This window comes from Embiotoca jacksoni, unplaced genomic scaffold, assembly GCF_022577435.1.
Source record: "Embiotoca jacksoni isolate LCO1_2020_lvr unplaced genomic scaffold, fEmbJac1.0.p SCAF_9, whole genome shotgun sequence".
NCBI lineage: Eukaryota > Metazoa > Chordata > Actinopteri > Embiotocidae > Embiotoca > Embiotoca jacksoni.
In genome coordinates this window covers 4,946,681-5,018,231 of record NW_027185447.1, presented here as the reverse complement: position 1 = coordinate 5,018,231, position 71,551 = coordinate 4,946,681, and the positions used below count along the sequence as shown (strand labels likewise).

Genomic DNA, 71,551 nt, shown 5'->3' with positions numbered 1-71,551 from the left:
CATCGGAGGGTATGAATGTTTCACAGCCCATCGTACTGGAGTGTCAGTCTCCCTTTTATCTTGTGTTTCCGCTCGCTATCATCCTGAGCGCGCACATGTGGTTAACAAACACACGTGACAATACATACACACATTCATGTAAACAGGAGTGCGTACAGTAGTTACACTCACAGCTCTGCAGAAAACACACACTCACTTTAACAGACTCTTATTTCACCAGGTATTAACATGGCATGTATATCTGTATATCTTTTTTGAATAATAAAAATGAATGCAAGCACCTAACTCTGCCTCTTCCTGCTATCTGCAGCAAGCTCAGCTGATCTGGGACACACAGTTTACTGACAGGTTTGCAGCCTCTGAAATGTGATTATTGATACCAGGCTCACGATGAGAGGTCATTAGATTCAGTCATTCGGGTACAGAGTGTGTTAGTACCGAGTGTTGTATGAAGAGTTAAACAGACAAACGCTGCAGCGTAGTCTAAAACACACTCATCCCTCACGTAGAGTACTCTCACATGTTAGTACTCTTATCTGGGTAGTACTTGAATGTCGTCAGGGTAGTGTTGTCTCAGACCGCACTGACGTTCTGCACTTTCAGAAAAAAAACTGCAGCATTTGAATGCATCTCGCGCCAACATATCTGCCAGCTTTAATTATTTAACCAAGAAAAAACGTGTTGTCGGGCCCTCGGTTTCACACGCACAATAAACACACTTGAAGGCTTCTGTCCAACAGCAGTTTGGTGGTACTCGGTGAAAAATAAACACTTGTTTGGTGTACTGCAACAGATTCCTCGGCCGCCGCAGTCTCAAAATACTCGCGACAGTCGAGTGTGAAAAGTCTCCATCTTCTCGTACTTAATTTGTGGACCAGTGTGAGGACAACATCCGGGTACTTGTCGGGCACTGCATGTTTCCATGCCTGGCAGTGTTAACACACGAACGTACTCAAAATAGTGAGCGTTAGTACGTTGGTGCATCATTTGGAACTCAGGTTCAAAGAATGGATCTGACTGATTGATGCAAGGACACAGGAAATAATTTAAATAATACCGAGTTGTAGAGAGAGACAGAGTTGGTGAGAATTATTTGGAGTTCAGTTTTCCAGAAACTAAAGTCTGGTTCATATTCTGACTGTCATTTGCAGGACCTCCAAAGCTTCAGTGGACACAAAACTTTCCTGCTTAAATGATGAAGGCAAAAAATGAGAAACTGCTTTAAATTACCTGATTATTTGGTTATAAAATAAATAATAACAAAATCAATGTCCCAAGCCTGTAAACATAACCGTAATGAAATGAGTCCCCTCTGCTTTCAAGTTATTGGTGAATTGGGAAACTGCTGTGTCAGAAGTATAATTTCTCTGAAACAAAGTCGAAATAACGAAAAGTAAAAGCATATAATTCTATTTTATTTACAGAGTAAAACCACCACTGGTCCCAATATCGAAGTAAGGAAATATTAAAAAACAATTCATGAAATGTCAACATTAAAGAAAGTGTTAAAACAACGTCCAGTCGTAACAATCAATATGAGCCATATCTGAGACCTGCAGTATGATCGAATTATCCAAGTCACTTCTGTGTTTCTAGTTTGTTATGGGACTTTGCTTCAGGAAAAACCCTTCTGAGACCAAAGTCTCATCTGAAGATGCAACTCTGCCAGTCAGGACTCAGCATTTCATTATCATTTTTATGTCTCCCCTCCCCAGTCGCAAGTAACACTGCTCCTTTGCTCCTCACTGCTTCCCTAAATCTTTCTCTCTCTTTTTACTTCCTCACTAAACATTTTCATAATGCTTCTCTCGTTCCATTTTTCAAATCCCTTCCCCTCTGAGTGGTTATCTTCCCATTTACATCCCGCCTCGTGCTCTCTCACTCTTTATCTTCTTTTCTGCTTACTCTTCTTTACAGTCCGTCTTGCACCACAGTTTCTTTCCTCCCTGTTATTTACTGTAATCCCACACTCCTGTGGCCCTCAGTCCATTTCCACCTCATGCTTTTACTCCATCCTCCCTTCTGTGATCCCTCTTTTCTCTCCCTCCATCAAGCCTCCTCTCTTTAACTTCCTCTCCCTCCCTCCCTCTCTCTCTCTTTATTCTCAGGGGCGTCCCTGACCCCATTCATTCATCTCTCTTCAAGACAGTGGATCCGCTTTCAGCGATTACTCTACATGCTCCGCTCTCTCCAACATCACATCACTGTGTTTTCAAACCACTTTCACATCCACCCCCTCACCATCCCCTTTTCCTTTTCCCTCGCTCTCCTCCCTCTTTTGTCTCGCTCCAACCTATCGCCCGGGGGGAGTGATTGACAAGCAAGCGGGGGCCTTGTAAAGGGGAGTTTCTGATTGGTGGTGAGGGAGATGAAAAGGATAAAGCCTCCTGGATCTGCCCTGACTGCACTACAAAAAAGGATTCATCGCAATTTATCTTTGGCTCCGTCTGAAGGTGCGTTCACATCGAGCATGTTTGAAATGGATTTTTTTTTTGAACTCACAAGTTTTTGGGTTTTCTGTGTTTGTTGGGCTGAAAACCATCCAAAGCTTAGACAGCACCAAAGAATCAAACCGACCAAACCTGACAGCCGAGTTACTATTTATAATGTACACATAGATAATGTATGAGTTGGTGTTGCAAACAGGTCTACGGAAACTTAAGGAAAAAGGAGGGAACTCCTGCAAAAGTACAAAAATGATTGCTTGGTACTTTGTAAACTTTATTTGCAACCTGATTAGACTCTTGTGTCTTCTGTCTTCTTGAACACTTTAACTAGAGGTTAAGATTTACACAAATAGTCTTATCAGGATTTGTTTTCTTTTTTTTTTTCTTTGAATCGGAGAAATTTTAATTTCCAATTCAACCCAAGTTGGCTGAATGGTCATTTAAGCAGCAAGAGTTTTTAATTATTTGTTTAAAACACAAGTTAACCACAGCTACACATTTAAAATGTATGTCTTGCCGAATTAAAGCAGCCCTCAATAAACTACTATTTTTTGTTATAAATGGCAAATCAGATGTTTATCGAGCAGGTGGCTTCTCCACAGCTTGGAGGAATCTCCAACCTTAAAACAGAGACAGAACAATGTAGTTTATTAAAACTCAATGTAATCAAGGTCACGTAACCAAAGAGTTATGGCTATGAAATCACAGATAATGACATCTGACAGTCGGCAGTCTATCCTGCTTGGAGAGCCGAGCACAACAAAATGAGCTGAGGACAAAACATTGATGCGCATGTGCTACTTGTAAATCACACCAGAGGAAGAGTGCCAATAAGCCCGACACACCAGTTAGAGGAACTCAATTTTAAATTTCAAAACATAAAAACTTAAATCATAAAATCAAGAGTGTGAGTAAAAGACCACTGCACATCACCACTTAGCTTGGATTTTTTTGTAGTGTGTCTGTCTTGGTTCAGGGTTTGAGTGTCAGCTGGTTAAGATCTGTCCTAACATCGCCACCATGTGGTCAATCAGCCGCGTGCCAGTTAGATTACGTCGCTCTACATGCCTTTCAATCCGTTTGAGCTGCGTTAGGTGTCACGAGTTGGGAGGTTTGTCCAAGTTCACATAACAAATACAGAGTCCAAGACATGAAGTATATATAGACACAGAACACAAAGACATTTAGAACAAACAGTACGCATATGACGGCATCGACTGAGCTCACAAAGACAGTTTCTGAAGAAAGAAGCAACTGCAGTGCAGCCATGCTCAATAATCAAATATTGTATTATGTAACTCGTGTAAATATGCAGAAACAGTGAGTGAAACGGTTTGAATACAGCTGTTATGTTGCACACACAAATGAGATCCCACGAGGAGATGATTCTCCAAATCTATCAGTGACCTCTTTATCACCTGACTCATGCACACACAAACATACACAGCAATCCTGAACACACTCCCCGGGAGACTTAAATCCGTCTGTCCCACAACTGCATCAGCCAGAGAAGAGTGAGTGTGAGTGTGTGCGTGCGTGCATGTGTGCGAGTGTGTGTGTGCGTGCGTGCGTGTGTGTGTGTGTGTGTGCGGGAAGGAAGAAATGAGCAAAAGACATCAAATGCAGCAGATCAAGGATGAGTCAGCACATTTGTGTATGTCTAGAAATGCCTGTAGAAGTAGATGCTTTTAAATTTGGATGAACGTATACCGAATGTATTTGTAACGCAGGACAAACACACAGATGAGAAAATGAGATCTGCAAACAGCCCAGTGTTGTTGTTGTTGCTGTTGTTGGTTTTTTTTGACAGGGCTTCGGGGCAATTGGACTTAATCAGTCATGGAACAATGAAAAAGTGACAGGATGTGACAGCAGGAAAATCATGTCCACGGTTTTGAAAACTATCAGGGAAAGTCCTGATGGATTTGCAGTTTAAGCTGGAAGTCTCTCAGGCTTGACCACTTGTCACAAAAATTGAAGCGCCTGTTCTTTATTTCTTAAAGTCTGACTCATGTTCATGCCTCAAGTCTCCAGCTCTTTTAAATGACAATTAGGAAGGCGCAAGAATCTGACAGGTGACCTTTTCACTAATGAATGATGGTACTGTTGTTTTTGGAAATCAAAGGTTCAATGTGTCAGATTCAGGAGGATCTATTAGCAGGAATGGAATATCCATAGTTACGTTTTTAATCCTCGTTAATCATGTAAAACTGAGAAGTGTTGTGCTTTGGTTACCTTAGAATCTCCACGGGGAGCGAGTTCTCTTCCACAGAGATCGCCTTGCGTCACCGCCACATTTCTATAGTAGCCCAGAAGGGACAAAACCAACACTGGCTCTGTCGAGGGACTTTTACTGGAGCCAGTTTGCTGCAACAAAACAAAACATGTTTTACAATCTACCTCAAATTTAAACACAGTGTGGTTTGCAAATACAAAACACCATTAACAAGAAAATAAATCTTGTTTTGCGAAACAAAACAAACTACAAAACCAACCCATCAAACAAACATATATTTCTAACACATCATGCTACAGAGATAAATACATGCAAGTACAAAAAGTATATGCCCGTCAAAGATTAAAAAAAACAACAACAACAAAAAAACCTATATATGTGTGCACAACTTTAGAGAGTCAAAATACAACAACACAGAAAGGATCCAGAGGCAGATACAACTGACTGCAGCTCATTACTGGAGGTGACAGCCAGGTTGTGGGAAGCGGAAGCACATCATTAAACTGCTTTGTGGGCTCCACACAATTATTGGTTGTCGCTCATCATATAGGGCTTTAAATGCCAGGAGTCTATACCAGCAAATCTAAACATTGACTCCTTATTAATACAGAGATTTCTTTTTCTGAGATTTTACACTCTACAAACCTCCAAAGGGCTCAGCACATCAGATTGATGAGAATTGTGACTTTGGATGTTTGTGAACTGTTCAGTCAGTTGCTCTACAGTTCTGTCTTGGCAGGAAGATGTATCATGATGATGTCGGCTTGGACCATCTCTTATTCTCCTGACTGTCTTGGAAGAAATGCTGGAAGAAGGTGGCAGTCAGAACAGGTGGAAGATTTCTTGTCTCTGGAAGCACCATAAAATTTACACACACACACACACACACACACACACACACACACACACAGTCTCACACACAGTGCCACACACAGACATCATTTGGCAGATACTTTTATCCTCATACCCAATAATAATGATTTCAGGAAAAACTCCACTACAGCATAATCATCCTCACTATTATTTTAATTTGCTTTTCATGGATCATTAAAATCTTAATTCATTTATTCTTAACTTGGGCCTTTTGGGAATCATCTGTGCAGCAGGATTACTGTAGATATTAGACAATAATACTGAGTTACCATCACCAAATTAAATTTCCAGTAATTGACGGCATTGTCTCCCATCAAGGCTCCATGCTAATTGCTGTTAGTGACCTTAACCATGGTGAAATTCTTTGCTAATTGCATTATTATTAGGGCAGTTAACTGCTTTGTCAGTGCTTCCTCATTAAAACAAAACCAATTATTATACTTTTTACGCCATACAACTGTGATGTCTACTGATTTGTGCCCCCGACTTCTCGTTTCACTCCACAGCCATGTAAATAAAACAGACTGCGACAAATCCACAGATTGGTGGGATAATTTATTGACCTCGTGTGTATCGGCGCAGCTTTGAAAGCACAGATTTGACTCAGTGAGACGAGAGCTTGTGATAAAAGGGCTGCACGTGAGAGGCATACACATGTATATGTGTGTATTAGTATTAGATACATCATTTTATTTCTGCAGGTTTTGGAGTCATTCTTTGATTAAATGCTTTTAAAAGGCTTTTCAACTCAAATAGCAGCTCAATTCTGGAGAGAGGGAAACTTGCATGTTGAGGATATAGACCATGTTAGAATATGTCAAATTTGTATATCAGTTATATGTATATAATATATTCATTAGCACATATTCAACTTTATTAGTGAAGTTGTGGTGTGTGTGTGCGCATATCTGTAATCTGCCTATCATATGATGTCACAGAACATTAAACAGTGAATGATTTCCTACTTTAAGTCTACATTCACCCTCTGATTCATCGTCACTCAGTCAGTCAGTCGGCATTCTTCCATCCACCTTCCTCCAGTGAGTCATTCAGAAAAAAAGCTTTGTTTCTCTCTTATTGACTGAATAGAAATGGAGAACAATAAGGGAACAAGCAAGAGCAAAATACTGCGGAATCATGAGGACTGCAGGGAAATTAGAGAGAAACCAAACAAAGAGGAACTTAAAACAAAGAAAGGAAGAAACTTAAATTTAAAGAAGGACTTCCATGTGAAAGAAACTGAATCAGAAGGAAAAGAAGAAGTGTGTTTAGGAATAGCATCATAAATACAGTGTATAACATGTTTTATAAACTCAGTCACACATTTGCATCTGTATACTGTATATTTGAGATTTCTCTTTTGAATGCAGTCAAAGCAATGATTTTTATATTGATTTTGTCAGCAAAACAAGTACAAGTGAAGAGTTGCATTACAGCATTTAAAGTACACAGATAAACAGCTTTATATTAGTAATAGAAATACATGAGGACATGGAGAGAAAAAAGCAGCAAGGAGTGTCAAACTGCTCCCTTCAGCACACATGAGAAAATCTGCAGAGGCCCCTCGTTTATAGAATATCAAAGCAGTCTCTCATTTATCTCAGATGTGTATCTCGGTGTGTACGTTTTTCAGAAGAGCAAATTATATTATTATTCCACAGGCTTCTAAGCAGAAATGTTCCGAAGACCAAAGAAATTAGAATCATTAGTAATGAACTGTAGCTAATTAAAGACTTCCTTTTTTTTTTTTTTTTATAAAGGTCAGGAGAGGAGCATGATGATCAGCAGAACAGAGGGAAGACAACAACAAGTCAGGAATCCAGCAAGAGAAAGGGATGTAAACAGAAAAAGGGCAACAGCAAACCGCATATCAGATTACCGGGGTTATATCTTCAGTGATGAGCCACTGTTAGAAGCATATAACGTATATCCATTTAGTGTGTGGGTTATTGTTGGATCTATGTGGCCTCGGGGCAGTGTGCAGCAGTGAGGCGTGACGGGATTAATCTATAAAATAACAGTATCAGTGTGTCCATCTGTCTGACGCTGAGGCCAAACACAAACGCTCAGTGAGAGAGTCTGTAATGGTTATTTTAGCTCTGGAAAAGGTGTAGGCGAACAGATGTCTGGAGGCGAGAGTTTGGCAGCACTATTTACATTCAGACGGAGTAATATACTTCAGGGTCGCAGATATACAGAGAGATTTTCATTAGGAATGAATGTCAGGAAAAATGCAAAGCATGGTCGCTAGACTGAATTGTATTTGGTTTGGTTTGCAAAATTATTGCAATTTCACTAATGAAAACAGAAGAAATATAAATGAATGCCAACTCTCACAACACCGCACCGGATGAACGATTAAGTTCAAGATTTGTGTGCACATAAATGTCCGTTAAGTCGCTATCTATCCCTGAATGAGGTCACATAATGGTGACTGATCTATATGCCCCACGGAGAAGCCTTTTTGCTTTAGCAGTATTACAAACTGAACAAGCCAAGTTTCTGTGGCAACAAACCCGGAAAAAAAAAAAAATCACAAACACTGCACAATTAGCAATACAAAATCTGACACCAAGCAGAGGTCGTCCACCAAAGAGGCGGCGCTAACGCAACCCTTCATATCGGGATTTTCAGTAATCTCCATGAGGACCCTCAATTACTTACACTCTGTATGTGAGTATACAGTGCAGAATAAAAGGATATTCAGGCACTCTTAGCAGAGAGATTAGTTTAAGGATGGAAAAGGCATGAGGGAAGAAACACAACGCTGATGTAAGGGAACATGTTGCATCTCTTATACGCGGCATAATGCAGTGTATTAGTGTACGATGTCAAAGGAAAACATGAAAATAGCAATTTTTGCATATCTCCTGTTTTAATATTGTGGTAAGTGCAGCGGCAGTTAACAAGACAGTTACTGTAAATAAATCCCTTTTTCATCGTAAACAAAATGTAAAAGGAAAAAAAGTCACTTAAAAAAATCTGTAAGTGATCACCGGGGTCACAACATTTCATGCAGTGAAAAGTGAGCTACGACACCGTAGTTTTGTTCCATTATGAGATATTTACTTAAAAAAGAAAAAAGAAAACATCTACTTACAAAATAATGTATCGCAGAGAGATAAAAACAGGCTATGGCACATCGTAAGACTGGAGGTCACATTTTAGACACTGAAGGACCATTATTAGTTCATCGTTATTCGCCTACCAAAATGTATAAATCACATTTTTGGCATAAAATTCATATATATTATTTTCATGCCATGTCATGCATTTCCTAACATTATGGCACGATGCTCTAAATACTGCTACGTTTTTTTTGTCAATAACTTATAAACGTGTGATTTGTCAAGCAGGATAACGGGGACTAATTAAAGGGTTCTGAATAATCATGTGAACACAGCAATTAAGACTCAGATGCAGAATATATATTCTGTACAGATATCACAATAAATATTTGTATGGCATTGATAAATACAAGGTGGTGAACATACATGAAATGGGATGTTCACCTGTTGAACAAGGCTCATGGAAAGTGTGATTTTTATTTTTCTTTAGGCAGTGATGAAGAGACCTAACGTGTTTTAAAGAGGAGAGACTATCAGTGACATTAACTAGAAGGTTCCTGGGATAATTATAAGGCAATTACTACAGTTTAGTTGGTACATCTACAGTAGACTAATGTGATTTTGGCACCAAACTCAAAAGTAAAAGTCTCAGTTCTGTGGGTTGTTGGATTTAAGGGACATACATTTATTGAATGACCATAACTGTAGTTGTCACTGTAGTTGTGGCCCCCATTCGACAGTTAAAATTCTGATGACCCTTATGCTTAATGGGAATTGCGGCTAGTATTTAGTGACTAATACAAACTTAAAGAAATACTGCGACATTTTGGGAAATGGACTTACTCACTTTCTCACTGAGACTTAGAGGATAAGACTGATACCACTAGCAGCTTCCTGCAGTCTCCAGGCAACTGGACCCAGCCAAGAACAGGGAAAACTTCCATATTTTGTGACGACAACCTAACTGGTTCGGTGCAATCTGGTATCAAAAAATGCTTCGTAATTCACTGCCAAATTTCAATACCGAGGCTACGTCCACATTAACATGTTTTCATTTTCAAATACAGAATTCTTGCTACGTTTACGCGGGAGTAAATATCATCATCGTTCTGTTACATTAAAACAATTGTTTTCACTCGTTACACATTAGGTTTTGGCCACACACCTGAGTTGTGTATTCTGCAGTAACTGAAGGCTTTCTTTCCATCTAGTTAGTGTCTTCTGATAGCATCTGAGGTATTTAGGGGGCATCTGTTAATTGTAGCTACAGAATATAACCTGTTACACTCCCTCACCTCTAAACTGCATGAAACCAGAATGTGTAATGTTATTTTTCCTTTTCTTGAAATGGAATTATAAAATTGGTATCAAGAAAAGTGTCTTTCTGGGACTGGTCTCAAAGTCAAGGCACAGATACCGGTATTGCTATTGCAAATTTCTAAAATGACACCCAGATCTACCTAAGGACCAGTCCAACCCCCTAAAAATATTGAATTTAAATTTTTACCCTGCAGTTTCTGATTAAACAAACACCAAACAACAGTTCGGAGGCTTTAGTGCATACAGGGGGGGGTGCTGTGTTATCTGGATGCAGAGCCAGCCTTGCCGTTCACCCATTTTCAATCTTTATGCGAAGCTAAGCTAACTAGCTGCTTGTGGTAACTTCATATTCACCGTATCTGAGAGGACTCTACGTTCTCCTCTAACCATCAGCAAGAAAACAAATAAGCCTCTTTCCCAAAATGTTAAAACTATTCCTTTAAATACACGAGCAATTTTCTATAAAAAAAAAATCTCTCTGCCCAGATGGAACCGTTGTTGACACGACATCATTGATGGGTAAAGACATCACTAAAATATTCACACAGGTATAATATGTTCAGCTATATCGACAGTGAAATGTAGAAGCGACACAGTTGGCAGGTGAAACAAGATCCCATTATTTGTAACAGTGAAAGAGGTGAGAGTGTGTGAGCTGGATACACAACATGTAGGTTGGTGTGTGTGTGTGTGTGTGTGTGTGTGTGGGGGGGGGGGGGGGGGGGGTCCAGGAGGGGAGAGAGGGGGGAGTAGCAAACAGTGTCGGATGAGTGAAGTATGTTGAGGCTATAGTTGCCTGATTGGAGGAAGGTTGAGGATGTCCAGAGCGCTGTGGTAGAGCTCTCTCAATGCTCTCAGCAGATACAGGCGACAGAACATCTGGTTGAAGAGATGAGGCAACGGCTCCTGGAAAGAAACAGAGACAACAGAAAGAGGTGAAATAATGTCAGGGCATGTGTGAGAGTTGAAAGAAAGAGGAACAAAGAGAACGGGAGTAAATCACACAGAGTGAGAGATGGTGACACATGCAGGTATCACTGACCTCATCGTGAACTTTGTTTTGGTTTTTTTAGTCAGTAACAAAAAGTCGCTAGTTGAGGAAACGGACTATTAACACACTCATCTCAACATATTGGTATATTAATAAATAATATATATTAACAGAAAATTACTAACTACACACAAACAAATCTATTTTGCAGGCATTTTTTCTGTCATCATTAACATCTCCTGTGGTTGGAATTCAGTTTCAGTGAAAAGATCAATGCATGTGCGACCGATCAGCCACAACCTTAAAACCACCTGCCTAACGTGTCGGTCCCCTTCAAAACCGCCCTGACCTGCGGAAGCACGGACCCGACATGACCGCCGAAGGTGTCCTGTGACGTTAGCAGCAACTAATCAAATACAAGAACCCGACTGCTCACCTGCTGCCTAATAAATCCCATCTATCGACAGGTGTCACTGTACGAAGACAACCAGTGGTTTGAATGTTGTGGCTGACTGGTGTATACGTACAGCACACTTGGTATAATCCATTTGAATCCATACGACCTCTGTATGTAAACATAAATATACACATAAATATATAACAAAACAAATACATCCTCACCCCCAGCACGTGGACCCTGTTGTAGTATGAGCTGAAGTCTTTACTGAGAGACACAAGAAATTTACAGATCTGAGGAACACAAACAACATGTGTGAGTTTCATAAACCTCTGGACTCTGCACACTATCGATGGCTATTTTGTTAACTCACAAACTCTTACCTGTTCAGTTTTAATGTTAACTCTGGCCCCTCCCCCTTCACAGTCTAGCGCTTGTCCTGATTGGTCCAGCAACTCGGAGAATGGAATGAGGTAATTGAATAGGAGGAGCCACTCACCCTGTCAATCAAAACACAGAGATAATGTGCTAGGATTATAAAGTTGTCTGCCTATGAGTGAGGGTGTGACTGACTGAAACATACAGAGAATAACGATTCTAAATATACAGGAGAGACAGAGGAGACCAGAATATCATAGAAGATAATAACGTGGCACCTCTTCTTTCAGAGCAGAGAAGTCTAGCTGGGAGCCTTCAGGGATTTCTGGGTAAAGACCTGCAGACAAACAGTCGGAAAAACTACATGAACAAAATGAAAATGCTGATCCACACACTTCAGCTCATTCAGTATTATAGACATATTGAGGTTAGACCCCCTTGCAGCTGCTGAACGGCCAAATCCAGCCCTCCAGCAAAAACATTTGACCCCTGAATGAAAGCTTTCCTTCAAATGTCAATTCAAGGCAAACTGTGTAAATTCTGTTAAACAAACATTAACTTCTCATCCCATAAGGATCCAAAATTACTGAGGAGAAAAATGACATATGCCCTCAAACTAAATCCTAAAGCTGTGAGTTTTATTCTGAAAGGACATAAAACACTTCATAAACTCTGTTGGCTTCCCAGTGAATGATGTTGTATAATACTGGCCTGCAGCTGAGCAGGATATTGACTTTTTTTTTTTTTTTTTTTTTTTAAGTGTTTCATAAGCAATTTTTATATGTGAACAGTTAAGTCACGCTGAAGCTTATCAGAACATCACAATGCTGTTGGACTGAATATATCTAAAACTGTCGATTGTTCAGGCTTTGAATGGGTTTCTCTTCCACCTCACTGAGGTTAAGAGAATAATATTGCGAGTTATTGCTTGTTTGTACAGTTGTTGATCTGAGAAATGAAACAATAATTTACTGCAGAGCACGACTCTCACCCTTCTCCACTCCTCTCTCGTAGCTGTCGAACAGAGTGTGCAGTCTGGCGCAGTTGTACATCACAAACACTCCTCCTCTCGGCCCTTTGGTCGACACGCCTCCTTCCCTCTGGACGTCCAGCGTCACCTAAACAGACGGCAGTCAGTCATCCTGACTCGACTAATTACATCACAGCAGCTTGAAAGACATGTTTCTGTGCGGACATGCGGGGTTGAGTTCAGAACTGACGAGCCTGTCAAATACAGACTTTTCTGGATTAAATGCCTGATTAATCACCAGGCATTTAGGGAAATACACAACACTTGAACACGCGTGCAGCGCAGTCAGATGTCAACTCAGAGCTGTAACAATGACTCACAGGACTCGTGTGGACTGTTGACAGCAGCTCAAATCTGACCGTGGCGGAGGTCATGACCTTGATGATGTCATCCCACGTCTGACCTACAAGAGGCGGGTTCAATTAATTCAATTTATCTATAAATAATGGTCGTTTGTAACATTCAGGTCACTTATGCAAGCAAAGAGCATAAACACACACACAATGCTTTTTGTGTGCACACACACCTTCTACTTGATCTCCATACTTCATCTCAGAGGCCTCTTTCATCTGACCTCTCCTCAGCCTGCAGGAGAGGAGACAGAACAGAAGCCTCATTTAGACAGACAGCTGGGCTAAAAATACACCGCGAGAACACGCCGGTGAAGAAAAGCACCATCCCCCACTCGTGCCCTATTCATTTAGCTTAATTGGAACTGCAATTTTAAAGTGCACAGAAAAGATAACAAACATCTGTGCGGCGGAGAAGCCGGGCGGGGAGAGAGGAGGCGGAGACGACATGAGGAAAGACGAGTGGAGACAGAGGGGACGGTGGAAACCCTGAAGATAAAGACAGGAAGTGGTGCGAGCAGACAAGAGAGGACGAGAGCCATAGACAAAGAAAGCGCTGCGTCTTACTGCAAGTACTGTGCGGCGGTGAGGTGAGAGCCGGGAGTCTTCACCGGCCCACACACGAGGTGTCTCTGCAGACACAGGAGAGCAGAGCAGGTGAGAATAGGAACGCAATGCACAACGTGGCTGTGTGTGCGTTAGGGCGCGTGGTTACCTGTGTGTGTGTCGCTCCGCTGGCCCTCCACAGCATCGCTATCTGCTGCTGGCGAAACTCATCCTGACATGAAGTCACATGTAATGCTGTTACCATGGCTACCTACGAGAGAGGAAAGAAGGATACGCAAATCAATGTGTTGTCTGGCTGTTATTTCTAATAGGAAAAAAAAAAAAAAAAAGGAAATCAAGTGATGTGTGTGTGTGTGTGTGTGTTTGTGCTTGACTCACTGTGCAGTCAGCTGTGGAAAGGTCCAGCTGTGCCAGGTGGGAAACACTGTCTCTGTGAACTGAAACAGATGCACCAACAGACTCTTACCAGGTGATAGACAATAGCAAATATCTGCTGTCCTGCTTGTTTTATCGTGGTAACACATGCCAACACTGACACTTTATGAAAAGTTGGCTCATTATTTGGAGAAACACACTTTCTAGCTTTCTTTTGATGAGTAAGAAAACACCGCTCTCATATCTTTTCTTTAAGCTGCAGCCAGGAATTGAAGCCAGAGGAAGAACAATGCCTTTTAAAAGTCTGCAATGGTCGTTTACTGACACGTTATTGCACTCTGCTCACATTAAAAGAGGGTCTCTGTTGTATACAGTTTTGTGAGTTTCGGCGTACAATATACATCATATGGTGGTCAATGCCGATTGGTTAAAGGCTGCTCCAACAATTTTAAAATCAACCCTATTTCAACACACTATATTTGTCTGTATATTTGAGTGTCCAGGGGCCTTATGAATAAGTCACTGGTCTTCTAATCCAGGAATTGTGGGTTTGAGTCCCATCTGGGGTGACTGAGAGCAGAGGGGTGTTGGGCCCATAAGAGGTTCATAAAACAACACAACCTCTACCTGCAGGCTTTTCTTGGCAGCCGGTTTCCAATGTGTACGATTTAGAGGAATTATCTGGCAATTAAATTTACTGTACGTTAACAACAGTACTAAACGCCTCCCAGGCCACAGATTGTGGATTCGAGTTGCACTCGGGGATGGATATCAGCAGATACACTGTACCGGCTGCATAACTCAGAGATCAATGAGACTGCTGAGCACTGCCATTGTTGTTTCTTTACACCTTTGTGTGATGGTCCCACAGTTTTCAGGTCTTTGCACCATGTTGACCCAGTGCGGTTCGTGTGCCTCTCTATATTGTTCCGACTGTCACTCTATAACAGCACCGCAGAAGCCCCGGTGGCCTAATGGATAAGGCACTGGCCTCCTAAGCCAGGGATTGTGGGTTCGAGTCCCACCCGGGGTGACTGACAGCAGAGTGGCGCAGCGGAAGCGTGCTGGGCCCATAACCCAGAGGTCGATAGATCGAAACTATCCTCTGCTAGCAGTACGTTTTTTCGAATTTGTTTTTGCAATGACAATTTAGTCACTGTGGAAACAAAGCGCTGAACACACAACCGGTTCATTTTGCACCGAACAAAATGCAAACTGAAACACAGCTGTGATGCAAGAACACACTCGAAATCCATTAGCTTTAGCATAAACGGACAAGCACCGGGTTGTCAAAGTTAACCATTCGATTAAACACACCCACTCATCCTCACCTGTGCAGGTACCGAGGCTGGGGTCATATCCCAGCAGCCCCTCCTCTTGGAACACTCGTTTCAGGTTGACCCTGAGCGCTCCCTCGTTCTCCCCCTCCTCTGCTTTCCTCCCTCCTCCTCCTCCGCTGGTCCTCCTGCCTCTCTCCGTTTCCCTCTCTCTGTACGGCGAGTTCTCCAGCACCTCCTGGACCTTCTCCTCCCGCTCCTCATTGGTCCAGTTGGCTGGAGCTGTGGGCCAATCAATTCCAAAATCTCTGAGGAAGGTGATGATGTCACTGTCTTCGGGAAGCGTGGGGCAATAGGAAACTGCAAATCTGACACAGGGATATCAAACAATTATTTCCATTACTGATTAATATATCAGTCTATAAAGTATCAAAACAGGAGACTTGTTCCATTCTTGCAATAAACTATTCACAGGCTCACCCCTGTCTTCGCAGCAGTGCCCCCATGTGGTCAGCCAGTAGAATAGTCCTCAGCTGGCCCAAACTCAGTGTCTCAGGAGTGGGTGTGTTGGGTTTAGGATGCAGCGCGGGGCAGTTGAGCACCACGCAGCCCTGCTTCTGACTTGAGGGCTTCAGGTACTCCGTAGCTCCACCCGCCAGGACGGCCCTGAAGGCTGCAGCCCGATCCACCCGCACCCTCAGACCTTCACCCATCACCTCCCCGCCAGCCACAGGGAGAATACCACTGCCATGAAGGGACAGGACTCTGGACATCACTGCTGGAGGGACCTGCAAGGATACAACGATTACAGACTCATTTACATGCATTAGGGGAAAGTATGCGCAGAAAATAACACATGTATGCACAGGACAAGTAGAAAGCATTGTCTGATACGAGATACTGGCATGCAGTTCATGTCAACTCTAAAATGTTTCGGTTGGATACTTGATATACAGTCGAGATGTTTCGTTTTGGGGTTGTGTTATTTGAACCGTTACCCTTAGATACACAGGTCTGTTTCACACACATTTATGCTTCTACTCTGGAAATAATGCACATATCAGAGAATGGTGTCTGATTCAAAACCCCACATCAGTTTATCTCTACTTCATAAACACATTGCAAATGCACGTGGTGCAACGTAGCCTACCACGTGCAAAAACATTCCTCTCCTCCAACACAGAGATGGCACATAAACACACTGACGTGCAGCTTAAATCTTCCTAATGTTATATTCCTATGGTTGATTGACATGTATACAAGCTATGGTATTGGCCTCGGTGTGTTTTAGGCCACCTCAGTGGCTGCACAGCCGGCTTTGCGGGGGGGGGGGGGGGCTTACAGTCGTGTGTGTCTGTCTGACCCATATTGTATGCGCCTTTCATGGGTTAATAATTCCTGCCGCAGGCTGTTAGTGTCTGGTCGATCATGATGGAGCAAAGTCAGCGGCCTCTGAGCAACCCAGGGGGGGTTTGGGTATCTCTGTATCGTTAAAATGCCTTCTCAGTTTGCGTTTTTAGACGTCATTTATCAAACGTAGTGGGACTCCAGTCAACTTTCTGCAGCTGTATTCAGGTGGGCAGAATCAGCTGAGCTTCATATAGGAGGTAGTTCCGGGTCCTCTGTTCCTATTGGCCGAGTCACGTAGCTGTACATTATTGAATCTCTCTGTAATACTGCTACACAACATCAACAGCACTCAATAACCGAGGAACTACACTGTGTGGCGGAAGGATAAAAGGCAGACTTCATTAGCGCAAGAACTTGTTAAGTTGCGGTATTGCCACCGTTTTACTAAATTATCTCTCCGGGACTCTTTTTTTTTTTTTTTTTTTTTTTTTAGAAAGAGCCTTCCTCTAATAACCCAAACAGTTATCTATGCACGGTGCATTTAGCGTTACTTTATATAACATGAGATAAACCACTACGAAATGAGCATTTAGGCATTCAGATGCTGTTTCAAGCCAACAGGTATCCGCCAAACCAACCTGTCCATCCGCATACAGCGTGTTGAGCATCGTGGTCGGCGACAAGAAGTCCCTGTTTCGCAGGTTTTTCGCGCTGCTCTCTTTAAACCACAGCTTCTCCGGTTCGGGGAACAATACCCTGTCGCCGTCCCCCGGGCCGTGGACACGTCCACGCTTCCCCCGCAGCGCGGAGCTCAGCGCCCGGACGGTAGGGGTGATCCGGAGGGGCGAAAGCTCCTCCGTGTCCTCCATCACCAAACCACAACACGAACAGGTGAGCGCGCTAACCGGGCTGGAAACACGCTCACACGCAGCTCATATCTTCAGATTACACGCCGTCACACCGGTTGTGCTGATGCGGGCTTGTGCTCAGCGGTATCACGGCGCTCCGGCTGGTCGCTGGTCGATGTTCAGATATTGGCTGTGAAGGAGGGCTGCACAGGCTGGTTTTCCCTTTGCGGAACCAGTGAAGAGCAGTCGGTGTTTCTTCCGAGATACATTTTGGTCTCGGACCAGTGTGGCGCCATCAAGCGTGTGGAAGAAGAACTGCAATCTTAAAACACGCGACGTGATCAAAAGTATGTGGACACATGAGATGTGGGACTCCTGATTATTGTGGACTTACACATTTGTTGGAATAGCTTGGGAAAGAGCCCACTTCCTGCTTCATGTGACATAATGACCCTCAAACTGACTGTCAGAGGGACAGACCAGCATGAACACAACATGTTGTTTAGATTCCTGTCACAGAGTAATGGAAGTACGTGTGATCTTAAAGTATGCACGTTTATCTCGTCTATATCGAACATGTATTACAGTGTTGTACAGATAATGTCCACAGTCTGATCTAAGGGGATAAATGCTTCTTTACTGCTGTTGTTGGCTCTAATCCACCACAATGGATTTGAAAGGAAGTAATGACCGTAATGTTAAATGGCTGTGAACTCTGACAGGTCAAACAGCACTTTAAACATGTCGTCATTGTTTTTTTTTTTTTTAAGTCCAGTGTGTTGAAGCACAAAGAATAAAAGACGTGTCCCCGTCCCGTTGATGACCGTCAGCTCGCAGCCATGCATGAAAGGATCCGTCGAGAAAACCACGAGAGACACCTCGAACACGTGGACAGAAGACTTCACCTCCGGCACCTTCGGGCCGCTGACGCGCTGGACGAGCGACGACGGCTCGCCGTGGACTCTCTCCTCGGCCAGCTGACGAGGGCCTTAGACCACACGCCTTTTAGTTTGACTATATTTGTCAACGTTAGGAAAAGAGTTGACTGACACTCGCCTTTAACCTCAAAGCTGCTCAGCTGCAGCCAGCACAGATCGAGGTGGAAAAACCAGGTCATGTTCACACTGCGGGCCTTCATCCTCTGGTCTCTTAGCTGTGGTGACTTTATCTGACATTTCCTGAAACAGTATAACTGTCCAAATACTTTTTGGGGCCACTGTATGCTGTCACGACAACACAAAATAATTATGACTGCACAGTAAAAGTATTCAGATGTCTCCACGTGTTTTGAATCACGCTTGATCACCGTTTGGTTCCCGATAACGATTGATCAGGAAAATTAAGAGGTTTTTGTTTTTCTTAGCATTTTAACAAACGCTTTGAAATTTCTTTACTCGTTTCCCAAAACAGTAATCAGGAGCATTTACACGTCTTTCTGTAGCGCTGAGGAGAAAGATGGATCCATTTTAAAGAAACAACATAGATGTAACTGTAGGGCCGGGTATATGTCGTATATGTTAGAAATACGTACGTCACAAAGCGTAAGTCTTTCATAAAAAGGACACTTAACATGCAGGTAGAAGTCTTCAGCTGTGAGCTCAGTGGATAACTTCAATGTTTAAGTCAGAGTCGGCAATAGAACGTCAACTCTGATTGTTTGAGCTGCTGTGGAGACAGATGTTGCTTTGAATGATGGGGGACCTGCGTGTTTAAGTGTGTTCGAGAAAATATTGCAAAATTTTCCACAGGAAATGACAAAAAAAAAAAAAAAAAAACCTATTGGAAGAAATTGATCAGTTTTACTTTCAAGAAAATCAAAACGCCCCCACAACTTTTGACAGATCTCATCCGGAGGACGAACTCTTTTTGATTGTTTTAACTTGGAATATATTTTTGTTCTAAACATGTCTGAAGTTTGAAGTACAGGGTTTGTTATTGATCACATTAGCACATCCAGATAACTAGTAGTCATAAAGAATTATTTAACTAACAGCTGCAGTGTATGTGTGCTTGGCTATGGCTTCAGACCTGCAGCGTGAACATAGCTTTCATTTTACAGGAAGGAAAAATAGCTGAGTCAGCAGTGTCACTGCATGTTGGTGTGAACAACAAACCGAACACCTCAGCAAAATCAAGAGGAATCACACAGGCAGCTGTGGCCTTTTATTAGAGGAAATTTGTCACGAAGCTTTTGCTTTCATTTGGACCTTCATAATGCGACTTGAGTACGTGATGACATTTACAGACAACATAGACGATTCGTGTTGAAATCTGACATTTGGAGAAAGTAATTCTGTGTCAAACACTGATACCACGTTTGACCCAGCAGGGTTCCCCCGAGGGAGAGGAAACCACAATGAGCTATATACGCCAGTGTGACACTGTAGTTGAAGAGAAGCTCAGGGTTCCCACTGGTCAGGGAATTTCTGAAATATCAGGGAATTATAAAAAGATCTATTGAAGACATGAAAAGTCAGGGGGAAATAATGACATCAAGAGCTGTGGCTATAAAACTATAAGATATTCAATTATGAAGATTGGATTAGTAGATGACACAAGCCAGATGTGTAGTTTGTGAAATTACTATTGATCTAATAAAACATGGAAGAGGGAGCCGTTCGCAGTCACACCAACAAGAAGGAGCGTGTTGCCCCCATCACTGCTCTGCTGCAGCCCAGTGGAGGAAAATCTTTAGGTCAAGAAAATTCATTAATTTGGTTCCTCTTTAAGAAGAAATATTTTTGCTCAATTAGTTGTTTAAGCAGTTAAAAAAAAAAAAAAAGTTTTGTACTGAAAATGCCTCTGAACTAGTAAATAAAGCTCGCAAATTGATGGGAATAAAATAACGTGGCTGGATTTTGTCTGATCACAACACAGAAAGACTTTTCTTCCTTTCAATTATAGATCATGGAAATTCAATGTTTTAGTCCTCAAACGTCGGAGAATTTGAAATTTGACTCGGTGGGAACCCTGAAAACTGCTCTTCAGCCATCAGTAAATGGTCTTCTATTTGCAGCGCAGGTGATGTATGGTGATGGGTATTGCAAGAAAAATATACACAGTAACTGCTGCAGCTTAAAACGTGAGCTTTATTGAAATATCTACACCGTGGGACACTTTACAAGCTGAGTCGGCTCTTCAGTCGCTGTTTCAGGTGTCATTCTTGGCTGACACGAAATTCCCGGTTGCGTTTAGAGCTGTCAGCAATCCGGGAGAAAACGTGTCATTGAGGAAAGACACCTTCTGTATCGGACTGTAACCGTGTTCAGTCAGCACACACCTTTTTAAAAAGATGACTTGGCGTTACATTGTTAAACTGGTGTTAGTTCCACTTTCTTTATTGAATTTATAGAAACAAAACTGATATTCTGCCTCGAGTCGAGCAAAGGTGAGCTGTCAGCTGAAGCTGTATGAATCAGAATAAAAGGTCACTACTAAAAGTTAAATAGGCTTTGGTTTGTCTTTGTGGCTCAGTCTGTTGTAGATACTTTTATACTCTTCCCCGTGTTTTACTGTTTTAAATGTTTTTTTTTTCTCTTTATGGATCAATAAAGTTTTTAACTGAAATGATTTGAGTTCATTGTGTTTGATTTGATTCCCTGTGTGCGTATTTCCTTGTTGATGAAGGGAGGAGCTGTCGCCATCGACAACCCCAGCTCAGGATGTCTTGTGCACTGTGGGATGGAAACGGACCTCATAACCAGCTGGGGCTCAGAATCACAGCTGCATTATGGGTTCCGTTACAATCCCACCCGCAAAAAAAAAGAAGCTCTGGACCGGGCTCAGGTCAGCGCATCTAAAAAAACAAAAAACAAACACAGTTATAAACAGGAAAAACAGCTGAATATGAATATTATAGTCACATTAACGAAAATCCTACAGGTCGATAATTTAAAGATTTTTTAAGTCGAAAAATCTGAAGTAACAAGTTACCCTACATTAAATCATATTGTGTTTCACATACATACATTGCATCCAGTATTTGAATGGCAATATAGAAAACAATATTTTTTAAAGCAGACACAAAGCCAAAATGAATAAGTCTGTGGCCTGTGTGACAAGCATAGTGAAATAATTAATACAATGGCAGTAATAACACAATAACTTCCCCTGGCTGATTTTATGCAGGCGTTTCAGCGGCGATGTGACCTCATTTCACACGATCGGTACAAATTCACAGTCTGACTGAAGTTGATCGGAATAGAACATTTTTTTTCTTATGTTACAGAGTGTGTAGCATTGGTAGCATTTTACTTTGAGCTGTTTGTTCAGATGATAAATGCACTGGAAATGAAGTATTTCACTAACATATCTGAAATATTGTGTTGCTTCCTGAAATTGTTCTTTTAGTTTAACTTATAAGTTGTTTTTCACAAACCGCATCGTTCAATTGTGCTTCTGCAGAAGCAGAACTTGAATGTTTGAGGGAATCAGAGTTCACTTTTTGATTGCGCAAAATAAAACAGCCATTAAAGTCATTCACCCGTTCAGCTGTAACACAATCGTGTAAAAGTGGCTTCTCAGTGAAACCACAAAATATAAGCCATGATTTGTTTTGGAGAAATCAGTGAAAACAAAGCAGAGCAGCTTGTCTCCAAACAGTTGCATCATTACAAGAAGATGCTTCTGATCAAAGCAGCTTCTGAATGTTGTGAAACAAACGCTGACTCTTCTCCATAAAAGATTCATTTTCTTTCACGTGTTTTTTTTTTAATTTTTTTAATTGAAGCACATTTTCAGCATTTTAAAGCGTAAATTCTTGTATTTGATCTACTTTAATTTAAATGAGTTATTTCTCTGGGCTGCTTAGCAGAGCAGTTTAAAATGTTCACATAAGAAACAATGAACACTTTTACAAAAGAGATCGGAGTCACCAAAAAAAAAAAAAAAAAAAAAAAAAGCAACGACTTCCCTTAAACGTTTACATTCTTCATGAGGAGGAGCGGTAGCAAACTGCCAGTGAAACAACTGTCACCTCTTCACAGCTTCCTCCAGATGCGGGGAGCAGAGAGTGAACATTTTGATCATCACTTATGAATAGCTTTTCATATTGGTGCCCTATCTAGAAAAACCTGCTATCTGTTGTGAGTCATAGAGAAAAAGAAAGCAAGCAGGAGGGGGCAAGGGAGGTCAGGCCGACAAGGAAGAGCTGATAGGGCGATAAAAGGAAGGAGGGAGTGAAACAAAGAAAAAAACAGTTTAAGGAAGAGACTTGCATCGTAGGACTCTTCCTGTACCGCTTGAAATATGTTGTAGGCCGTGATTTGAAGTTGTCGTACTCTTTTGTGTACTTCACAGGTTCAAATAATCCTGGAAAATAATGAAAGAAAGATGATTTAATAAATAAAACAACAGCATACTTTCTGTTTGACATCAGTACTTCAACCCTTGATAAGAACATTTGAATGCGTTTTAGATTTACAGCAATTATAGGCATGATTTATCAAACACATTCATTACAAGTAATACAAACCGATTTTATGAAAAGAATGTGAGGACAAAGTTGAACTGATTGAGGACAGAAGAGAGGTGGAAAGAGGAGCGGCGCTCAGAAACAAAGCCAGCAGAGTGAAAGCAAAGTGAAAGAACACATAAAGCTGCCAAAGAGATGCAGAAATGAGTGATGGTGAGGTTTGAAAAGTCAACTCACCAGCGTCTTGGAGCAGTGTGTCGTCCTCTGCAGTTCTCCCTGCCAGCAGCTCTAGGAGTCCAAACTTCCTCTTTAAATACTCCAGAGATTCATTTCACTTTCACTTCTCCTGGATTGATTTAACCCCTCCTTTGTCCAACCCCTCTCTGCCTGCCGTCGTCTCTGAGAGACCAATTCATTCGGAGTTTTTTTTCAAATTTCAAAAACACTTCATATGCTCATTCTAATAATAATATGAATTAAAATGATAAACTTTATTTGTGTAGTACCTTTCATACAGGAAATGCAGCTCAGAGCGCTTCACAGCAAGAGAATGACATGCAGGGTTTCACATAAAAACAGATATAAAGGAGCTTTTAAAAATATAGAAAAGAAATGAGATAAAACATCAAATGCATAAGAAACAGATACAACAAAAAGCATAAGAAACAGATAAAATGCATAAAAATGAATAAAATTAGACTTTATTTGGGTTGTTCTCTAGGATTCAATTTATGATATGAAGTAATGGAAAAATCAGCTTTAGCAGTTGTACGTCTTGTGCACTTTTGTAGAACTTTACTTCACAGTCTATAATATTATCCAGTAATACACTCCAGATTAAATCTCCTTTTCTGCTGTGGTTTTAGTAAATTCTTTAAGTTAAACTCTTCAGTGTCCCTCCAGGCTTCTGCTAAACCTCAGTTAAAAACTCACACGGGTCCAACCCGTTCGCACACTACTAAAATTCCCTTCTCACATACATATCACTCTTTTTAAGTTTAGTCTTTTTCTGGAAAGTGGTTTAATATTTGACAGTTTTATTTGCTTTTTATTTATTAAAAGGACTTCAATATTAGCTCAGCTGTCATGTGAAGTTAGTGAAGTGATTTCAGTTTATTTATTAAACCTGCACTGATTACGCAGAATTTCAATTGCAAGTTGAAATGTTTTAATATGTTATGATATCCAGATATTTATATACTCTTTCTGAAGTAAGTTTAAGAACAGACAAGTTAAGTAAAATCTGTTTTTCATGTATGATATTACTGAATGTATACACGATATGTGCCTCTTTTTACAGAGTGGCCAGATGTTGTATTTCCACACAAGTTAACGTCAAGATTTAGATCTTTTTACATTTTTTAAAGGGTGAGTTCAGACAAGTTGCAAAAGAAAAAAAAAAAAAAAAAAATCCCCTTTTGTCACTTGAATGAAATCTGATTGAAAAACAAGTTTTGGTTTTAGCTGCTGAGGTTTTCTAAAGACAAATTAAACAGCAGTGTAGAGAGATGTTATTTTTGTCTCTAGAAATAAATCGCAAAACAGACTTTACGTTAGACGAAGTTTCACTGGAAATAATCCATCCATCATCTATACTCCCTTTATCCTGAACAGGATCACGGTACTGGACGTATTGCTTTAAAAAAAAAAAAAAAAAAAAAAAAAGTCCTTGTAAAAACAGCTAACAATTCGAATATTCAGACAAACAAAGACTTTTATTGCCGCTCTGAAATTCCATTCACTTTTACTTACTGGAGTGGAGGCTGAAATCATAAAACCAAGACACATAAAACCAGCTCTGCCTGTTTGGTTAAAAACAGAAGATGTAAGAGAGTAAATGTATTTTTGGTAATCTGATTTGAATGAAGAATGATGTTTTAATTTGCTGTGACTAAAGGTCCTCGCTGCTTTGGTCACCTTTTATTTTCCTGTTATTCACTCAGGTCCTGAATTTCAACATTCATGATGTTCAAAGATTACAAGATGATGCATTTTTAATTTCATCCTGCAATATATTTTTGTAGATGGGATTTTAGGTATTTGTAATTAGCCATGCTCTTTTTCAACTATTCCCCCCAAATGTAATTATGTAGTTTACATCATATAAAAAGCACATTTTATATGTTCTGGTCTTTAGGGTTGTTGGTCCACAGCTCTCTGTCCGGTCCCTTTATTTTTGGTCAACCTTAAAATCACCAGCCAACACATTATTAACTTTTTGTTGTTGTTGTTGTTGTTGTTGTCCTACAACTTAACACAGGTGGACGTTATCGTACCTTCTGCGGAATCTGTTTGCTGTTACACTTAAAATATGTTCAAACTTACCACTGAATTATTCAAATGTATGATTTTCAGGAACATTTCCTGTTTAGAGTCCAGGAAGAGTGCCAACAAAGACTTCCCCACTTTCCTTGGTAGCATTTTTCCAAGTCCATGTGAGTACATAGACAAGTATTTTTCTGCATAGGACAAATTCTTAACTAATGTAATTTATAATACTACTACTACTACTAATAACAATAATTTACAAAGAATTTTCAAGCAATAAAGTGTTTTCTGAGGTGAGAAATCAAAAACATAAGCAATGTAAAGATGTGAATACACATACAAGCATACATACACATCGATTTTACACGTTAAAGGTTATTATATCAAATAATAGGAGGCATGATCTTAGTGGTGACAGTAGAGGCAGAGTTCAGAAAACATTGAAATGAAATACATTTTGTTGAAAAGAGAGTTTCTTCAGAAATCAAGGTTCCATATAACCTTTGTTTCAAGTGTGTGTTGTTGGGATCATGTTCGTCTGTAACATGGACATGTAAAAAAAAAAAAAAACGTACAACTTTTTACCTATATCGGTCATTTTCAGTTTATCATCTTTTGAGAAGTGTAATTCCAGATGTGGTGCCGGTACTGGTGGTAACTCCACCGCAAGCAGGAGTATCAGCAGTAAAGGCAGGTGGCTTTAGTAAACTGTACTTTATGGACAGGTGTTTTGTCTCACATGTAAAACCGCCATCCTTCCGTTGAGATAATTGAGGCCCGTAAATCGACTCTCTTCTTGTGTGTTAATTAGGAACGTCTGAGCGTGACATGACGGATGAAGTGAGACAGGTGTGAGCAACGGAGTGTGACTGCAGGACTCACATCCAGTCCGTGTGGGTTTCAGCCTGGAAAGTCCGGTGGATTCAGAGGAGCGCCCGATCCTCCCTGGAGACCTGCAGGAGGAAGGCGAGGTGGCCATTTTGTCCTCTGATGGAGGAACCGTGGCCATCACTCCCACACCTCGTCCTTCAATATGCTTCAGTCGTCAACAGATTAGGATTGGAAAGAGAGTTTATAATTCTCTAAATTAGACCAAGATGAATACTATTATTCACCCTTTTCTTTACAATACAAGTATGAATTTTATTTGCGTTAACCTTTGCTTCTCAAGGATTTGAAACACACTTACACTTTACAGCTTTGTCACAGATGAAATCCTCCTCATGGAAACTGTTAATCACTTGCATGTAGGTCAACTTTTCGCACCGTGGATTTGAAAGGACCTCTATTTTACGAATCTTTTCTTAAATTAGTAATTGCTGGTGTAAACTAAAGTCTCTAAATTGAGGCATAATAAGTGAGCCGAATGTTTAACGGTAAAAATATAAAATATGTCTACAAACAATTCAATAAAATCTGTGTGAATTACAGTTATCCATCAGCTGTCTCAAAATACTTTCCTTAAAATGTGTGCTAATTCATCATCACCCCTTTAATTTCTGCTTTTATGTTTGTTGGTCGGGAACTTAAACCTGTTATATATTTGTTGTGTCTGTATTGTATATTTATTGGTAATAAATTTAATTTATATATCACTTTTCAAAACAAAATTCTAAAAGGGCTTTAAAAGACAAAATAGAAATGGTAATTGTAAAACAATTTAGACGTTATATATCACTAAGAAAGAAGTGTAAAAGTAAAACGCAGGCAGAGTAAAATAAAATAAAACAGCGTAAGACAAAAATATTGAATAACACTGAATTGAAGAGAATGCATTTGTATAAAGATGTGGTTTTAAGAGTTACTTCAAAGATCAAAGTACAATTCAGACCAAAACCCTGTAAAGGCTCACTTAAGAGAAATATATTTTTAAGAAGGGTTTATAGGACAAGATAGGAAGCTTGCCAGTCTTGCCAGGTTGTTTCAGAAAGTATGGGCTCTGACAGAAAAGGATTCGTCCTCAGCCGACACTGAAATAACAAACAGCTCCGGACGCACACGGTGCTCGAAAATCTGAATTGTACCGAGGTGCTCGTCCAGAGTGAGCGTTAACATTTATTAATAACATTTTACATTTCTTCCTGAAATTCATCAGAGGCCAATAAGGAGAAGCAAAAAAAACAAAACAGATCGATGTGCGCTCCTTGTTTTGGTTTTGATGAGGAATGTGGCTGTAATATTTTGGACACGCTGTAGTTTATGTAAACTGACGAGTCAGAGTTGGAGAGCAATTTACAAAAGTAAGAGGAATCAAGAGAATGTACGAGTTTCACGACACTCGGAGGAGCTTCTGTGAATCAGGTTCATTGAGCAGAACCTGAAATTGTGTCGCAACTTTTTTGATAAGATCCGAAAGATATGAAACTGTTATTTTTAACAACTGGAGTCAGTCAACTGAGGAAGACGAGAGCATCTGAGAATTTCGGCCACACAATGTGAGAGCATGAAGAGTCTGTATTATAATTGGACAGATTATTATGGACCACAAATGTGAACATTATGCATTCAAGGACACCAACATCTTCACTTAGTGTGTTATTTATTAAAATACTACGTAAAAGGACAAGATCAACAGTGTGGCTCTTGTGGTTAGTCGGCCCCGTGACAACTTCACTTCAATCAAAAGACTTCTTTTTTCTATTTTTTTTTTTTTAAACCTTCCTCTAAAAGATATTTAGGACAGCAAATATTCATGTTAAAATCTCCCTCAATAACAACTCTGATATAGTTTGGCATTATAATGTAGAGGAGTTCAGAGAACTGAGTTTTATTTATACAGCTAGAGATTCCAACATAAGTCAACTCGGAGCAGTGAACACCGAAGAGTCCCGACAGCAGAGCATCACAGAGAGAAACTCTGATTTCTGACACGCGCTCAACTCCATATTAGCAGCATGAAACCTCTGACCGAACTAGACTTGGAGGTGAGTGGGCAAAACAACAAAAAACAAAAAAACAGACACACAAAACAATCAAAACAAGAAGAGAAAGCCAGACCGATTTCAGGGAGTGAGGATTCTGTCAAGGGACAGAGATGAACATTTAGCCGAGTTTCTAACGTCATAATAAAGTTACGTCTTCTTAACATTGATAAGATCCTGGCAAATAAAATGATCAGATGGAAAGTTACCATATATTGAGCAGACCAGTAAGAAGTTTAAAGATTTAAAGTAATAAAGTTACACGTGTTTCTGTGATTTGCATTCGTTACAATATTTTACAAAGACCATTTAAAACACATAAAGCATGAAATCTGTGATTCCGTGAGATGAGTAAAGAATAAATCGGTGCTTTTTAAAAGCTCCCTGGGTTGGGAGGGTTCACGCTAAGGTGTGTGCACACGGGCCGTAATATTAGTTTAAAATAGTCTTAAAACCAGACAGGCCAAGAACAAAAAGTGCCTTTTTCACAGCAGACATTTTGACTTGTCACAGCAGGTAATGAACAGGTGTACTATTATGATGGTTCAGCTGCTTTAAGTGTTGCTGTGAGTCATAAAATCAGAAACCCATAACTAGAATTCAGTCATCATTACTGGTGTATTAATGACTGAATTCTGCTTTCCCTTCAAGGACAAGTGAAAATCTTTCCTAACTTCTGAAGGTCTATTCATGGGGTTTAAAGCGGAACCAAAACTGAAAGCGCTCGTCCCTGTGAACATCAGTTAGTGACAGGACCGTCACCACGTGTATCCTGGAGACGAGCGTCCACAGAATCGACCCGACGTTTCGAGGATGCAATAAAACGTCCGTTTTTAAGTTGCGCAATCGATACAAAAAAAACAGACGACAGCAACTTGTGGAAAAACACATGAGCTTTATTGTTGGACGACTTTTATTCCTTAAAATGGACACAGCAGGACACAGGAGACATTTGATTTCAACAACATGAAAGGCATTGGATTTATCATTTGACTCAATCAAACGTGCACTGATTGATAAATGCTTAATTCCCTCCCTCCCTCCCTCCCTCCCTTCACACACACACAGACACACACACACACACACACACACACACACACACACACACACACACACAGTCTCACACAGACAAACACAGATGATGCATAGATGACACTGGCAGGAAGACTGATGAATCCTTGGAAACGGACTGAGTTGATCTGAATGAGAAGTCAGGTTGTGCGTGTGCTGCGTATGACTGGAACCGGGTCGGGCGAGTAGTGTGCGTTTGCATAATATGGCTGTTGGAAGGATTCTCCATCTGAAGACGGGCTGCTTCTCAAAAGAGCCGTTTCTCATAACTGTGGGAGAAAGAACAGTCATTCAGAGAGGAAAAGATCACACGACCATCCGCGATGCTCGCTGAGATTTCCTGTTGAGAATGAGGCATCGGTTGCCAGAGTGGAGGCACTAAAGAGGAAGTTTAACTGAAGGCCTGAGTGGTTGTGGCGAGACATGAAACTAAGAATCATTAAGGCAATGAAATATGAAACCAAACAAAAGAAAATCTGAATCTACTGAGATGAGGGGACCTGTGCTGAAGAAACACGAGTTTGTGTTCCTGTGTGTGTGTGTGTGTGTGTGTGTGTGTGTGTATGTGTGTGTGTGTGTGTGTGTGTGTGTACCTGTGCATGCTGTGGACCCCACCCTCCATCTGAGCTGATGTTGTTCTCTTTTCAAATTTCAGATCTCCCGAGTACATCATGGCTCTGATGGAACAAAACAAACACGATTGTGACAAAAACAAATCCACTTCAACGTACACACCGAGGAGGAGAAGACTAAATCTGTGTCCCAAACCCACGTTACACACCCAGTTTGTACAGTGTCTCGTCATCATTATAATATACAATTTTGGCAATTAGTTGCTAGATAACGCAACTGTCAAGCCTATAAAACTGCTTTACACTAACAGAAATAAGAAGATATGTAAAGTCAATCAAACTGTGACCAGAGGATCACCTCCAGTCAAACTTCTCTAAAACCAAAATGTCCAATGAGAAGCGATCGCAAAGTTCCTTCTGAGGAAGGAAGCAATAAGGTCGGTTCGCAAGTATTCCGAGTCACAGCGTCCGATCAACATCATCACCTGCGTTCCACTCGTTTTCGTGGCCGCTGCTGTATGTGGTGCCACGGGGGGGGACGGGACGGGACGGGACGTGAAGAGGGCCACAACACAAAGACAAACAGAGGCTTCGGCACCACGTCAGCAAATTTCCTTCGAGCGAGCGAGCACCATTTCGAATCTATCCTCATATCACAACACAATAAAACGTCGATACTTCAACCAGCTCTAGAATACAAACTGAATGAGTACGTGTTGTTGTGTTGGGACACCGCAGCTCTGATCGCAGGTGCAACGTTTACCACGATCACCATCCGACTGTATTTACATGCTCATATTCGCTAAACGGCTTCAAACGGCTCTGACTAATGGGAACGTGATCGTTCACAAGATTTAAAAGTACTTCCGACACGAATTGGGAGTCTGCGTGCACGTTTCCATTTTTACCTGAGCTGGGTGAGACTTTTGGCTCCGATGTCCTGACAGGAGTGCTGAATGCCAGCCAGCAGGTAGGGGACAAACTTGTGGATGGATCCTTTGTCCTGCACCGCTCCGGAGACACCCTGAGCCACTTTGATCTTATCACTCTCGCTGCGAGGAGAAAGCGGGGGAGATTAGCGGAGGCGGTTTGGTGGCTTTCAGCTGCTTTCACACTTGCACTGCAGCCCTGAACTCACCGAGACGGTTGGGAGAGGAGCTGTATGTGAAATCATCAGTTCATCATCTCACTGACTCTACCCTGCGATTCCTAATGCAAAAGTTAAACGTCCACGGAGTCCAATGTCTGGAGGGCTCCATGTGTGACCGTGTTCAGATCGGATTCTCAAAACATTGTCTGGAGTTCCCGCAAGAAAACGGCTCCAGAAGCACCTGCGGGGTGTCGTGTTGCTTACAGCCTGCGTGCTGCCACCTAGTGGATCAACTTGTGCTGCATTATAAGGGGGACTGAACACCCGCAGCCTCTTGTGAAATAAATGGATCAAATTGAGTAAAGTGTCAGCTTCAGTGTTTTCTCGCAGGCTCATCAGTCTTCACCACAACCAGGCAGTAACGTCTAAATACTGGAAACCACTGAGAACCAAATGAGGAAGAAGTGTCTGCCGGGGTAAACTTGCAAAAGATTACCTCGGACAACAAAGAGATTGGCAATACTCCTTTAAAAGGGGAACAGCTCCCTTTCCTATTTCTTGGAGTGGTAAGAGTGAGAGCGTTGCTTTATCATGTTTGTGTACCTGAAGTATCGGGTCTGGGAGCCCAGGTTTTTGTCCATGGCGTCCAGAGAGCCCATGCCGCGGTATTTCTTCAGCCTGATGCCATCAGAGAAGAAATATTCACCAGGAGCTTCGCTTGTGGCAGCCAGCAGAGAGCCCATCATCACTGCACACACAAGGAAAACGTTAGCGAGGAGAGAACCTGAGTCCCGGTTGTTTGAGTGCTGTTTTGTGTTGGTTTTTGACTGACCGAACACAATTCTGTCTGAAACAAGGAGACGTATTTTAGCGTCATTTAAAAATGGATTTCTTCATCAAATCTAAAATGAAGTAAGTTACATTGTCGTCTCAACATATAAACTAAGCCATCATCCGCACCCGTGGATGCTCCCAGCGCGACGGCTTTGGCGATGTGTCCGACGGTCTGGATGCCGCCGTCGGCGATGACTGGCACACCGAAACGCCTGGCGTACTCCGAAACTTTGTAGACAGCCGTGGCCTGCGGTCTGCCACATGCCAGAACTGATGGGGAGGAAGAAGAGGGAGACGAAGAAGGTTTAAGATAGCGTGAGTAAATGCGCTGGTCAGACCGTCTTAGTTTACAACATTCACCTGACAGAAGATATTCAACTGAAGCTCCGTCAATTCAGCGCTTCCGTCTTTACAAGCAGGTTACTGTTTCCTATTACTGTTAAATGTCTCCAGTTTATAGGTGCTGAAATGTTCTACCTTGGAATTGTCAGCTGACTGATCCTTTAATAAAGTGACATCAACAAAAGTACATATTGATGAACGGAGCTTTGATTAGGGGGGGGGGGGGCGTGCTTCGACGTGCCAGGAAGTGACGTGAGCAACACGGCGAATGAGCACGCAGGCCGGGGACGCGTCTCTTTCCGTTACGCTGGTTGAAAAGTGAGAATGAGGAAGTTAAACTTGTCACGTCAGCAGACAACACTTCGCTGCCCCAAGACTCGCATATTACACTCTGCCTCTGCTCGCAATAACATCACGTAAGATTTCTGGCAGTAATCTTTCACACCATCAGGTGAGAGGAAGGGAAAAACGTGTCGACTGAAACATCCCAAATCCTTTTTAAAAAAAACAAAAACAAACAAACCACAAAACCTGTTGCTTCCTGTGAATCGAGGGCCTCCTGGTACTTACCAAAGCAGTGATCCTAATAACCCTCCTGTAGTATCGTGTGTGTTTGATGGTCATAATCTCAGAGAGGAAATGTTGTAAAGGGCTCTTTGTATCATTTATCCACATTCGAGTGCAGCAGCAGTGTTACTAGCAGAGGTGCGGTCGCTGCTACCTTCAATTATTCAAGGCTTGGGGAGGGGGGGGGTGATGGGGGGGGGGGGTGATGGGAGAGGTGGGGGTTGTAGGGTTGTACAGTCGGGACACGGTATGTTTGACCGCGACACCCATCTCGCGAGGTCGATCCCCGTCGGCGTTAACGGGCCACAAGAGGTCCAGGCTGCAGCAGACATGCTCGCCTCAGACGACCTGCACACAACGCCCCAGAGAACCGACAGAAACAAGCTCCAGATGTTCTGAATGCGAGATGGTCTAAATGAAAAAAAACAAAAAAAAAACAGCAAATGGAGGATTCGATCTTTAATCGAACTGCCAAATCTGACTGGACTGACAGAACTCTCGCTCAGGTCCAACTCTATTATGTACGGCGTCTGTTATCAGAAACTATGGAGCCCAATATGTTTGAATTGTTACTGTCTGGTCTTAGGTCCGAAAACATACGATTAAAGCGCGAGAAAAAAAAAAGAAAGAAAAGAAAGGCAAACAACGAAGCCATTTCAGCTGCGATGCTGCTCAGACGCCACGCAGACATTTACAGCCATGCTGAGTGCAAAGATCAAAAAAGGGTGGCAGCACATTTTAACATGGGCTTTGTGCAGATGACCAGTTATTTTATTACAATTGATCAAGTGCTGGAGAAACCTGCCTGCCTGGTTCCGACCAGATCACCGTCATGAACACGTCTGCTAAACAGAGACACCCTGTGGCTGACCGTCACACCGTGGACCAACGCTGCCGTTTACACTTTCCACACTCAGGATTACGTGTTAGAAATGGAGGAGAGCTGCAGTTTAAACCAGACAGAAATATGAGAAGCAGCAGCCACAAGCTGACCTGTGGTATCCGTACCCGGAAGACACATACGGATAGTATCGCAACCTCGCGACGTCATCAAAACCAGAGACCGAAAGGTCAGTCAAGTGTGTGGAGGAAGGCAACATTCACTCAGGATGACTGGCGGGTTAATGTGGACGCAGAAACAAGAAAAAACCCCAAAACTCCAGCTCTCAGATCCAAATACAACTACAGATGCAAAGCTGTTATCCAGCCATTGCAGCAGACTGTGAAGTGGAGGAGGAGGAAGAAAAGGAGGAGGAGGAAGAGGAAGAGGAGAAGGAGAAGGAGAAGGAGGAGGAGGATGTGAGACATAGTGACAGTGGAGCCAATCAGAGCCCAACACGAGCCAGCAGGGAACTTACTGGAGTATCCTGTAACAGTAGTTGGGGTTTTGGGGCTGTGGAACTTTATAGCTGGTGGTACACTGAGGGGAGCTGGACATGGACACAAACACACTCACACAAACACACACCATACAAACACCAGGGGTAGGTGAGAGGTAGAGGAGAAAATTTAAAAGGAGGAGAAGGTAGATCGGTAGGACGACAACCACATGAAGATGACAGACAAAAATGAAGAAAACAATAAGCGAAAGAAAATGAACAAGAACTGCTGATTTAAGAGGAATCATTGTCAAGATTAGGAGACAGACACGAAGCACAGAGACACACAATATGTATAGACCTTCACTGTACAAAACAAAGACCCACAAATTCAACCCTGTGACAGTTTGGATGCAAAATTCAAACCCAATTTTTGCGCGTAAAAAAAACTGAAATTAAAAGCTTCTTTTTGTTTACTGGCTACCAACCCACCTAACGGCACCGTTTAAACAACAACTTCATGTCTCAAGCTAGAATCAGACAACAATTTGAACAAGGTTGGACCGAACTACACACTGAACCCCAAACAGACAGCCGATCAGACGGGAGGAGCTACAGTCAGAAATACAACAATCTTTGTCCCCAAAGGCAACAAACACAACGATGACAAACTATGTGAGAAATGCTCATGTTTCTGTCAGGAGTCTCATCGAGGCGTCCTGTAGATGCAGAATCGCTTGTCTTCCACGGAGGGACACCACACCGGTCGTTTGGTCGCAGCATTTGGATCACTCCAGCAAAATAAACTTCAAGCATCCCGCTTTCTACGGCCGCAGTCGTTCAAATAGTTTAACCACGTAAAAAAAACTGTATTCACGTCCACCAAAATGTTCCAGCTTCAGTAACCCAATCGTGGGGTCCAGGTTGGCCGAGAGCTTTGTTGTGGATGGGAGCAGGAGCGGCAGGTGTTTGTTGTGTTTGGCCGCCCGTCTCTCACCTTCCTGTGTGATGCAAATGGAGCCGCTGCCCATCCCCACCCTCAGGGCGTCCGCTCCTGCGTCGATCAGGTTCTTGGCCTGAGCTGCAGTCACCACTGCAGCAGAAAGGGGGAGACAGAGAGGCTTTCAGAGCTGGATGATGACCAATGTGTCCTCTGGTGATCAACCAGCCACTAACAAATGAGTCAAAGGCATCAATTGAGCTCAGCCAGTCTTTTGAACAGAGATGATCTTTGCATTCACAACTGATGATGATGATAATGATACAAAGTGAGCTTCCTCTTTTCAGGAATGATGTGATTTTAATTAATCATTAACTGGTGCAAATGTACAAACAGCATCTATTCTTTAGATCTCCATATAAAAAGCAGGGATGAATGTAAATACCATTTCTGACTATTTCTGACATGATGGTGTGCAGCTAAAGATAAATGTAATTACCGTTGCCTCCGATGACCTGAAGGTCAGGGTACTTGTCTTTGATATATTTGATCATGTTGATCTGGAAGATTGAGTTGCCTTGAGACGAGTCCTGGAGGCAGAGAAGCAACGCACAGTTATGTAGAAAACATTATGCCGTTCACTGACATGCAGACTCTAAAAAGCCAATGTCCCACGTTGTTATGCCTCCAGATCAAAGCAAAGGATTCAGCACGCCATTAAATCTGCTCCACCAGTCAAAAGATCAATCCAACACGCCATCTCTCATTAACAGGTAACCAAGTGACTGTGCATCCATGAGACAGCTCACCTCCTGTTTGCTCTCCGTCAGCAGGCCCACAGTTAATAAAGCTAAACCCACTACAACCTGTTTTTGTTTTGGGACTAACGCACACCTTCCCGATCTGCATCACAAAACTTAAAACTGATCCCGGTACAATAGTTCAGGCCAGTTTAAACCCAGCCCATGATATTACCTAGACTTCCCTCCCCACGGTATTTGTTGCGAACAAAGTGCATATCTCTAAAGACTACAGCCGAAGACCTGCTCACCAGTACGACCACATCCACTCCACTCTGCACCAGCAGGTCCAGGCGGGTACTTGTCGTCGTTGTGGGTGCCGATGGCGGCGCCGCACAGCAGCTGTTTTCGAGAATCTTTGGCGGCCAGAGGGAAGTCTCTGTTCTTCTTCAAGTCTGTGCGGGCGATGATGGACACCAGGGAGCCCTCTTCATTCACTATGGGCAGTTTACCTGCAGGAGCAACCAGAGACATGGAAACCTGCTCATGCAGACGAACCTGTGTGAAGGTTCACTTGTTTCATGGCAACATTTTCCCCCACAGACCCAAAGCAGATCAGAGTGTTACTGACCCCTTTAGACAGGTTTACTGGCCCGGCAAACAAAAATGTCCTCCCATAATTTTGGTGATTTATTATACAAAAAAAATTTCCCCTCGGGGAAATAACCTAACCTAACCTAACCTAACCTAACCCTACAAAATAAAATCAACAGCGACGTTCCTTTCAGATGTGTTTGTAAGAACAGAATGTATGATAATCACATATCAGTGAGTATGGATGACTTTAATAATAAAGTCTGGTGTCAAGAACATAAGACGGTGCCGAGACATCTCAATGTGTCCAACGGGAAACTTGTGATGCAGCATGCGATCAATATTCTTGCAGACGCGCGTGCATTTACAGGTGGAGATTGTAACCCCGGTTACCTTCTGTTGCTACAACTTAAAGATGTTCCCTAAACGCCTCATGCATGACCTCGCTAGCTCGACGGCTGTGCACAGAAAGACTTTTAGTCCACTGCAGTGAAACTAAAGACACGCGTGTGGCCAAAAATAAGTTGGTTTGGAAAGAGTGAAATAAGGTGATTTTAATGATCTGGACAGGCTGCTCCCGAGCAGCCTCCTTCAGTTTGTCTTGATGTTTCACGGCACTGATGTCCACCTTTGCAGGGAATCACCAGCAAACTGTACAAAACGTACCACAGCGTCTGTTGTCCACCCAGAATCATTGTTGTTTCCATAAAAGTGGACAGTCCCTCCTTCCTTCTGCAGCATCGTACGATTCTCGTATGTTTCTTTAGCGATGAGAGCGCGTCAAATAATAATGTATTGTCCTTCCACATGTATGAATTTCAGCTTGCCGTGTATCTTGAAAACGATGACGGGCCAATCAACTTCTCCAGCCTGAACTTTTATAGCCGGTGGGCCATCAATTATGTCAAACTTGTGTTTATTAAAAATCAAGTGAAACAATTACAAAAAAAGAAAGAATTCCTTCTCACCTTTCTTACTCCTCTGGAGGATCTCATTGGCTTCTTTCAGTGTCACTCCAGCAGGGGCGACAACTAGATCCTCTCGTTTGGTCATCACCTGTCAAAACAGAGTCCGTTTCCAAGAAATGTGGTTACCGCTGGTATTTCTAAAGATACTTTTTTTATTTGAAGAGAAATATTGTAGATAAATTCAGCCTCTGGATGTGTATCTGATTACACTTGGGATCATTTTTTCTTATTTCAACTTAAATGCATGTTGTATTTTGTAGTTACTTAAAAGTTTTGTAGTAAATAATGCAAAATTCTGAAGTCTTAATATGTGCAGTTTCCCCTTAAAATATCAACACTTAAGTGTACAATCTCACTTCATCAAGTCAAAGTCTTTTGCTATGCAGCATCATCGTAGTAGGACATCTACACTCCTCCACCCACCTCGCTCAGTGGCAGGTCGTGGTCCTCTTCCTTCAGAAAATCAATGTCTCTGGAGGAGATGATGCCCACCAGCTTGCCGCCCATTTTGCCGTTGTCTGTGATGGGAATGCCGCAGAAGCCGTGGCGAGCCTTGGCCTGAAAGACGTCACGCACTCGCTCGCTGGGGCTCATCACCACGGGGTCTGTGATGAAGCCCTGCTCGTAGCGCTGGAGGACGGACGGGGAGGGAGAGAGGTGGGGGAGGGGGGGGGAAAAACAGGGATGTGGAGGTGTCAAGGGCGGCAGACGAAGGAGCAGTGAAGGGAATAAAAAGAAATCACTGCCTACACGCTACAGCTGGGGGGGGGGGGGGAGGATGCCGAGACAAACGAGGACGTAAAACACACACAAAAGATCACGTGAGACAAGGAAGATGAAGACACAAAATTGACATACAAAAAAAGAGAAACCGAACAGAGAAAGAGTCATGACACTGAAAGACGGGAGGCTGAAAGAAGAAAGGGGAAATAAAAAAATAATCAAATTTAAAAAAAAAAAAAAGGAAAATGAAAAGAGGACAGGAAAGAGGAACAGAGAACCAAACAGTCTTCATGACTACCTTGACTTTGCGAACTTCATTCGCCTGGAACTCGGGGGTGCAGTTGTGATGGATTAAGCCGATGCCACCTGTTAGCTGGGAGGAGAGAATACATCAGCATGTGAGTGAGCGTCACAGCGTCCAAACGTGGTGGCAGAACAACACGCAGTCTAACAATCCAAGGACACCGTGTGTCGTACTGACTGCCATGGCGATGGCCATGTTGCCCTCCGAGACCGTGTCCATGGGAGACGAGACGAAGGGGGTCTTCATGGTAATTTGTTTGGTGAGCGCCGATGTCAGGTCCTGGACAAGAGACACATCACAACACTTTCGCTCAGCCTTTTATAGCTTCACGTCACAGCGGGAAAAGCACAAAATTAAAATATTTAGCTGCTTCAACTTCAGGATCCTCACATTGTGTCACGGCTTCCTGACTCTCCTACTGTGACAAGCCGTGTAATAATTCCTTACTGCAAACCAATCGTGGACATTAGTACCAGCTAATCTTTGTTAATATGCGAGCAGTCAACACGCTTTGATGTGGAAATGGAGCAAGACGAGCTGTGCAAAGGCAATCAAACTTTAACGTCGTGTTTTTCCTATGAATTTGTGATATTTCGTCGTCCGAGTTAAATGAGCCGTTTTACTCGTCTGCAATTTATCGGGTGATAAAACGGGCCAAACCGATACGTCGGTTGGGTTCAACAATACACACTCAAAACCTACGTAGGGTTAGTGTGTACCGTGGATTAGGGCTTGAATGTTGGTTGTGAAAAAGGCAAATAGTCAATATTAAACTTCATTAGAAAAAGTTCAAGTAAAGCACTTTGAATGGTGTTTTATAAACACACTTGCCTTGCCGCATGTCAATAGAAAATAATGTCTCTTTTATAAACTTTATAAATGACAGATAGTCTGTCTTTTTGTGGTTAATGGGTGTTGATGATTAAACAAGAAGGACATAAAAAAATCAGTAAAAAGGTGCCAAACCAGCAGCTTTGTTAATCATTATTAAGTGTTCAAAGCCAACATGTTTGGTTATAATATCTTCAATATAATTATGATGTTTTAATTTGTAGTGAATATTGCCCTGAAATTAGAAACGGTGAGGGTTGTAAATGATGACTGTGTGCAGTGATGTCTGCCACAATGTCTCCCAGTGAAAGTGTCCAGAGTCACAGAGACTTTAAAATCACATACCGGGGCTTTAACTTGTGAAGCGAGGTGCGGTGTGTTGTTTGTTTTTTTGCTGATGCAGCATTTCTTGTGCAGTTTGATGGACTGTGTCACATAGTCGCACTTAGAAAAACACATTCTTCTTCTTATGAAGTGATAAAACACACTGAGCAGTTTCAGTGCTACAGCCTCACACAGTTTGGGAAGCCCAGTAGTTTGTGGTGGCTAATGTCAGCAAACCTTTAATGTATCCAAACTGCATAATGGATAACATCTTCTCAGTTTTGGTGACTTTGGGATTTCTGTGACAGTGTTTTGTTACCGAGTCACAAGAGCCTCCTCAGATGTGGAGAGAGTACATTTTACTGCTCGGCTCTCTGAAAGCACCAAGAAGCCTAGTCCAGGTTATATTTGTGATGGGCAGCACACGTCTGATAACCCCACCCCCCCCCACCCCCTCTTCCTCCTCCATCCCCTCAACATCAGATTAGCACAGCACCACAACATCACATTTAATCTGATTTAGCGGGTCGGTGAATATTTGTCCTTCATCTCCACTCACCACTTGGTCGGATGTGAAGTCGATGTAGCCCGGCAGAATCAGGAAATCACTGCGGAGACAGAGAAAGGAAAACATTTAGAAGATGTTAAAATAAACAGAGGTCCTTCAACACCGGTCCATCCTGACACCTTTGAATCCGCCTCAACTAACAAAACACTGAGAACTACAAAATTAAGGTGAACACCAAATTGTTACCATCTGCTTCAACTCACCAAGTTTAACTGTACAGTTAAGAGACCTAAAACTTTAACGAATTCATGTCAATCTGACAAAACACGTGAACAGATTTGGTGCAGTTGGAGAAAGTCAAGAGCGTTTGAGTAAAATATTTACCAGCTATTGTTCAGAAATAGAAAACCATGACATTGAAGGAAAACTAAATTCCAAGCCGAACATTACATGAATTTCTTACGCGGGACTTTTCAGATGGGGGGGTGGGGGTGGGGGGGGTCATGTTACCGAAGAGTTCAAAGCATCCAGGCAGTGTAAGTACGAGTGGCAGAGAGGTCTCGTGTACCAGAAACAGTCAGCGGAGTAAGATGGCGTTCCAGCATGTGGCTGTCAGCCGTTTAACCAGCGTGACAACATTTGAATACGCCTCAACAGCATTCAAACACACCTATGAAGTAGTGGATTCACTGGACCATCGGTGCAAAGTCGCTTTTTATATCATTGTACTTCCTTCCTCAAAACTCAGTGTTAACTGCTTCTGTGTTTTCTTATTTATTTTGAATACTTTTTTTAATTATTTTTATTTGTTTATCATTTAATTGATTGGTTAATAAGATGTCCATCACAGTGTCCTGGAAGCCAAAGTGAAATCTTACAATTTCTTGTTTAACCCAAAGATATTTCATTTAAAAAAAAAAAAATACATACAGAAACACAAATACGATTTTTTTTTTTTTTCAGATTTGAGAAGCTGTGGCCAGCAAATGAAATGAGTGCATCGTTTGCTTGATTAATGACAAATTGAGCTTTTACAAAAACTGCTGTGAATTTTCTGTCAATCAATTACCATTTAAAGAGTAAATTATTACAAATGTGCCGGTTACAGCAACAGAAATGCAAAAAAAAAAAAAAAAAAAAAAAAAAGACCCATTTTATACTACTGTTATTTAAAAAGCATTTTGGCTGCAATTGTAAGCCTGAATGAACTGTTTGTACTTATGGAGAAGTACCAAGCAGCTGCTCTAAACATAGCTGGAGTCCAGAGTAACAACACAGGGCTGCATAAGGCAGCACCTAAATTTAGGGTGTGCACACTGAACCTCCACGAGGCTCCAACTCTGATCCAACAAGTGGTTTTTTTTTTTACTTTCTAAGACAAGAAACACAAATATTTTCCAACTGGCAATGTGTGTCTAAAAAGATGAACCCGATCACAGTCTGCTGGTAAAGTTCAACTATTCATGTGACTTCCCTGATGGCTCAGAGCCAAACAAGATGGTCTCGTAGTGACAACATGTGTTGACATGTGGTTCAAACAATGAGAGTAAAACGTTGGTTCATATCGTTTCCTTAAATTTAATGTTTGTGTTTTAAGCACAGAGGTTGTTGTTTTTTGTGATTACCCTTTCAGAGATACCGAGTTTAAGAGTTGAGTTAAAGCTTGCGTGTGACGACATTAACTTAAAACGAGCTTTTAGTTTGGAAAAAAAAAAAAGAAGCACATTTGTGACATTGGCAGGCCAATCCTGTAACTTTGATCACAGTCAGTGAGTCAAGACAGCCCAAATGAAAAGGCTTCAACATATCACTGTTGCATTGAGAGAAATAAATAAATCCAATGTTTCTGGATATTTTTTTTGGGGGGGGGGGGGGTCGATTAACCGGTAATTAAATGTGTAGGTAAGTCACCAGTTTGGTTTTAAATTCAAGAAAGTAGGCTTTAATCAGTCATTTAATGCGGGTGGTGTACGTTGGCTCAGTGGGACCCTGGTCTCACTTCCCGAGTCCATCACCGAGTCCAGACGTTGAAGGAAGCGTCAACGTCTGGACTCTCCGTCCCGTCGGCCCGGGGCGGAGGAGTGTGGGTTTTTTTACTTGTATGTGAGCCCGTCTCCCGCGGTGAACAACTGCTGTCCCGTCAGCCCGTCGTCGGGGACATAACCGGTCTGGCCGCTGATCAGGTAGTCCGCCATGCTGTCCTCGACCAGTCCTGTGTTTGTCTTCAGCTGGTAACCGTTCACCTGAACGAACTGATGAACGAATACAGGAAGAAAAAAACAACAAAAAAAACACACGCACACACGCGCACGCGCGCGCGCTGGCCAGTGCGCAGCGACCGAGAACTTTCTTCCCTCGCGCAGCGAGTTGATCGACTCGGACAGGTCCCCGTCCGTCGTCCTGCTCCGCGCGCCTCCGAGGTGCCTCCGGTTGTCTTAACGTTTACAAACCGAGCAGAAAATGTCGGTGAGGAGGTTCATTCGTTCTTTGTAAGGCCTCAAAGCCAGTCGGAGCCGACAGCTCATGCTCTGTCTAAAGGTCCCTCAGACACGTGCATCGGTGCTGTCTGACAGCGTTTCCGACGACGTCACATCCGGCCGACCCGACCCGCCCCCTCCTTCTGTATTGTTGCAGAGGGACTCGTTTTTATTATATAAATAAAATATAAGTAAAAATGACTATTGTACAGTCATATCTGAAAATGTGTATACACAAATCAAGAGCTCTCTTTTCCTTGCTTCATCAGCATAAGTTGTGTTGGTGTAAAATATTAAGTCATATTTTGGTGTGAAATTGTATATATATTTAGAGCAGCGACCCCAGGAATAGCATAGAAATAAGGCATACATATCTTTGGAAATAAGGAATCCATCTATATATATATATATATGTGTATATATGTGTGTGTATATATATATATATATATATATATATATGTGTATATATATATGTATCTATATCTGTATAAATATCAATCTATATCCATTTAAATATAGATAGATAGATATCTATATTTCTATTCCTTCATCCATCTATAATTAATAGAGACAGATAGAGATATACATGTACGTCAACTTGTTTCTATTGTTTTGTAAAGTGTTGTATTGTATCTACTCCAGAAGGTGACTAAATTTCACTGCTGATAGATCAAAAAAATTGCCCATGTAGTACATGTTGTATATTACTGGTCCTTGCACCTGTGATATCAACATGACCTCTATTTATTTGTCTGCAGCTAAAAATATACTCTATGCACACCCAAATTAGGTTGGATTTCTGTATTGGATTTCACACAGTAAAATGCATCCCACTAAATCTGAACTCGTCCAGTGTTACTGTGGTTTCCAAACATCCCGCACCCCCACGGAGCTGTTTTATAACAGGAAGCGCCTGCCTGTCCTGCTTCAGAATAAACACTTGAGGGTGCCATCCTTCCTAACACGCCATGTAACTGTGCAAGTATGAAACTGGGTCACACACACACATAAGGTCAAGCAGAGCAGCGGAGCAGTTAATACTATCTTGGCACACTATTACACGTGACTATATTAGGCTGTGGCAGACACAGCAGGACCTGCAGCTACTAAGGGGCCAATCTGATAATGTCAGAGGTTACCGGGGGTTCACTGCAGTGAGGGAGAAATGTTCAAATTATTGTGAATAACTTTGTTGAAATTCAATCATTTTTCTATACATTTAAAGAACTTGGACTTCTTTCATGAAATTTTAACTTTTAATACGGTTGTTGGAATTGCACCAAATAATTTGTGACAGATGCAGGGCTTGTACATGCTTCTTGTTATCAGTCACTTACAGATCTGAAGTCCTAATATAATCAGTGAGTGGCCCCTTAAATACTTTTGTTAGAGGGGTGGCAAGTCAGATGGTAAATGACCTTAGTTTTGCTTCTGTTATCAATATATATAATCACAAACATTACAAAAAAATAGTGCTTTAATACCTACATTCACTACAGTAATGAATAAGTGGTCTGATGCCGTTACATGAGGCTCATGATGGTCATTGTGTCTGCCAGGGTCTCCAAAAACAAGGTTGTATTTATTCATTTCAACTCCGTTTAGCTCCAAAAGTTAGTTTGTTCTACAAAAATTAGGCAACAGGTGATTTTGTTGATGGAAAATGTTGTGTCTCAGAAGTGTCATATGAACCTCTTGCTAAGGAGGGGTCACTGTTGCCTCATATTTCCTGCTGTAATTTGGTAGATAATTGCCCTTGAAGACAAATACATTAATACAAATGTGTTTCTTTGACGTAACTCCAATCCTTTTAAAGTGATCTAAATCCTGTGCAATCAGTGTTTGACCTGTTGTCTGTGTGTGTGTGTGTGTGTGTGTTTATGTTTGCGTGTGCGTGTAATTAACACACCAGAGACAGGGTCCGGTTTTAAAAACTCTCTCAGTAACTCTATTTCTGTATTAATGTACAACCGTTGAAAATTACAGCAATTTTTTTGGTATTTTTTTCCATTTTTTCTTTTTTTTAAACGATCTATCTATCAACAGCCATTTTCCAGAAGAAAAGTGAACCATGTGAGCAGCAAGGGGAAAAAAAAGAGAAAACAAAGAGCAAAATAAAGTGAGGAAGAGATGAAGGTAAAGAAAGAGAAGAGAGCACGAGATGGGGGGGAGGAGACAAATTAACGGTTAACGTTTATTCTCTGCAGCGGAGTGTTTGAGCGTGTTGGCATGTGCATGCCATGTCAACGTCGGTGGGAGGTGCTGTAGTGTGTGTGTGTGTGTGTGTGCGTGTGTCAATGGTTTAAGATTACACTTGCTGCTCCAATACAACTTTAGCATCTGATCAGTGGAGGTGCAAATGTTCGATTTTTATTGGGGAGGGCTCACACTGGTTTGGATCTACGTGAAATCATTGTAGAATATAAAGAGACAAGAATGAGACTGATTCAGTAGTTTTACTTCGACCATGATGACGATTTGCTGGCAGTAGTGGATGGAGCGCCTCCGGGTTTGGCACACAACCAAACAAAGAGGGAGGATGTATTTATTGTGAAACACTGGCAGCAAATCTGAAGTTGCCATCTAAACACACATTCATCATATGCTTTAACATCTTGTGTACATGTTTATTTTATGAGAATTTTAAGAAGTATGTGGGACTATGAGGTCACCGTTTTTCACTGCAAACACACTGTATTTAATTTTTTTTACCATGATTGGAATTATCACACACATGGTCATATCAGGTTATATCTGGTTTTTTTTCAAACAGAGCCAGAGCTGTGGCAGTGACACTTACTGTATCATCTAGAAGCATCATTCTCCACTAGGCAGTTTCCTGTTTTACAATAGCTGAGGTTAAGTTTCTTTCATGCTACCTTCAAGAACGACTACACCACCTGTGCGGCAATTATTTTTTTTAAATGTATTAACCTCTTACAGCTCAAGAGAGGAAGATAAATTTAAACTTTGCATGTGTTCACACAGATGTGGTCAGTGCAGCTACCAACTGTCTGCAAGTCAGTATGGTCAATGTAAAACCAACAAATGCAGGTCCACTATCAGCACCGTCTCCTTTAAGAAACAAAAAATCGTCTTCATCTGCTTTATTACACAAGCATCTCCATCCTCTCCAGGGATGTTTCCACTATCACAGAAATAAATAACAGCTCTGACTCTTTCACTCTTTTCAACAGGCAACATGTTGCTTTTGTCAGTGTCTAAATGATTACTGTGACATAACAACAAACCAAAGTTTTTCATACATACGACTTCCAAATTGGACCTACATGATCAGATCTGAAAAGTTGGAACAAGTGTAAATCCCGTAAATGTAATGCTCTGAAGCCAAAACATGTCAATGAGGTGAGGATGAGAAGAGGAAGGGGTGATACAATCGTGCCATTCTGTGACCCTGCAGCATTATGAGAGTCAGAGGAAGGAAGGAAGGAAAGACAGAAACAAGGGAACAAATGAGCAAGTGAAGAGAAGCAAAAGGAGGGGTCAGTATGACTGCACCGAGGGATGGTCGTGGAGGGAAGCAAAGGAAGGAGGGAAGGAGGCAAGGAAGGAAGGAAGGGAGGAAGGAAGGAAGGAAGGGAGAGAGGGAGGGAAGAAGGGAAGAAGAGAGGAAGGAAGGGAGGAAGGGAGAGAGGGAGGGAAGAAGGGAAGAAGGGAGGGAGGAAGGGAGGAAGGAAAGAAGGAAGGAAGGGAGGAAGGGAGGAAGGGAGGAAGATGCTGGTGCTTTGCAGTCGCAATGGAGCTTTAGGTGTCATGGAAATCCTTCAGCAGTGTACGTCGCCTCTGCTCAGCAATGTGCATCTGATTCTCCAGATCCTGCACAAAAAAAAGAAGACAAACAGACAAAACAGCAATAATTATTATCACATATTAAGTTTGCTGATAATCTATAGTTTTCCTACTGTGAACAAATTCCATGAAACCTCCTAAACCAGCATTGAATTGATCCTCATAAAAGTTGTTATCTGTATATCCTCAGCCCGATAGCTTCTTTCTTTGTGTCATTGAGCTCTATTTCACCAAATGTGCAATAATCTACCACAGAAAATAGTTTCAACAAATACAGCTTTATTCCTGGTCAGGGCTGAACATTGTTCAAAATTCTCCCACTTTCCCCAAAATATCCACTTTATAAAATAAATTTGTACAAAATGAAAATGATATTACAGTACAAATCGTTAGTTTTCTTGCAGTTTAGATTTGAAGAGTGTAACCCAGGTTATTTTGTGTAGCTACACATTACAGATGCCCCCAAAACGCCTCGTGCAGACTAAAGGTAGACGCTATGAGGCCTGCTGCTCTGGAGAAGCCTCCACTCTGACATATGAGGCTGAAATATCAAACCTTTTTAACCTGTGGAGCTACATCCACCCTTATGCCTAAAAGACACTTCAGACAGAAAGTACAATTTAAATGAAAACTGAAATAAATGAAAAGTCAGGTGATCTGTCGCCACTCAGCTACCTAAAACAAAAAAAAGATTTTCTGTGAATGTCCCGCTCATATAGTTGAGCCCTGATCATACGGATGCAAACACAGACTTACACGTGCAAGGATGCACACTGTAGTCAGTTATACGTGGGAACGTTACACCTGCACCAGAAAACATGATGGCGACCTCTGGGTAGCAAGACAAAGCTCACACTTGAAAGTTGCCCTGTACAACTACAGTTAGATGTGTTGGCTTGTGAGCAGCTCCACTGGAGAAGTTGTATTCATGGGGCCATGCTCAAGGGCACTTCAGTGATGAGCGTAAGCAATGTTTTACTGGCCAAGTTTTTAATTCAAGGCACACTGTATGTAAACAGTAGGACAACATATAAATACTCTAGCAGGGAGACATGGATGACTATTCTGTTTGTGGTCAGTGAGCTCCCATCACTTAACATGTAATTTACCCAACACAGCAAATGCACATATACATTATGCATCCCTGTGGTTGTCTTCCACTGCCTCCATTATCTTGCACAGCCTTCCCTCCTCTTATTGACCTGATGTACTTGCACACTGAAGTCAGTACGCTCTCTTACCCCTCTGTCGCTGGCGCTGAGCTCCCCCTCGCCTCCCACCACCCCTCTCTCGTAGCTGTCGGCTCGCTCCACCTTCCACGACAGGTTTTCTATCTCAGCTTCCAGCTGGGCCTGCTGGTACTCAAACTGCAGAGGACAGATCATAAACAGAAAGATCAGGCCAAAGGTAACGCCTCCACTCCCCTACAAAGGAAAAAGGATTTAAGATACAATCAACCAAACTGGGTGAAGATTCAATATCAGTTGTAGGAGGGTGAGGAAGAAACCACATCACAGCTGATATGGTTGCTGTATTATTAGACCATTTTTCTGTAATAAATTTAAAAAAAAACTGCAGAGGAAAGAAGTTTGTTTCTCACCAGCTTCTTGCGTGGACCGGACTCCATGTAATAGGCGTAAGGGTAGGTGTACTGCAGCGTGTAGCGACACTAGAAACAAAAAGACGAGACGCAGTCATGATGTTGCACTAACTGGGGACAGTTTGGAGAATTTCAGATTAAAAGACAATAAAAATTCAGAAAGGCACACTGTCAATTTATTGACATGCTTATTGGATCTATTACACCTTAGAAGTAGTATGTTGTATGAGAGTCATGATTTACAGGCAAATTAAAGGGCAGTTCTTCAATTTTAACACCTTCCAATTAGAAAAGAGGAAGTGAATCAGGTGAGCAGTGTTTTGTAAAACATGGACTCTTCTGGTGATCCAAATTCCACAAATGAGCGCTAACGAATGAGTAACATTTCATAACACTGTTATCAGTGCGAGTTACACGCCAACAATGAAGCTTGGAGACTGTATGCTCACTGTATTACATTTACTTATTTACAATAGCAATTTCAAAGTTCAATAGTATATAAAGTTTCCAAAATGAATCCCATGATTTCATATTTTTGGTGTTTCCTGTGTACCGGTTCATCCACTTTTTATTTGGAATTTTAATATTGAATTCACACAACTCACTACTTCTACGCAGTTACCACCACAGTTCAGACACTACCTTAGCCAGTAGCTTTGCAGCGTTATGCAGGTACTGCCAGTCGATCCAGGTTCCCAGATTGTTCATTACTCTTTCCTGGATCTTCTCCTGGATCCTCTGGTACGTCTGAGCCTCCAACTGCAGAGACTTGTTGTGATTCTCCCACTGGTGCAAAACAGGACACAAATTATGAATATAAAAGAATGAAATGGAACAAACTGCGTTATTTCTTTTCTGAACTGTGCTAGTAGTAAACTTTAGATATTATGTGGCACCTTTTGTCTTAAAGAACCTTTGAAATGCGAGTGAACCTAAAAATGTTTATGCAAGATTGCGGAAGGTAATCTTTTACATTGTAATGTCCCTCTAGTCTAAAAAGACAAAATAAAGAAATCATTTTGAACACTTATGTGATATTAAGTTTACAGCATATAAAGCAGAGACACTCTGAAGGACACAAATTGACAATTGTTTTTTTGTTTTTTTTATCTGTTACTTTAATCACATGGTTTTACCAAGCTTTTGAACCGGGAAAAAAAAACAAAAACCCTCACCCTCTCGAAGTAGAAGAGGTATTTCTTAAGGGCCTCTCTGGCCTGAGCCTGCTGGCTCTGGTTGACTATATCAGGGTTTTCTTTGTAGCGGCTGCACTCGTAGTATTCGCTGCCGTGAGTCTTCCAGTCTCCGAGACACATCCAGCAGAAGTCTTTCAAGACACAAAATATACATTTACATGCTTTACACAGTAGATACGGCAGGTGACAGGTGTTTATAAGTTTTGTATCACAGAACAACCTATATAGTGAGCTCAATTCGGAAGTCTACAGCAGCCTAAACTGGGTGAGATGAAGCTGTGGTTGGTAATATAGCTTTATTTCTCCAGATGACAAACAGCTGTTTGATTTATCCATATTTTTTTATTATCTAACTGACAGGAAGACGCTGATGACTTGTGGGACTGTTTGTTGGCCTCGTTGACATAAAGTGAAAAACAATTCTCAAACTGTCGCTTCAGAATATTATTTACTTGACGTTATGCTCCTTCAAGGCTGTTTGTTCTCACTCTTAGCAAAGATATGCAAAAAAGAGGATAAAGACTCCAGGATTACTCGAAACAAAAGTCTCATTTGACACAGAGTTCAGTTTGTTCTATCTTGTAATTATGACTGGTTAATACTTTAATACTTTCTGTGTGATGTATTATTGCCACTGGGTGGCTGCAAAGTGCCTCACACTCTGCTTCAGTGGATCATACAGGAGGTGTGAAACTTTGAGACAACTAACTTACCGTGTTTGCACTTGGAGCATTGCTGAAACAAGCAAAGACACAGGAGGAAGTCAAATTAGTGATACAACAACCAAGTAATTGACACTTTCAGTAGCTGTGTTTATACTACACCACTGTGATTTAACACGATCATACTGCACAGCTTAGAGACTTAAAACTATAATGAAAAATGTGGATAACAAACTGTATATGTGCTCAGGAGTGATTAACCACAAGTCAAAGTATTAAAGGTTGAGGACCTGAGCGCTGGGAATAATATATATTTTTAGACTTTTCTGTGTTCTGGGAAAGTGTGATTTTCAGCTCTGACTCACCATGTGATTGCACCCTCCGTTCTTCTCGATGCAGATATTGCACTTGGGACACTAGGGGAGAAATACACAGCTCTTAACTTCCCATTTCAATCTGTACTGCACAAATGTGATGGCAGTTCGTTACTAAAAATACTGGGAACTTCTGTGTTTCATCATTTCTCTTTTCAAACCGTGAGCCTATCTGTGATTATGCAAGTGTTCAAAGTATGCATACCAGCATATTAAATTAACAGCGGTTACAGTGTGCATGTGTATTTGTGTGTGTTCACGTGCAGATCCTTCATACATCTTTAGTGTGTGCGCTGATGTAGTTTGCGGTCTCGGAGTCGTCTGCACATTTGGTCAGCCATTTCCGAATCGTTGCGCAGTCTGTGGGTGCGTGGTACATCTGACGGCATTTAAAACTGAGGGAGAGACAACAATTACAGACACCGATTTCTTTAAAGGTTTACAGGGACATAACAAAGACCCTGAATAAAAACAAGACACGGTAAAAAAAAAAAAAAAATACCAGTCTACAGATTAAATAGGAAATAACTGATAACATGCAAATATGCAACAATTTGAAGGCTACACAAGTAACATTAATACGTCATTTTGTGTGCAAAAGAAGCATTTCATTTACTCAAACAAAATGTCATCTGTGTGTCCATGTGTGAACATCTATTTTATTTTGAGCCTGGACAAGAAAAAACAGTCATCTAAAGAATGACGATCTTAAAGGAAATTTCTAAAGGAATAATCCATTCATTTTTTCCTTGCTCTTTGTCCCAGCATGCAACTTCCTCTTAACTGGATAATTTACGGTCAGTGCAGCTGAATACAACCTTGTTTCACAGCCAGCAGGCAAAAAAGAAAATCTGACCATAATAACAGTTTGACTAAAATATTTTTAATCAAGTCCGAAAATAGCTCAACAAATTACTGTTGTAGTTTGTGTAAAATTGTGCAATATTATTATGAGACATGTTCATATAACTGTGTTTGTATGCGTGTGTCCTACCAGAAGACTTCACTGCAGCGGCTACACTGCACCCTTCGTGCCCGAGGCTCCTGCACCTTGATGACGATGGGACAGTCTGCGCCCGGACACAACTGCAACTGGAAGTGACTCTGGAGGACGCAGATACAGACGATGATTAAGAAACACAAATACACGTAAATATGACATTGAAGAAAACAAAAACAAACATCCATTGGACCGACACTCTACTGCAAAATGTTCTGATAAAAACTTGTATGATATTGTGTTCTGTAGTTTGTCCAGACTCACGGTGACTATTTTTGGGAAGAAGTGTTGAATTTTTAAATTTCATTTTTCCAGTGCTGTGAGCACTGCAATTCACCTCCACTGGAGATAGAAATCTCAGAACCTGGGAAATTATAACTGACAATTTTATTTCTTTGTCACTTGAGTGAATGATTCTTTAAGAAAACATTAATGTCTAATTTGCGATATCAGAATTTACACAGACATGTTAAGTTGAATAAACGAGTTGCTTTTTATTGTTTTCTATACATGCAGACTTGGACGCAGCATTTGAGCAAACAGCCTGCGCGCCTCACACACACACACACACACACACACACACACACACACACACACACACACACACACACACACACACACACACCTCGACATAGTCTCTGAAGAGGTAGCGTCTGTATTTGTCCTTAAGCTCCTCTCCTGGCAGCAGCGGCAGGACAAAGTCTTCCGGCATCTGCAGGGAACAGTCCTGAGCCATACATGAAATCCCTGAACATAAAAACACACAATACTTTATTAAAAAGAGACAAGTAACACACTGCGCTACAAAGGCTGCAACTTCTGTTTGTCTGTTTACAAATGCTCAACTACACAACCCCCATCATCTAAATTAAAATTCATGTGACAAGAGAAGTTTCAGTTTAGTTGCGTTTGGTTTAAGCAGGCTGGATTTTAGCGTTACAGTGACCCAGAAACTGGATTGAGGTCATCTGTCATCAGGAACTTGTCCGTCATTCAGATGACAGAGACGCTTATTAGACTCAGAAGGACTCGGTTATGTGGACTGACTTCATCAGAGACACTGCATTCAAACATGCTCACACACCCCGCTACAAAAGTCACTCGTGCTCCCACACACTCACATCTGAAGCAAAGGGAGTCTCGTAAACTGTACTCGCTTCACCGCACACGCACACGTACACTATACTGCACAGCAACTTTAAACTGATCCATGTACACACCCACACACGCATCTGCTATCCTGCTGACACAAGCGCACTCTTTCACAGACACACACTGTTAATCGTGAGGCTGCCGCAGGAGCATGCCTGCCTGCTAAACTTTACACCAGATGGGAGTTATCAAAACCTCATATTACACCTCTTTTATCTTCAGTCCCGAGACATTCTTGGATTTTACACACATGCAGAAACACGTAAATAAACATGGACCTGTTTAGGATTTGCAGTGCTTTCAGTATAAATGGCATCATTAGCTGGCAAACCACTGCATACCTGCTGTTCTGGCACAAAATCAGAGACTAAAATACATTTTCACAAAGTCCTGATTGGACACGGTCACGCACGCGCGCACGCACACACACACACACACACACACACACACACACACACACACACACACACACACACACACACACACACACACACACACACACACACACGCATAAAGAGACCTTTGGGAGCTCAGATCAAACAAAGTGTGACTCACCCACTCTAATACCAGTTTTGAGGACTACAGAGATACACACACACACACACACACACACACACACACACACACACACACACACACACACTGTGCTTACCCACTCCCAAGCCATCTTTGACCAGCACGGTGCAGTGCTGCTCCCAGCATGCTTTGCAGAAGGAGTGCTGGCAGGGCAGTGCCAGCAGGGAGTCTCTCCGTACAACCTGTAGACACACACCACACTGGAGGGACTGAGGGGCCTGAAACACACAAACACAGACATTATGAACACACCAATGGATGTTTGATGCCCCGGAGAGGCCAGAAACAGAGCTCAATATATATATAGAAAAACAAAAATATGCTGGGGAAATCACTATTATTATTATTATTATTATTATTATTATTATTGAGAAGTCAAATTTTTGCTGCAAGGGATTATTCTTTATAATCTACTAATACATATATATAAAATAAATAAGGCATCTCATGTTACCATAGTGATACCTGAAAAATCATGTGGAGTCTCTTGCTATAACATTTTAGGTCTTGACCTCACTGTGGTTAAGTGTTTTACGATGACAAATGTTACGATTTGGTGCAATATAAATAAAACTGAATTGACATGATTATCTCAATAAGTTATGTAAAAAGCCGATTAATTATCAAAATTGCAATCTATGTTATGTCAATCAACTAATTCACAGCTGTTACAGTACTAGTGGATTCTCTTCTGCTTTACAACCTTAAAGTTACGTTGCTGCAAAGATGACGACAGCTGTGAACCCGAGGCCACAAGAAAGAGATTCTACCCACACTCACAGGGACTGATCTGCAGGAGCTGCTGGGCTGGACCAGAGCGTCCGACAAGAGCAGGGACGAGTTGGACTTATATCTGTGGGAAACAGGGACAGAACACCAAGGGTCAAATGAGGAACTGGAGAAGACAAAAGTGCAACTCGGAGCCTGGCTGATAAATTGTCCAACGTTAGTTTGGAAGAAATGACTGAAATTTGTTTAGAAACACACCCGCCAGTATTTTATTTCAACTGTAAAATGTTCTTTTTTTGTCCATTTATCAGGAGTAAATGGTACAGTTTGTTTACAGAAATCCATATTATCATCAAATTTTATTGAACTTGGCAATATAGGTATGGGCCTCAAAACAACGCTGTATTGGTTACAGTAAATATGGGGAAGTGAGGAGGGCAATAAACAAGCAGAGAAGAAGTAATGAAAAAGAAAGACTGCAAGCATGACAAGAAACAGGAATGGTGAAGGAGCAGAGGAGACATACCTGTCCAGTATTTGTGTAACCTGCCAGTGAAGATGCACCAGGATCAGTTTTGCTACTGCCGGTAAAACCTGAGAGAGAGAGAGAGAACAGAGAGATGGTTGAAATGTGCTTCAGTCATATTTAATATAAACCAATGAAACAATGCTTCAAAGATGGGTGCGTGCCGTTAAAGTCAAACACTCTGCAGTGACACAGTTTCTCGTTTGTTTAATGAATAAAAAGCTGATGAGCAGGAATCACCTCTCGGTCCCGAACCTGCAAAGGTTTCCTTCTTACTGATGATCTCATTACAGAACAAGTAACCTGCCAGAAAAATAAGTCAAACGCTGTAAGAGACTCGGGCACTTCAGTGGAACTGACCTAATATCTGACTGATTATTTCAGAAGAAAATGTAGCAATTACAATTTTTACAACCAAATAAAATGATTGAAAAATACAAAAAAAAAGATGTTTCAAATTTAAAGATGAGCTTGCTCTTCTGTTTTATACTGTTTAAGTATCCTTAGGTTTGGTACATCAATAGAAAATACATAATGAGCCATCTGAAGACATCAGTTTGGACAGTGATATAGAGTAAAACTTTCAGTACTCAATTAAAAAAAAAGATAGGTAACTTTAACTGTATTTTAAAAAGATCATATCCAAAACATTCAAGACCGTTTCAAAATAAAGAGGAAGCATTATTAACCTTCTGCTTTTATTCACCGTCGAGGAAACTCTAAGTTCAGTCACTGATGAGCGATTAAAAGGGCATATTACCCCCCACTACAGGCCGGACATCTAAAATGTCAGACAGAGGTTAGAAAAGCCTGAAGGTCACAGATTCAAATCCAGTAAAATGACTTAGAAATATTTCCTTCTTTCACCAGCCGCCATCAAGAAGGACACAACAAACACAACAGTGTGGAGTATGAAAGGCCATATTCAACATGACAGAAGCTCGTGATCCGTGTGAGTTAGCTTCCTCCAGCTCTACTGTAAAAATGCTTTAATAGTGTGTGTGAACACTACAATGTTGGGTGTAATAATTATTTCTGGGTAATCCTTTTCATACAACCATAAACTTAAGCTACAATGAGCAACCATGAACACAAACATATTGGTATACACCTAAACAAAGACTACACTGTTATAAGAATTTCATTTTTATATGGTAAAATACGTGGAGACACGTCCTTGAGCAGCTCTTTGTGCCCGTGTAGAGATGGCTCACTGCTGTGTAACTTGTTATTTTCATCAAGTAGTCAATAACAGGCCCTATATCGAAGAGATAATTATGAAGGCCAAGGCCTCGGCCTGAAGAGAAATGTATCGTCTGAGTCGACGAGGACCACGTCCACAAGAGACATATAAATGCTGACTGTAAACGCTCATACTCTGAGCCTTTTACTCTGTAACCACATGATGTCGGTGCATTGTTAAAACGCTCCTCTTGTACAAGTTTAATCAACTGCTGATTAAACCCTTTAACTTGTATTCTGGCTCCGGTCTCCTCTGTCTAAAAGTCAACAAAAAACTCTTTTGACATACACACGGGTAAATAGTTTGAATAAACTCAAACTTAAATGTTAAAATAAACAAACGCTTCTTTTTTTTGTATTGGAAGAGGGAATCGATCATTTCTTGGCCAATTTTTTCTCATCGACACCTCATGTAATTTTGTAGTAGTACGCTTGCAGTTCAAGTATTACGAGTACTTTTGGTACATCTATAAATGACCTTGTGTTACTGTGTGTGAAAGACGCTTAACAAGATCTTTGAGCAACACCACACACTCCTTCCTGAAAATGACCACCATGTTTCAGATCATATTAAGACAATCTGGCTAAATTTGAAAACACATCTGTACCCCATGTTGTATTTTGTCCTGACAACCAAACTATTCAGGCATTTTTCACAACCACATGACTGCACTTTTCAAAAACACACTCAAACAACAGGTGGTGCCACTTGGACACACCAGCGGTGAAGCCGCTGCCATTGGCTGTTTCAGGTCTTAGCTTATCCTCTTATGACAGAAGCAGAAATACGTCAGTGAGAACAACTACAAAAAGTGTATTCAGCTCATCACAGTATCATTAATCACGGAGGGAAAGAGGCAACAGCACGAGTTGAACCTGCTGAGACCAAGAGGAGGAACCAAACTGCCTGTTTTACTTTTGGTGCTTCTGAAATGATCCTACTTTGAAACGCCCGTTTCATGGCCATGAACAATGTGCAAGGGTCTGAAAGCAAAAACAATCCTTACCAAATGATTCGACTTGAAAAACACACTTCATCAGCACCTTTTTCTTGCTGACTGATCATTTTTAAACTTAACCTTTTATATCATTCACAGGGTTTGGACAATGCTGAAAAGCCCCGGCAACACTCACCTTCAGTGCAGCAGCCACAGTGTTAACCTCCTCTATCAGCACCCGCTGGCTCTCTTTGTAGGTCAGACAGGTGAACTGGTACTCCTCCGGGTCGAAGGAGTCAGCGCCCTGTTGCTCCACGTCACTGGCCACTCCTTCATAGTAGCCTACTATGTCGCCCTGATCCTCCTCCTCTCCTCCATCGTCTTCATCGTCCTCCTCTTCAGAGTTCACCCCGAAGTCTTCCTCGTTGCTGTCCGACGCCTGGCTGTTCATGTCCACAGACATCCAGTCGACTTAATCAAAGCACCCGGACAGGTAGACCACCCGCCTACCTGTCGGATCCAACGGGTCCAATTAGCGGATACGGCTCGATTGAAGCTCCGCCTCCCCGTTTCTCCCCACCACCTCCTCGCGTCGCTGTTCAGAGACACGCTGCCTTCCCGGCTGTGTGAGGCGCGTCGACAGCGCACTCAGCAGCAGCGGAAGAAGCAGAAGAAGTCACACTCTCCGTCACTCATTTAGAAACCTGGTTACAACACAATCTGAGGAGAGAGAGAGAGAATAAGAGACTGGAGGGGAAGAGAAAGGAGGAAAGCAAGCAAGAGGGTTGAATGGGACAAACAGTTGAACAAGAAACGGGAAGAAAGGTAGAGTGAGAGAGGAAAAAACAGAAAAAAAATATGCATTAGTGATCAGGCTTGATTGAATGAATTACATGCAATTCTGAAAATAATTGTATCTTTCGGTGTCCCGCAAGATGAGACTACGTCTAACGGGGGCTGATAAAATTGCGTTCCCCGCATTTTGTCCATATTTACAGTATATGTTATTAATTACCAAAAATTGTATTTTCTAATACTTATCAAAACATGTAGGAATTCAATATTTGCCACAGTGGAGCAGTTATAGTGACAGCAGTTCAGTGAACATTATGCTTTCAGAAAAATGAGACCCAGCAACTATTATTTTCATTATTAGTTCATCTTTTGATTATTTCCTCAATTAATGGTCTATAAAATGTCTATAAATAATGAAAAAAAACTCTTAACAACTTCCTCAAATTAACATTTCCAAATGTGTTGTTTGGTCCAATCAATGATCCGAAATCCAAAGATATTAAGTTCAATATTCAAAAGGCAAAGAAGAGAAGAAATTTGTCACATTTGAGAAACTAGAAACAAAGAATGAGTTGGTGTTTTTGCAAGAACAGACAAACAATTAATAGCTGATTAATGTTCTGCTTGTTTTTCAGCTCTACACGCTGCCTTGCATAGTTATAGAAGCAATTAGTACTAAAGGTAACTTTGCTAACAAATATCTCGTCACATAAATGTTTCAGTAAAGATTTATACCAAAGGAATCGTATCTATATTTCAGTTCTAGCTGACTGCTGTTGAGATTCACACGAAGTACCAAACAATGACAACAGCAGCACATGTACACACTATAAATCCGTAGAAACGATATCAGAACACATAAAAGCGACATCAACAGGAAGCAGATAAGGCGTTCAAGGTCGCCAAGCATCTATGGTGTCTCAATAACTTGGTACTCTTCTCTGAGTAATACCTTGGATCTTTGGCTGTCAAGGCGACGACGTATTTACAGGATGAAGGTGCTGGTATTAAGCTACTCATCCTCAGTGCTACTGAAAGCAAATGTCCGCTGACCTCTCAAAAGTTGTGTACTGGTGGAGGGAATCTCCAAATTGTTATACAGTCTAAAAATGTTCCCGACAGGAAAAAGAAACATCGACAAACTCAGTTACCAACAGGAAGCCGAGCCATCTGCATTAATACTGCAGGGGAGATTAATGGGATGTGAAGACATGGTGACACAAACAAGGCTGTATCCAAACAGTCAGTCCACGCATTACTTTTTTTTTTTTTTAAATAATACTTTTTTATCTTAAGTCCAGAATATATAAAATATATAATCTAAATATAAAATCAAATATATATATATATATATATATAAATATATAAAGAAGCTATTTAAGTAATCTTCACATTTTACCAGAGGTGGGCATAGAGATTCTGAGACAAACAAAAGTCTCAAAATGTCAAGACGCCAAAGTGACACAACAAACCGCAGAAAACTAATGTGCAAACACAATTCATGCACTGAATTGAGACCGAATCACCACATCCACAATCACACTGTATTTTCTTATTATCTAACATTATTAGCCTTTTAAATAATCCTGGTGATTACCAATGTTGACAAGTTAGAATATTGTGGACAGCAACCAAATCCACCGCACACATTTGGAGGCACTCTTTGGTGGATGCGATTCAAAACACTGGAAGGTGAATGTTAATAATTTGTCCACGTGGATGATCGGCTACTCTTGCTGAATAAAGCAGATCAGAACAGCAGAGCTGGTGGTTCACAGACTTCAGAGAGTCTTTGATGACATTCAGTGATCTCAGATTTTGGGGCCCAATTTCTGAACAACACATTTCAATCTCATTGCAACTATTTGATTTCACAGAGCCGGCTGTGTTTCAAACAGTGCAGCGGGCCATAAGTCAAACTGATGGCAAAACCTACCCACTCTTTGTGAAATTCAATCACCTCCCTTTAAAGTGATCCATGCCTCGGCACAGGAGCAGGGTGGGTAGTATATAAATAGCATTAATTAATCTTTGCTTTATTTAAAAAGGTATACATTCAACACAGCCGGTAATCACAGGAGTCTGAGATTTCTTTAAATTTACACAAATAATGTGCGACTACCGGTGAAGAAAAAGTGGTTTATGTTCAATATTTTTGTGAAGGACGACAACACTAATGCCTTGTTCTCTTTGCCAACTGATCTTCAGGGGAGAAAAAAAAAATGACCACGCAATAAACTGTTGTAACTTTTCAACAGATATCAAGAAAAAAACTATTGCATTACTCAAAATGTATCACAAGTTCTCAATTTGAGTCTTCGTAAGCGTGTCTTTTGATATTCTAGTAGTTCAATACTATAGCAGAGCTGTACAAGGCAGTCGTCACTAAACTTGTGGATGTCTCTACTTAGCATTCATTACAGATTATGCCCCATTCCTTAAACCAAGCAGAAATGTACCTGCACAGCGAGTACTGGCCACTCAACTTAGTTTATTTACATGAGATTGTGGCCTGATAACAAACTTAATTGTCTTTGCAGGCTAGAAGACAAGCCAGCCATGATCTAAAGGCCATGAGATGTGACTGGATTAGGTCCAAGGTTCCTCCCTGCCTGCCTGCACACTTCAGCTGCACCTATCACCATATGATTTCATGTTTTTTTTGTTTTTTTAATGCTGTAAACAACTGAAATCCTTCTTTTCATCTCCTGCCTAAGTATACACTTTTCTCACTGGTCGTATCTTTTTCTACGGCTCCATTATGCCTGTACCGAACTTCAAAAAGACATAATCTAAAACGACCTCTTGCTTATATTTTGTGCATATTTTTGTCCCACTGCTGTAGATGGAGATACTTTAGTTTTAGCATGAGGGGACAAACAGACAAACACCCTAACTGTAGAGAATACTTGGTGGCAAATCGGGAAGTAACACTGGACACACAAAGGGGAACAAGCCCGGCTGAGTTGGCATTAAACCAAGAAAACTGCAAGTCAACAAGCAGTTTTGTATGACTGGGTTCATAATAACTGACGACATAAGGTTGACACAGACACATGTACAGTATGTCTCTTTTCTACTAATATTAGCCTTTTCCTTTTGATATCTTGAAGGATGAGGACTACACTGTCTGATGTCTTCTGGGAAAACTTCCAAAATACTTGTGAATGCTAATTTAAAATGATCACAGTACTACACTGGACAGAGGATTTCCCACATGCATCGCCATGTTTGTCTCCTCCAACGCAATGTCTCCATTGGAGACAAACATGGCGATGGCCCAGCCATTTGGCAGAGTAATAATATATTTTCCAAGCAGAAAATGCACGGTGGAAATAAGTTCCCTAAAATTGTTGTGCACCACCCGGGCAATGCCAGATAATCAGACCTCGTCCAAGTGGGGTTTAAGACAGTTTTATCACCATCTATATTTATTCTTTGCGTTTTCGTCTTGCCAAAAACTTGCGTCCCCACCGATAGGTCAAAGAAATCCTCTAACTTTTGAATGGGACGATGATGCACACGACGGAGGCTTATTTCAACATGTGACTTGTAATCACTGCGGTCAACAAACACCAGATCAGAGACGTTTTCTGGCACCGGAGTTCAAATGTGACTTCGCAAATATGCACCTGGATAGAAAACAAGGTTAACGGGAAGGCCGGCCGGCCGGCCCCGGTACCAGACCCGGTACCGGACCGGGTGACAAACAAATGGTCGCATTCCGCCCGATCCGGGATAAAAATAGGCAGCAAAGTGGGTGACACACATCTAACGTGTTACAGCGACTCAGCACGGGTTTGATAACGGATCTTGGGGGAAGGGAAGCAGGGTATTCTGGGCGAGATTGAGCAACGTAAAACAGCAGCTCGGTTATCGCTGGATATCAGCATTTCGGTCTCATTTCGGCTCAAAAGCTATAAAAAAAAAAAAGAAAAAAAGCAGTGAAGTGAAATCTATGGAGCGACAGGCTAATTTACCGTTAGCCGGATTAGCTTCCTGGCTAGCGAGCTGGCAGTAATGTTAAGCGGTGAAGTAACGACATGCCAAACCCACGACCCGGACGAGTTAAGACTCTCCAGTACTTTCAGAACAGACTTGGAAAAAGCTTTCAAGAAAAAGTTAATTTCGTCCTTTGACAGTAATTTTCAACACAGAGCCGGCCAGGTCAGGCATCCCTCCCTCTCCTTCACTCCCGATGTGCTCGCAGCCTCTCACGCACTTTAGTCCGGGGATTTAGATGTAAACAAGGCCCTCCGGAGCGAGGGAGTAAACAGACACGTTCAAACAGCCCCCTGCATTCATTTCCATTGTTTAAAGTGTGGAGTGTTTACCTCTCGGATCGGAGTCGGCTCGGCCCGCGGTGACTGCCAGAAGCAGGTTTTGTGTGGAGAAATCCAAGGAGCGCTTTACACTCTTTTGCTTGGCTGTTAGGCGGAAGATAGACGGCTACTGAGGTACTTATCTATGACGTCACGTCCGCGTTTCTCGTGCCATCACCCTCCCTTCTCTGCAAGGAGAGCTGCAGCAGCTTCACCTCATGCATTAGTGTCCATTAATGCCCAAGCAGCACTGCCAGAAGGGGAAATCGTCTCTTAAGTTGGACAATTAAAAGACTGTTTTTAAATTATTGTACTGAAAGCATATAAACTTTCAGGATTTTGCAATGAGGGAGGAGGAGGCGGTATTTTAATATATTTTCAAACTTGACTGGAGGAGATCTGTAGTATTGATTACAGTATATGTTGCAGCAAGGATTTATTTTTAGTTGTTTGTAGGATTTCAGTTTTTAATGGGCTAAACAGTTATTATTTCCCAGACTAGTGTATGTGCACATATGAATTACAAAAAACTGAAAAATATCAGTAAGTTCTCAACTTCTGCAATGTCCTTTCCCACAACACACACCCTTCAGCACTGAGTGACACAGCGTATTTGTTTTTTACATTTATCCTTATGAAACAACACTCATTAGAAAAGCAGTAAAAAAAAAAAATCCTCCCCACAGTCTGGGCTTTTGTTTTCTAAGCTCTGTCTGAAGTTAATTATTTGTTATTGTTATATTTTTGTGTGCTTCCCACTTTTAACAAATTGATTCCTGGACTGGGTAGTCCATGGTTCTATTACACCAAAATGTGGCTTAGGATATCATCTACAAATCTCAGACATATCAGCACAGTATACTGACTGTTAATAGTGAAATCCTTGACACAATAATGTAGAGATCTTCGTCAGATCTCATCAACTACATTACTATGTTTGATATTTACGTTGTATATCCTTATATACATATATATTTACATATATAGACCATCACGCTGTGTAGATGTGCGTGTTTTGTTACCAATGCCACCATCATTCCATCATACAAAAAAAACATTATACGTGGTAAATTTCTTTAAGCAACATGCAACTTTATATTTTGAGTTTTTTTATTTGTAGGTGTAGACATTTGTGTTGTCGTTATGACCAGCAGGCAAAGTGAGAAGAGGCTGTTTCAACTTGAAGGAAGTAATGCGTTGCTTTCTGCTGCTGCTGCATGTGCTTTCATATTTTACACTTGTACTACCTTAGTAAATAAAATAAAGAAAGAAAAAGTGGAGCATCATTGTAACCCCACTGCATATGGGACGCTCTCATATATTGATGCTCTTATAAAACACTATGGTGCTTTATACTTAGCGTCAAACACTGATGTCACTTCATGAGGTGGAAATATTCCTCGCCTATAAATGATACTGTTTGTCATTTTTATCTAACACTATCATATCATAAATCTGCAGGTCTACATTTCTTCTGCTGTGCTTTTCCTCTTTTATATGTGGCACGGGTTGGACTATAACTGCAGATATTGCAGTTATAGTCCAACCCAACTAGATGGAAGCACTGGAGGTACTTTTGATATGGGAATAGAATAGAAGTGATGGCTCAATAAACAATGCATTACCTCTCTGCAGAGGCCATGTGGTAAATGCACTGGTAATTGATCTGGTGTTATTGAGGGGAAGATAGATCAGCATCGAATGCAGCTGATGTTCAGTCAATTGTTACTGCTGAAAAATGATACACTATACTGCAAAATATTCTTTAGTTCACAGACTTTTATTTTTTATTTTTAGGAAGGCCTTGCAATTTGGTCAGAATCAGTTTCAATTCATGCAGCAATGAGTCTGTATTTGTAAAAGGACGATATTGGCCTGTTTTGGCAACCGAAACACCAAATAATTGTGACTTGTTTAAAACAAGAAGGTTAAAAGCATCCGAATTTTACAAATATTCTAGACATGTAGGAAGAAGATATAATTATATGAATGCTGATTGTGCCATGTGTACCCGCACACAGTTGCATCTTGCAATTTACTTTTTCCCACAGAGCCATATTTGCGGTCTTGCATACGCACAATCAACAGTCAGTGATAAAGTAGTGGATATAAATGACATTGTATCAGTCCTGTGGACATCCTTGAACTTTGCTAAGAACACTGAACTCCTGGTTATGTCCGCCTTCAAGTCAGTCAAACAAGTCAGATCTCTTCACAGTTGAACAATAAAAAAACAGAATGATTGCTCTGATCCAGGCTTTGTGACTGCTGATGATTTGGAAACTAGAAAAATAGTGCAAAAAATATATTGTGGTAATTTGTGTAACTTAAGATTTTCTTTTTGAGCTTTAATAATTCTGAAAAAAGTTGTCTTTTAAGTAGATGTCCAATAGAGAAAAAAGAACAAAATCAATTAAAAAACTACAACATTCATTATGGTTGTTTGCTTTTTACTCACATTTAAACATTTCTTACAAAAATACTTTTCATACAAAAGATGTTAACTATTTCAAATACAGCCACCGTCACCTGTGAATGAACACATGCACAGAAACAAGACGTGAAATGGTGACAAATGTGTGAAAGAGAGGAGAGTGCGATTAAGACGCTGGATCTGACAAATGACGCAGAAAAGGGCTGAAACGAGTGAACCGCCGGAGATGTAGCAGCCTCACAACAAGTAAAAGAAAAAGAAAAGGTGAAGTGTTGGTGAGAATGAAGACTGCATCAACTAAACAGTGCCGACTACTGAAGCTACAATTGGCTGTTTGTGTTTGTTCCTGACAAATGTGACACTCTGGAGTTCAAAAGTTTTCAACAGACAAAATGAAAACAACAGTAGAATTTTCTGTTTTTATGGGGACCAGTCCAGTCAGTCACAATGGCTGCGCTCCATTTGGTCGTGCCTGCTGCATGCTACTTGTTACGTGTGGACAAGGTTGGGGAAAGTCTCTTAAATGGAAAAGTAGTGGTTGGAAGTAGAGAGGCTGCTATTTCAAGACTTTTAAATGTTATTCGTTGTTTTCTTTGAGTTTGCTTCAGTCACAAGAAGTCATGGCAAAAAAGTATAACATTGGCTTGTACTGCTTGTAGTGTTGTTGTCATAGGAGCTATTGTGTTTATGTGCCACACAGGCCATCAATTCAAGTCAGCAGTAACTCTGTAAGCTGACATCTGTGTGCCCACCCATCTCAAAACTGTTTGTTCTGTCTAAGACAACCTGGTAACACCGTGCTGCACACGTGTCAGGCTGCTGGATTTGATATTCACCATATTTACGTTCTGGCATATGTAGTGTATTTTCATGAAGTTTTCATTCCAAAAGAAAACAGCACAGTAGATGAGCAAATGGGATGATGTACAGTGATGGTGAAGGCAGAGGAGGTTTAATGTACCACTGGATGAAACAAAACATTCCTCTCCTCCTCCTTTCTTTCTGTCTTCCTCTCTTCTCCTTGCGTTACAGTCAAAGCTGCTGAGATGATTTCAGATCTGTTACATCTGCAGCTGCACATTGTGTCCTGCTTCAAAGGCGTGGGAACTACTTCCAAAGTAAATACCAGTCAAGTGCTTTTTTTCACAGCAGAGTGTAATCGACCTCGGTTTACAGTTCGATCTCCAACATCACACTTTCTCAAAGGGGAACAAATGTTGCTCCTGACCCCTCTTCTCTCGTTTTGTGGTCTTCTTCTTCAGTCCGCTGGCACTCCCACCCTCCTCTTCTGCTTGTCTGTTTTGGGGCCAGGACGTTGCCAGAATCTCAGCTGCCGTCTTATCTCCAGGACTTCCGCCCTCGACCGGCTCCTCATCGGATGACAGCCCGCCGACATCGTCGTCTCCGTCAGCCAGGCTCCCCGATCCCTGGTTCTTCTTGCCGTAACGCCGTTTAAGCCGTTCTCTGATCAGGACTCCCTTCACCAGCAGAGTCCAGTTGGATATCACCCTCTTTTCTTTTTTCTGGAATGAGGAGGAAATAAAAAGCTGATGTGGAGTTTTGGTACTGAACAGGTTTTAATTAACTGGTTTTGCTTTAACTTGATAGTAAACTGTTTTTTAACAACCAAAGTTCCCACCTTGACTGCATGTTCAGTAATGCATTGTCACAGATAGTTACTGCCTTTGAATCAATTACTCTCAGATTAGAAAAGCTTCCCACTCACCTCTTTTTCCTTCTGTTTCTGAAGCTCTTGCTCTTCCACCCAGGCAGCTCTGAGAATCTCCTCATGCTCCTCACACACAATGTACCCATCAGTCCTAAAACATATACACAGAATTTTGTTTTTACATTTTTGCTCTTAACAACTGTATTTATTCATTTATTTTTTTCAGTGGTAGAGAAAGCTATTAGTATCCTGTTAGTAGATTTACATGCAGACTTTCATCTCTTTGACACATTTTTGTAACTGTTCAAATCATACCATACATTTTTACAAAGGAGTAGTTTTATCTGAAACAAACTAACGAGATGAAAATTGGCCCATTGAAAACAATAAGCTTTAATACCATATAGAACAATAAACTTTAAACCCAGATGTACTGTATGTGGGATATAGGAAGCAGACGCATTTAAAAGTGTGTGAGTGTAGTTAGCAAAAACGTGTGATAGGCTGATGTTTTCTTTCGCGCACACACACTTTTCTGGAAAAGTTTGTGATTCAAAGTCTGAGGATGTACATAAATAATGATGTACATGGATTATTATGACAGCAACTCTTAAAAACATCAATAAAAATCAAACAAAGCTAATGGAAAGAATGAACACAGGTGTCTGTAGGTCCTGACATGTCCACTGTCAGCCACTTGACTGTTGCAAATCTTAACTATGAGTGCTGTTGTTAAACCTCAGACTGAGATGGGACTAAAATCACTCAGACTCTCCCTCAGCGATCATATTCATGTACTGAATTTTGTTTTAATGATTCCACCCAGCAGAATGTTTCTCAGTGTTGTCTTACACAGCGTGGGAGTATCCTCCGTGGAAGTCGAATCCTGTGACCGCAGGTGCGGCGTCCATGTCCAGCTTCCTGGCCACACGGTGCAGGTTGGGCAGCCTGAGGTGAACGCAGCCCACCGGTAACATACAGGGTTTAAACAGGTAGACGTTACCGTAGTCGTTACGAGGAACCTGAAAGGAACATACACAGATAACATGTAAACAACATTAGACTGTGCTGAGAAGGATAAATCAGTTATTTGATTGTTTGTATTGTAATGATTCACAGACAAACACCAAACAATGTATTTCTTATACTTTCACAAATGTTCTGCCTTTTATATCATTGTAAAGTAAAAAAAACTTTGGGCTTGATCTGTGAGAGTGAGAAATAATGTAGCCAAGTGGAGCTGACGTTACGAGACAGTTGGTGTGACCAGACAGTGATGAGGTAATAAGAGGGACCTGCTGGCGATCCACAGGAGCTAATTTGTTTTTCGTTTCTTCCGGAGAGGGCTGACATGCTGCATGTAGTGTGTTGCTCCCACCGTCTAAGGGAGTATATTAGATCTGGCTGTACACAGCTGGCTAAATTTGGTGTTAAGCACAGCAGGCAGAGGAGAGTTTCCTGCAGAGAGATTGGTTTGGCTTGAAGAGCCCGGTGGAGGAATCTTGTGTTGATGTAGCGGTTTGCACTGATGGACCTGTGTGAGGTATGGTCGTGTCTGTGTATTTACATTTTTGGGTTGATGTTCATTGTGTATCATGTATGCTGTACCACTAATGTTGCAGTCTGTGTGTGAGTTAGCAGAGCTTCTTTAACACGCCAGCAAAAGACCAGAGATCTGCTGTGTAGCTGGTGGGTTTTAATAGATTTCCTTGCATTTATTTGCTTCTTTTGTGGATAATTACTTGTGCTTAACTAAGGTTTGTTTTGTATGATTTGCAGCTAGTGAGCCTTGGTTGCTTTTGTTTTGCTGTTTAATTTATTTACCTGCTTGATTGCCACTTCATGTTACTGAGACTTGGACATAAACTATGAGCTCCTCTTGCACTGGTTTGTTGTGTTCACAACTCTAATGGACATTATCGGATGGACAGTGTGATTTAGTTTTTATGTGTTGTTGAATGTCAACCAAGCTGTTCTCTAATGCTGGATTCCGATCTTACTGAACAACATTATACATATGAATGATAAAAACGTATATTTGAACATAAATCTGCTTCTTAGTCTTATGTTTCTTAACGGCATCTAAAACAGTTTGATGTGGCAATGAGGCCGGTGCTACTGTAAGCAACATTAAGACTGTGGGGCTAGTTTAAATATTGTTAGCTTCTTCTAAAACCTATGAACCATTTTGTCTGATGTATTGTAACAGCTTTTGCTACAAGGTATCTTCCTTCTCACGGTTAATATTGTGGTCCAAAGAGAGATCTACCTTCCCATCCACAGCTATAGGTGGCTGGTACTCTTCAGTTTGCCATTCTCCAAACAGAGGCAGGTCGTTTTCCTCCTTCAGCTCAGCCATAATCCTGGCCTTCCGGGAACGATTGGAGAAGCCCTTCACCATCTGACGGGAAGAGACACAAAGGATTATACATACCATCAATTGACTTCATACAAGCAACAAACACTGTTGGTGGTTGCGTGTGTTTATGTCTTCCAAAGCCATGTTTGTACATGCCACATAAGCTTTGTGTCTGTTCAGAGCACACCGGCTGAACTCACTAAGTTGCGGAACTTGCTGCCACTGACTTTAGTTTATTGATTTAATTTGACAAAGTCAGATTTAATCTGCATCATTGCTCCCGAAAGTATTTAATACATCTGCACTCAGCAAAACATCACTGCTGTAATAAAATAAAACTGTTTCTACAAGTTCAGCCTGAAATTATGTTACAACTGACACCAACACACAATTCATTAATCATTTTTCAAGACAATGACAAGAAGAAGCTGTTAACTGTTTTTCCAATCAGAAATGAGTCCAGTTTTTGATCCGGAGCCAATGCGAGCTGTGCTACGAGATACAGTTCATCTCAGTAAAAGCAGTACAAAAGTAAACAGACTGTTATGGAAATTCCCAAAAGAGGATTCTTTGAAATAAAATATAGCTGTTCTTCACCATTAAAGGGCAAAGCTGCATGTCATGAGTTCCATTTTTTAATTTCCCATGAAAATTCTGTAGCCACAGTGCAGAAGAACAAATATGTTTCTTCATGAAACTAAACATCTTTGAACTCTCTTTGCAGTTTTTTGGCCACAAATCAGACAAATTACACACATTGTCATATTTACAGTTCAAATCATCCACTTACTTTAGAGGGAACCTATCATGGATAGGTGCTGGATATTGATGTTAAATGGCTATGGCTTTGGTGGTTATATTTACATCAGTGGAGTGACTAATTACATTTAAATAAGAACGCTGTGACCGTGTTTTCATGTCCTCAAATTGCTCCTCTTTTCTGGAAACATCAGGCTCAAATCATGCAAATGAAAACTGCTCGAGTGATTTGGCAAGAGACTTGAGAGTGATTCAGAGAAACAAACAAACAGAGAAACAAAGTTCAAAAAGAGTTATTGATGGGTGGAAACAAACAAAAAGATAGAACGTGAGAAAGTCTACTCTCACCTTGTATGGCTCCTCTCCAAGTAGTACAGTTCGCGCTTCTTTCAGCCATGTGTCTTTAGAGTGGAGGGTGTGCACACAATCCCTGGAGAGGAGGAATATTAAAACCTCATCAGAATAACTGTAAATGATACATTTTTAATAGTGAAACTGCCATTTGTCTTAAAACTGAGTAACTGGCTTACTGTTTGAGTCCAATGCGGACTCAAAGTCTTTTAGTTGTATTTTAAGATGTACTTTAATTCCAAATGTGAACACTGGCTCATCAATAGTAAAGATCAAATGTATTTTATAGCTTGCAGATCAAATCTATTGAAATCACAGCTTTAAGGCCATGACAGCACCACCAGGTGGAGACTGATGCTCACAACCACAAATAATAACAGTCCTGCAGGCTAACATTAGCACTCAGTGACTCAGCTGCTGCAACTTCTTCTTCTTGTTTTTCATTTCATTTCAACCGACAGATTAACTAGTGACTTTTGACAACACAAGCACATATCTAGTAAAGAGGACATGGTCACTTGAAATTTTCCAAATAGAAGGTCTGGCCTCAACAGTCGTTTAAAACAACTGACAGGCGTTCAAAGGATTATCAGATTCGAGAGGCCTTTAAGGTGCTCAAATAACCAGATTCAAGTCCACAAGTCACAACAGTTGACTTCACTAGAAATCAAAGGTTTACACCTTAATCCTGCAAAATTCAGCAATATGTGATAAAATGCATCTTGAGAGCGGCCTGAACTAAAAAAAGTATCCATGATGACCGTTTGATTACTCACCTAGAGTAGACTGGCTCTCCTCTGCAGTATCCCAGGACAGTGGCTGTGGCAGGATAGATGGCTTCGTACTTCAGCAGGTGTCTCTTTAAGGCGTACAGCGGGTGGTTCTTGTATTCCACTATAGAGATCGGCAGGGGTTTGTTCAGGAGCTTATTCTGGAGCTGGGCGGGCAAAACCGGGAAAAGATGGTCAGTTCAAATTGTCACTTTGAGAAAGCAGGGAGATCATTTCTTTTCATGCTTTGGATTAGACCAAGCAGCGCAATTAATGGCAATGTAGTGCTGTCAAGCTGATGCTCATGTGCTCTATTACTATGTCCTACATCACTGACTTTGGGCTGCCAGTTAATATGGAAGATCGAGGCAGTGACACACTGACAAGAGAAAGTTTAGAAAAAATTGGAAAGAAGACAATAATTTCCGAAAATAATAAAAATTACAAGTAGTGTTTTAATTACTCTGAAATTTTATTTTAGATCTCGAATGTAAATTTTCTGTAAAATAGATTACATTTTAATGAAATTTCACACATGAACATTAATTTTGGTCTGCAGCCCTCCATACAATTTTTTTTGGCCCCTTCATAGAAAATTTTGGGCACCTCTAGATTAGACAATAGTGGCAGATCCTGTCCCCCCCCCACTGTTATCAATGTGAAAACGTGGGACCACTTCTGCATTATTTATTATTACTTATACAGTAAATGCTTAGCTTGACTTAAAATTAAAAAATAAAAACAAAGAGTAAAATAACCCACGTTGATGAGAGAATACTTTACATACAATATGCTCAGTGATTTTGGACAATTAGCATAATACAGAACCGGACAAAAAAAGAGTGACTTCAGAGAGAGAAAACAAGGTAGGTTGGTTTCATATATGGCTTGAAAAGTCAAATATAAAAAAGAAAATCAATATTATCCGGTACATGAAAATAATGTATTTTCCTCTTTATTTTAACATAATGTAAGTTAAAATGTTTGTGTGGAGCACGTGAGCCAACAATCTGCTCGGTCGGGAACACATCTGGTGCCCAGAACCTCAATACTTAATGTTTAAGAAGACCAGTGTACAACACACTGTGTTTTTCTTTCATTTTTAACTCGGGTGGAGATCAGATTTGCAACATTAAGGAGTGAAATAATAGAAAAGGAAGCATACACAAGTAACACAGTCAGCACAACATAATAAAATGGAAATTAATTGTGTGTTAGACACCTACAGAACCACCTGAGATTAGATTCTGTGTGTTTGAGCTCTTGGACGAGGTCATGTGACGTCAGTCTGACTCACCTCCTTCTCCTCCTTTAAGTCCCTCTCATCCTCGGGTCCCAAGAATGGCTCAAGCGTTTCCTCCCACCAGTCGTCGTCCACCCGCCTCTTCCTGGACGACGTCATCCAGGTAGGGTCGTACTTCCTTCCCAGGTCCTTCAGGAACCCGTCCCCATCCACCGACACCACGTACGTCACCGGTGCTGTTGCATTCTGGACGCAGAGGTGAGGCATCCCGACTCCGTGCTCCACGTCTACGCACACCCAGGAAGATGTCTTCTCCACATACACCTCCAACCACTCGTCCACTCTGGACCCGTCCTTCTTTTTCCCACTCCTTCTCTTTGTTCTGTTGCTGGTCGGTTTTTCTTCCTCCTCTTCTTCGTCCTCTTCCTCCTGCTCTCTGTCCTCCTCGTCTTTTACCTGTTTTTTCCCTCCACCACTCCTTCTCTTTTGAGCTGTAGTATTTTCGCTGTTGGTCCTTTTAGCTTTGCTCTTTCCTTTCCCCTTCTTCCCCTTTGCAGATTTAGCCCCGCTCTCTGAATCCTCACTGTCATCCTCACTGGTAGCCTGAAACTCCTCTTCATCACTAAGCCCTTCCTCCTTATTATCCCCCTCGCTGTTGCTCTCCTCCTTGTAGGTGACCTTTGAGGCGACACTGCGGCGTTTTGAGTTCTTTGGTCTCTGTCCTCCTGACA

The 71,551-nt window shown here is 41.4% G+C and overlaps 4 protein-coding genes and 1 non-coding gene across 8 annotated transcripts in view; 1 reads left to right on the top strand and 4 right to left on the bottom strand.

Annotated features, from left to right (window-relative positions):
• Positions 1-8,409: 8,409 nt before the first annotated feature.
• On the bottom strand, positions 8,410-17,754 carry dalrd3 (DALR anticodon binding domain containing 3). The gene is made up of 13 exons (XM_069140829.1): positions 17,298-17,754; positions 15,790-16,097; positions 15,364-15,677; positions 14,036-14,094; positions 13,806-13,907; positions 13,658-13,722; positions 13,267-13,325; positions 13,061-13,143; positions 12,702-12,828; positions 11,989-12,047; positions 11,716-11,832; positions 11,557-11,625; positions 8,410-10,850 (listed from the first exon to the last, which is right to left on the bottom strand). Exons 1-13 carry the CDS (start codon positions 17,526-17,528, stop codon positions 10,731-10,733), a joined length of 1,713 nt encoding a protein of 570 aa, XP_068996930.1. The 5' UTR covers positions 17,529-17,754; the 3' UTR covers positions 8,410-10,730.
• Positions 14,993-15,065, top strand: trnar-ccu (transfer RNA arginine (anticodon CCU)). The gene has a single exon. It is a non-coding gene; the product is annotated as a tRNA-Arg (tRNA).
• Positions 17,755-28,984: 11,230 nt separating the features above from the next.
• Positions 28,985-42,122, bottom strand: impdh2 (IMP (inosine 5'-monophosphate) dehydrogenase 2). Its single transcript, XM_069140886.1, is given in 16 exon segments — positions 28,985-29,449; positions 29,774-29,857; positions 30,661-30,804; positions 31,446-31,590; positions 31,803-31,946; positions 33,944-34,015; positions 34,902-34,997; positions 35,344-35,434; positions 35,896-35,940; positions 35,942-36,096; positions 37,147-37,234; positions 37,570-37,776; positions 38,168-38,242; positions 38,351-38,452; positions 39,888-39,936; positions 41,934-42,122. Coding segments are annotated over 16 exon segments (1,617 nt in total). The 5' UTR covers positions 42,032-42,122; the 3' UTR covers positions 28,985-29,427.
• Positions 42,123-44,233: 2,111 nt separating this feature from the next.
• Positions 44,234-61,364, bottom strand: arih2 (ariadne homolog 2 (Drosophila)). 2 transcript variants are annotated; one of them, XM_069140673.1, is made up of 15 exons: positions 61,248-61,364; positions 56,315-56,865; positions 53,939-54,006; positions 53,458-53,536; positions 52,760-52,901; positions 51,581-51,702; positions 50,950-51,059; positions 50,233-50,350; positions 49,947-49,997; positions 49,633-49,654; positions 48,899-49,050; positions 48,366-48,509; positions 47,724-47,792; positions 47,365-47,490; positions 44,234-46,150 (listed from the first exon to the last, which is right to left on the bottom strand). In XM_069140673.1, exons 2-15 carry the CDS (start codon positions 56,579-56,581, stop codon positions 46,079-46,081), a joined length of 1,542 nt encoding a protein of 513 aa, XP_068996774.1. In that variant the 5' UTR covers positions 56,582-56,865; positions 61,248-61,364; the 3' UTR covers positions 44,234-46,078. The 2 variants fall into 2 exon arrangements, with proteins under 2 accessions (XP_068996774.1, XP_068996775.1); XM_069140674.1 differs by having other exon boundaries at positions 53,464-53,536.
• A 2,300-nt stretch (positions 61,365-63,664) lies between these two features.
• Positions 63,665-71,551, bottom strand: part of xpc (xeroderma pigmentosum, complementation group C) — a 14,626-nt gene continuing 6,739 nt past the window's right edge. For all 3 annotated transcript variants that reach the window (XM_069141117.1, XM_069141118.1, XM_069141119.1), the window contains 7 exons: positions 70,875-71,551; positions 69,584-69,744; positions 68,805-68,886; positions 67,608-67,739; positions 66,191-66,360; positions 65,396-65,489; positions 63,665-65,192 (listed from right to left, as the gene is read on the bottom strand). The exon at positions 70,875-71,551 is cut by the window's right edge and continues 196 nt beyond it. In XM_069141117.1, the coding sequence (XP_068997218.1) occupies positions 64,860-65,192; positions 65,396-65,489; positions 66,191-66,360; positions 67,608-67,739; positions 68,805-68,886; positions 69,584-69,744; positions 70,875-71,551 (1,649 nt within the window). In that variant the 3' untranslated portion in view covers positions 63,665-64,859. The remainder of the gene's footprint in view (positions 65,193-65,395; positions 65,490-66,190; positions 66,361-67,607; positions 67,740-68,804; positions 68,887-69,583; positions 69,745-70,874) is intronic.

Excerpts from the sequence above, each read along its gene's own strand:
- dalrd3 (XM_069140829.1), bottom strand. The coding sequence starts at position 17,528 with ATGGAGGACACGGAGGAGCTTTCGCCCCTCCGGATCACCCCTACCGTC. Across the intron at positions 15,678-15,789 it reads GCACTGCTGCGAAGACAGGG|ATTTGCAGTTTCCTATTGCC; the intron begins GTGAGCCTGTGA and ends TCCCTGTGTCAG. Across the intron at positions 13,723-13,805 it reads GCGGAGCGACACACACACAG|AGACACCTCGTGTGTGGGCC; the intron begins GTAACCACGCGC and ends CTGTGTCTGCAG.
- arih2 (XM_069140673.1), bottom strand. The coding sequence starts at position 56,581 with ATGTCTGTGGACATGAACAGCCAGGCGTCGGACAGCAACGAGGAAGAC. Across the intron at positions 50,351-50,949 it reads CGCTGCAGTGAAGTCTTCTG|TTTTAAATGCCGTCAGATGT; the intron begins GTAGGACACACG and ends TCTCTCCCTCAG. Across the intron at positions 49,051-49,632 it reads ATGCTCCAAGTGCAAACACG|ACTTCTGCTGGATGTGTCTC; the intron begins GTAAGTTAGTTG and ends GTGTCTTGAAAG.